Genomic DNA, 72089 nt, shown 5'->3' with positions numbered 1-72089 from the left:
TGCTCAAACAAGGTGCTCCTTTTAAAATAAACTGTTTAACGCCTGAAACATTCTCTAGAATGTTGGCACCTATAAAAACAAAAGCAGAGGTACCCGAGCAGAATTTAGCAGATGAAACTGCTCCTCAGGTATCGGCTGCTGAGCCCACTACTCCAAGTGATCAAAGCAGCACACCCATTGTTTTGAAACCCACACCTGCCACCACTAAAAAGACCAAAAAGAAAACATCCAGAAAGCCCCCCAAACCCAAAACAAAGGCACCTCTGGAAGATGAGATCCCAGAGTCAATGCCAGTGACAGCACAAAAGTCACCAATAACCACTGCTACTACTTCCTCACAGCAGATGGAAGAAAGATCCCAACCCTTGCCTCGAACTCCTCCTGCATCCGAACAAAAGGATCAGGTTGTAAACACAGGGACCCCACAATATGAAGCTCTGGACCCACTCGGATCCATCTTCCACAGTCCTGATCCCAAGGACATGTCTCTTTCAACTCCTTTACCCTCACCCCCCCACATTACCACCATCCATTATACCTTTGTTGCATACAGTTGATGTTACACAGACACAAACCAGTTCCTCTCAATCACCTATCACTGAGAGTATACTCCCACAAGTGACTGGGTCTGATGCTGATATCTCTGCTATCCCGGCAACAACTGAGGAGGTTACACTGCAGGAGTTACAAGTAATTCCTGTCAGTAGTTTAAGCGGAGCAGCAACTACAAATATTGGATCAACAGCTCTGTAATTGGCCAGTTGTTTCATTAGTAAGACTCCCTTGAAGGCAATTTCTTCAATAACACCTATGATAACCACCAGTGAGCATGTATTGCCCTCTGGTACCCTCAAAAGGTTATCTAGTGTTGTAGAAAGAAGTCCCCAGTACCAAGAACAAGGGGCATCAATGAATGACTTTTGGGACTCTGTTCCTAAGTCACACATTGGTACAACCACTGCTGGTGGGGATTCAGATGATCTTGTTAATTCGGGTGATGATTCAAAATATCAGGAATTGACGGGCAGGGTTGAAAACCTGGAAACCTCAGTTGCTGAAATAAAGGATATGGTGCAGCAGCTGTTAAAAGCTCAGAAAGCCCAATCCACTGCTGCTCCAGCTTAAGCACCTGCACAACAGGCACCTGCTGCAAATGAGTTATGGAACATGTTCCAACCACTGCTGGAAAGACAAAAGCAGATGGCTGATCAGCAGCATGCTATGCATGTATAAAAGCTGACTAACATGGTGGAGTCAAGATTTAAAGATACTCAGGCAGATATTAAAGCTATCAAGGCTCATATACAAAGTGCTTCTGGAAAAGTTCCTCCCACTGTTCTCTTCATGAATGAACCCTTCCCAGATAATGCCAAAAGGGGAAGAAGATCAAGTGGAAAAAGAAAGGAATTGATGATGGCATCTTTATTGAGCCAGAAAATAGCCAAACCAAAGCTGCAGTATCAATACACACCACATCACCACACACCACCACAACCACTGCTCCACCATCATCTATGATCACATCACCAACAACAACTTCACCATCAAAAACAGCCACCCCATCATCACCTCCTGCCAAAAAGCAAAAGACAGCAGATGCTACAACATCTGCTGTAATGGCAACAGTAGTTGTAACACCAGTTGTTCCAACTACTGTTAGTCAGTCACTCATCACCACTAAAACCACTACCATCACAACCCCTGCTCAAAAGCAGAAGACATCTGCTGATACATCAGTAGTTGTAATGACAACAGTGGTTGGAACACCAGTTGTTTCAACCACTATTAGTCAACCATCCACCACTGCTCTCACCATTCCTACATCACAACCAAAGATCTTCACCAGAAAAAGAAAACCAATCTCTGCCGATGAGGACATACATGATCCTAATGCTGCAAAATATCCATTGGAACTAGAAGCTATAAAAAATGAGATGAGACAATTCTACACAGAGGAAGATCCTTCAAAAAGAAGATTCCCCTCACTCATAGGCTTTATGGCACTAGAGGATATGGAGGATTATCTCAAGCTCAAGGCAAGGCAAGCTAAAATAAGAGCTAAAGTTGAAAGTGAAGGTTTAAGTGACGAGGCCATTGCTGAAAAACTGGAATTCTTACTCTCAAAAGTGAAGCAGATGGAAGAGTTTGCACAAGAACTGAACAAAGAAAAGGCTGATCAACGAAATAAGTTAAGAAAAGAATATCTAGCCTACATCATGAAAGAGAAATTCTATCCTGCTGAAGAAAAACAGTTTGAAGAATGGCCAATAGTTGCTCTAAAGCAAGAGGCAGATAGGATTGATAGAATCAAAAACAATCCTAGAAAGAAGAAGACTGCTCCAAACTGGAGCAAGTACAAAAAGCTCATTGCTGACCTAACATCTGAGTACCAGAGAAAGAAACAAGAGCTAATGGATGCAAATGTGGATACTGCCGAAGCCATATCAAAATGGTCAAAGCAACATACTGATGAAGCCTATGAAAGGCTGAAGAAAAGAAAGATAACTGTTTCAAGCACCTCAAAGAAGCGTGAGCAAATGTTAAAGCTTGAACAACAGATTGAAAACCTCAGAACACTGTTCAAATTAGCAGATAATCCTATTCTTGTGTCAAACCAAGAAGAAGGAAAACAGCTGTCTGAAGAAGAGGTAAAGAAAAAGGAAGCTGAGTACTTCAAAGAAACCATCATGAAAATGGGTCTAAAAGAAGAGGGCTCAACAAAGCTTCAGAACCTTTTTAAGAAGGTATAAACCAAGCCTGCATCACCAAACACTTCAACAGACATGACAAACATTGAGAGGCAAGAGCTAATTGAAAAAGAGACTGAAGAAGACATAGCTGCAGCAAACAATGTCATTGAATTGGCCTTCAAAAGAATGTCTGAAAGTCTGCAAGTGTTCTCAAGGCCAACATCTCCAAACTCATCAAAGAATAAATCTCTCCTAAGAAACCCATTAGGATTAAAAGTACTAAAGTGGATGTCTGATCAAAAGACCCACGTATTGACCTTGGTCAGATCCAATGGCGAAATGAAGTATATATCAAGGAAAGAAGCACTAGGCCTTAGTGTTGAAGATATGCAGGATCTCCTTGAACTTACATTGTGTAGGGATTAAGATGACTTGAGTTCCAAGGAATTTGAAGCAGAATTTAAAAGACAAGCTAGGGAACTTCTGATGAGGAATAAAGGTCCAGAATAATGAAGGGTTTTGGCATTATCTGTTCCAGGGGGAGATTGTTGGGATTGAACCCTACCAGAGGAACAGATAATGAAAGCCAAAACCGGATCACAACTGTGGACTCAAAATAAGCAGCTGTTTACACTTGGCTTTCCCCTTGACAGTCGTAATCTAACAGCTGATAGACCTTAAGTACTGCTCACTATAACAACTGATGAACCAAACACTGATAAAACTCTAAAGACTGCTGAAGAGAAACACGGCTGTTCTATCTACTGTTGTTTCCTAAGTACTGTTGAAGACACAAGCACTGCCCATTCAAGGACTGGTCGCCTTTGGAGAAAGCACTGATGCTCAACATCAGTGCTTAGGCTACAACAGCGGAACGTTGAAGCAGTAGTTATCTCTTGTTTTGTATTGTACTTATAATCAGTTGTTAAACATCAGTAGTTTGTATAGAACCGTGTTTATAGGTTGTTAGGTTGTTAGATGTCACTATCATGGTGACGTCAGCTGGGATGCCTCAGTGGTTTGGTTTACCTATAAATGGAGCAGTACCCTGTACTGTTACATTTGATTGACTGAGTGGTTTCTTCTCCTCCAGTCTAATCCTTTCATCTTGTGCAACCAACCTTGGAGTATCAGGCTGAGGGGGAGCTTAGTTCTGTAAGCATGCTTGTAATCATTTGCTTTGTAATTGAATCATTCAACTTAATGAGAAAGCATTTGTTTACTAAACTATTTTCTCTCTTGATTGTGTTTACAAGTTTGTTTTTCATTTCCGCTGCACTTAATCTTATTTTATATTCATTGATTTGTCAAATTCTTACAAACAAGCACAATCATGACAGCCTTCGATCCTAACAATGCGACAGAAGTACCCTCACTTATTCCAGTAAATCTCGGGGTCGAGATTTCTTTTAAGGGGGTGAGGATGTAACACCACGTAAAAACGTGTCCAATTATATAAGGACACGTGTCCTAAACTCTAAATATGTAAAAGATTGAGTTTGAAGGACTAAAGTTGACAAACGGTGAAAATATGTATGCGAAGGGACTAAAAGTGTCAACATGCCAAACTTGTGCCTCTGATTGACCATACGTAGAGAATATATTCTTAAACGAGTAATTGATTTGATACAAGAAGTCGTTCATGAAAATAATCGGAAGATTTTAAACGACAAGGGTTAAATGTGTCAACATGTTAATTCTTACCTCTGAGTAACCTTTTAACGAACCCGAGGCTTTGAAATATTCAAATATACTCTCAAGAATAAGTGATATAAATTTCACGAGGTTTCGAGATCGTTATGCGTTGTTTACGCAAATTCCCAAGAATTAGGGTTTAAAGCGTCAATGAGGCGAAACTTATTTCAGAAACCATTTAACGAAACCGCACCTAACGGTGTTTGGTTATATCTCTTGGATCATGAAAATGAAAGTTAAATAGGTTAAATGAGCTTAAAATGAAAGATATAGCGTTTTAAATGGTTCAGGGGGTGAAAATGCCAACTTTGAAACTTGCGGATCAGGTTGCCCTTATGGTGGCGCCACGCCACCAGCAATACCCTCTGCCGTCGCGCGACGCGTCGGCATGATCTGGGCAGAATATTGTTGGCAGCTGCAAGTTATTGTCATTTCTTGAGTTCCAAACAAAAATTGTCGAATCCATGGACTTGTAGATGGTTTTTAGAAACCACTAAGACACTTGTACAACCTTGATAACATTTCAAAACACCTGGGAACATCTGAATCAATTGAACTTCCCTATATAAGCACCCTTTTGTCCATTCTTTCAAGTGCTCATGCACTCATACTTCACACTCCATGCTTCAAACTTGTGTTCTGGACATCTCTGGAGTTAGCAAGCATTAGGAGAAGAATTTCAAGTGTAGAAAAGATAGCAAGGACCATTAGTAAGAGTTTCAATCCCTGCTTAGTCCTTTTAATTATATTAAAAACCGAAAAGTCAAACATATCGTAATTAAGCTTTGACTTTCGGTTTAATCATAAATGGTCCAGCCACTGACCAAAACGAAAGTGGTTATGGAACCATATTAAGGTAGGTGATTAACCCTTAAAAGGACACCTCCTAATTAATTCGTTTGACTAGTTAATTGTCGGGTCAAATTAGTTTGACAAGAAAGTTTAAAAATGATTTAAATTAATAAAGCAGAGGTTCTAAATTATATTTTAATATTCTAATGACTTGGTAATTAATATTAGAACATGTTTAATCAGGCCTAACCCGACAATTATCAGTCTAAGGTCAGTTTATAACCGAAAGTCGCAAAAGCTTAACTTTTGCTTTGACTTTCAGTTCTGACCCGTTTAAGCTTAATTCTCCCACATTTTAAGCTTCCATTAGGACCACATTACTCAGTAGTATAGCCCTCTGTAGTTGTATTGCTTGGTCCTTAGTAGTTTGAATTATATGCACTTGTTTGTTAATATGCTTATAAATGCCGTAAATGCCCTTTTGACATATAAATGAGATTTTTAGAAATGTGAGAGGACAAAAACCTTTGCTACTGATATTTAAACTTGTCCCGAAAATTTGACATCAGTTCTTGGTCCCAAATAGAAGTTATGCTCGATATCGTAATTCGAAGCTTTTTATTAATTAATTTGCGATATCTTGCATAATACATGTTTAAACTTGGATTTTGAACCAAAAATCATTACCTACTGTTAAGATATTATTTTTAAGGAATTTTAAGATTTTTGGTCAGATTATAATCTGTTTAAAACATAGAGTTCTTGTGTAATTTGGTTAATGACGATAATACCCTTTTTAGGCATAAAATGAGATTAACAAATGATTTTAATGCCAAACATTTTCCTTCTGATTTCATACATTAAATAAATTATTTTGAGCATTTAAACCTGATCAAAATCTCAGATTTACATAAACATCTTGATTATCGTCAATTAGCGAGTTTTACACTAATTAGGTGCATAGTATGGTTTAAAACCATATTTAACACCTAAGATTTGTTACCTACTGAATTTTTAAACAAATTTAAATATTATTACAGTAGGTATAAGTTATGAACTCAGGTTTCCAAAAATGTCCTTAAAAGCCTATGTGAAATGACCAAAATGCCTTTTTGGGGCATAGTTTGGCCATAAAGGGTAAACCTCACATATATGTAATATCTTACTGATGTAATGAGATAAATTAAATATTTTACTGGTTACAAAAGACCAGAACTTCAGTTTGTTATAAAATCTCTTTTATAAGCATTAAATTACCAAAATGCCCTTACGGGACTTAAATTGGTTTAATTTACTTTTTGGGCATATATGTTAACTTCCTACTGATGTATTAACATAGTTTAAGCATAATAACATTCAAGACCTGTATATAATTCATTTGGTTACCCGCTACGCGTTTATGCGTTCGGATCGGTTTCTGTGACTAGTTAACGTGAGATAGCCGAAACGGGTTTAACCTTATCACTAAATTCTCAAATTCCAGAATGTGTTTAGTTCACCCATATTATACAAGCATCCAAGCTTGTCGGGTCTAAACCACATTCTATTCCGGTCTCCGCTTAATCTAGCGTTTAGAACCGTAAAGTCTCTTTCTAGCTAGCCGGTCTAAGTCTTTGACTTAACTAAAGACCCGTTAGCATCCTAATAGGTTATTAAACCTTCTATACAGATTAAGTTGCATCCAGTAGAAGGTATCATCATAAAGCTTTAAGATTATACGGCTGAGTTACCTATCACATTAGCTCAGGTAAATACTTTTAACTTATTTTCCCTTATACAGGCTTGGGATATGGTATTATAATAATACCACTTGGTCGGATATGAAATCATTTAATCGGATTGTGATTAATAAATTTACATAACCCGTTTTAATCTGTCTTATTTGATAACATAAACATTGGGGGTTAATTCGACCGTGTCCTGGATATCCTCGGCTCATTTCATTTGAAAATGGCCACGACCTATGCACGGGGTGTAGGCATACACCTGACAGATACAAATGCTAAATAATATATAAACACACATGTTGGGGATAACTCCTTTGTGGGTTCTATAAGTGGTGAGTCGGTTAATCATGACCGGCTTCCAACCGGCCCCAACATTATGACAAACATGTAAATCTATATACAAGATTATCTTTAAATAATTGTCCCAAGTTATAAATGATTTATGCCTCGTGCACTTAAATCAATTTTCATAAATGTTTTCAAAAGAGTCAGTTAATTGTATTTACAAGTGTAAACTGACGTATTTTCTACAGACTGATTGACAGGTACCTCTCGTAATAGGCTTGAGCTATTAGGTGTCGTATAAGAGGATCTTTCAAATCCCTAAGATACCTGAAGCCTGTTATTTTGTTTCTTTGTATTTGTTTATGATTCGCCTGTGGATCTTATTACAATCCAGTCTGTATATTCTTTCATTTGCACACTCAGACATTATGGTTTGTAATAGTTTATTTACCAAGCCTTTCGCTGTGCTATTATATTGTGCATATTGACAATGATGATATCAACTACGTCACGATACTCCCCGCCGGGCCCACCGGTAATATGTGGAAATATCGGGGTGTGACACATCTGTGTTATCGTTGACCGTTTGACTAAATCTGCTCATTTCCTGCAGATACGAGAAGACTTTAAGGTAGAAAAATTAGCCTGAATCTACACCGATGAAGTTATCTGTCGACACGGTACACCTCGTGACATCATCTCTGACCACGATGGTCGGTTTACCTCGCGTATTTGGGAAACGTTTCAATCCGCTCTCGGTACTACGCTTAATCTAAGTACCGCTTTCCATCCCCAAACCGACGGTCAGACTGAAAGAACGATTCGTACTATCGAAGACATGCTTCGCTCGTGTGTCATAGATTTCGGTGGTAATTGGGACACTCACTTACCTGTAGTTGAATTCCTGTACAATAACAGTTATCACTCTAGCATACAAATGGCACCTTTGAGCAATATACGGAAGAAAATGTCGATCGCCGATTGTGTGGCATGAGATCGGAGATGCGCAGTTAACCGGTCCTGAGCTACTGCAAGAAACGACTCACAAGATATTCCAAGTTCGAGACAATATGCTGAAAGCTCAGAGTCGTCAGAAAAGTTACGCCGATAGACGACGCAAGACCCTTGATTTTGACGTTGGCGATCACGTACTCCTAAAGGTATCACCTTGGAAGGGTGTGATCAGATTCGGCAAGAAAGGAAAGCTCGCGCCTCGATATGTTGGACCCATTAAGATTCTGGAAAGGATCGGGAAAGTGGCTTAGAGACTCGAACTACCGGAGGAACTTAGCAACGTTCACCCGACTTTCCATGTATCGTACCTCAGAAAGTGCCTAGCCGAGCAGGATTTACAAGTTCCACTAAAGGATCTCCAAGTGGACGAAACATTACACTTCGTGGAGAAGCCTGTCGAGATCATGGATCGAGAAACCAAAAAGCTCAGGCGCTCACGTATTCCCATTGTGAAGGTTCGCTGGGATGGCAAACGAGACCCGGAGTTCACCTAAGAGCTCGAAAGTGACATGAAGGCGAAGTACCCGCAATTGTTTGTTATGGCTTCGGTCTAATTTCGGGACGAAATTCCCTTAAGAAGGGGAGGCTGTAACACCCCGTGTTACGAAAGTCAAAGTCAAAGTCAAGATTTAAGTCAAAGGAAGAAAAGATTGTTAATTGCGATCTGTCATTCCTTGCTTAACTACGGTTTTGACTTCTTTGACTTGTAATTGAATCTTTTATTTTAATCTCTTTAGTTGTATTATGTGGAGTATCTATTAATAATCGAGGTTTAATCGCTATTTATCGCATGTTTTATCACTTTAACGCTAATCGCATCGCAACCGCATTCGCGCCTTGATTGGAAGATTCTGAATATTGTTTTACGTGTGTGTGTTACATATGTGTTACTTGTGCATGTTTACTTTATGTTGTGGTGATTAATCGAAACGCAATCACAACTGTATCGCAATGCAATTCAATCGCAAAAGCTAAACGCAAGTTATTTATAGTGATTGTATGTTAGATATAGTAGTTAGGTTATTTGTGTAACTAATGGGAAATTCTATCGCATCGCTCGCTTGAAACGCATCACAAGGCTCAACACACGAATCGATATGACAAAACTCAACACGCCGGACACTTGGGCCGAATGGCCAAACGATCGAGTGGTCATCCGATCGGATTGCCATCCGATCGGTGGCCAATCCGACCCTTGTGCACTTTCCTCTTTTGGGAACCCTATAAATACCCTCCTGTCACATCATTTGTGATGTGACAACTCCTCCACTCGACCAGTCGCACTCAAGCCTTCTTTCTCTCGATTTCTCGCGATTATTGTAAGTTTTCAACCTAAATCTTGTACTTCTATGATCTACACACACTCCTTCATCATTTTCTCTTTTAAATCTCAACTTTTAACCTTGAAATCAACGGATTTGAGGTGTTCTAGGGTGATGTCATCATGGAGTTCTTATGAACTTCAATTCTTGACCTCATTCCACCAAGAAAAACCAAGATCTGAAGGATTTCCACAAGATTAAACAATGTTTTCGCATAGATCTACAGATGTTCATGGTTAAAAGGATTGAAAGATGGTTTTCTAACTTTCTTTCAACTCTTTTACACTCAACGCACCCAAGATCGATAGAATTGGAGCTCGTTCTGATCTTCTACTCCTTCTTAATGATGTGTTGGTTCAAGATCTGGTTTCTATCAAAGAGACTACCGATTTCTGGTTAAACATGAACAACCGTCTTGAACAGTTAACTGATCGGACAAGGGTGATTCCTGTTTAATCGGAGCACTTGGGTCATGATGGGGTTTCTGTTGTTTAGCACGTTATCACACCGTCTCGATCAAAACTACAAAACTATTCAAAATAATCAAGTACCAAGACGATTAGGTCGTTGGGACGGATTGCCGTCCGATCGGATTGCCATCCGATCGAATAACTATCCGATCAGCATGTACTTGAGGATCAACACGTTAACTTTTCTTCAAACTTTCAAAGTTCTGAACGTCGAACGGATTGCCGCCTAATCGGATATCTATCCGATCGAACGACCATCCGACCATGTGACATTTGGAACTTCGACACTTAATCATTTTCACAATTTTCAAAGATCATCAGTAACTAACGGATTGTCGTTCGATCAGATTGCTATCCGATCGAGTGACAATCCTGCTGTGAACTTGTTCTCACTAAGTGTCCTGCTAATCGGATCACTATTCGGTCGAACGACCTTTCGATCGATCGACCTGAAAGGTAGAGATACTTCTCTGTTTTCAAATTGCTACAATGAAAATTTCAAAGCCATCATACACAAACCCATCCTAACCAAACAAATGCCAATCCAATCGAATGGCCATCCGATCGGATGACCATCCGAACGGATTAACATCCGATCGAATGGTCAACCGATCGGATAGCCATCCGATCGGGTTGCCACTCGACACTTTACCACTTTGCACCACTTTACGCGTCGCTCATCGTTTATGCTATCGTTAACTGTTCAGGCTAATCTTAGCGCTCCCTTCAATCCAAGACAGTGTTTACTTGTTAAACGCTATCTGTGAGTATACTCGAACCCTTTTTGCTTTACGCACTTTTGGGTGTTACATACGTTACTTATTTTAAATCACAATCAACACACAATGCAAACACTATTTATACGCTGACCGTTATTGCATGCTACGTATTATTCGATGAATGCTTGTATGTTATGTTAACACAGATTGTTGCCTGACACCTTAGCAACGATAGTACTATAGTTTGGACTCAGCACCTGTCGTGGACAGGGGTTGTTAAGGGCTTTACTTCATGTGTCCCAGTGGGGATATGTGTTGCGTATTCTACAACTCGCAGTCACGTCTATGCATATTTCTCTGTCGATAACCTACTTGCCTTCACTTTGAATATGTTACATGCTGGATATGCTAAACGATTTTGAACTCTATTATGCTATTATCAAACTTGTGTGCTCACCTTTACACTATGTGTATTGACTTTATTTTAACGTATGTGACAGGTGCATAGGATCCTATGCTTTGCTTGCTTTACGTGGAATCAAGTAGGATTGAGAATCTAGAAACAAAGACAATTTATTTTTATTTGAATCTGAGTTGTCAGAATATGTTATTCGTCTTTGAGATATCGTTGTTTGTAATAATTTACTTGCTTAATAGGTTATGGTATGGGACATAATATTAACTATTCGGTAAAGTAGTTGTTATGGAATTTCTCTTGGACAATCTGTTTCGCTCAGTGCCATGCCCTGATGTTTCTGTCGTCGGTTGGGGTGTGATATCTTGCACCTTCTGAGATGCAGGAATTATCCAGTCAGCTACAGGAACTGCTCGACAAGGGTTTTATTCGTCCGAGTACCTCTCCGTGGGGTGCTCCCGTGCTATTCGTCAAGAAGAAAGATGGTTCGTTCCGTATGTGTATCGACTACCATGAACTTAATAAGCTTACCATTAAGAATCGTGACCCTCTCCCTCGTATTGATGATTTTTTCGACCAACTACAAGGTGCGTCTTGTTTCCCGAAAATCGATTTTCGTGCTGGTTATCATCAGCTTCGTGTACTCGAGGATGATGTACCCAAAAACGCATTTCGTACTCGTTATGGAGACTACGAGTTCGTGGCCATGCCTTTTGGATTGACCAACGCACCCCTTGTGTTCATGGACCTTATGAATCGTGTGTGTAAACCCTATTTGGATCCTTTTGTGATAGTCTTTATTGATGATATTCTCATTTATTCTATATCTAAAGCTGATCATGCTCGTCATTTATGCTTAATGCTTGAACTCTTACGTGGTGAACGTTTGTATGCAAAATTTTCTAAGTGTGAGTTTTGGATTGATGAAGTGCAATTTCTTGGTCATGTCGTTAGTCAGCAAGGTATTCATGTTGATCCATATAAAATCGAAGCAGTGAAGAATTGGAATACGCCTAAGTCTGCATCTGAGATTCGTTCATTCCTAGGATTGGCTGATTATTACCGCCGATTCATCTCGTACTTTTCCAAGATTGTTGTTCCTCTCACCTCATTAACCTAAAAAGAGAGACTTTTTGCTTGGGGTCTCGAGCAAGAGGAATCTTTTCAGACTCTTAAGGCCCTTTTGTGTAACGCTCCTATTCTTACTCTACCCGATGGGAATGACGATTTCTTGGTATATTGTGATGCCTTGAACCGTGGATTGGGTTGTGTGCTCATGCAACAGGACAAGGTCATTTCTTATGCCTCTCGTCAACTCAAGGTACATGAGAAAAACTACACTACTCACGATCTGGAGCTTGGTGCAGTTATGTTTGCGTTAAAGATCTGGCGACACTACCTGTATGGTACAAAGTGTGTGGTTTTCACCGACCATAAGAGCCTTCAACATATCTTTGACCAAAAGGAACTGAACATGCGACAGAGACGTTGGGTGGAATTACTTAATGACTACGACTGCGCAATTCGCTATCATCCTGGCAAGGCGAATGTAGTGGCCGACGCTCTTAGTCGTAAAACTCACTTTAAGGCCATTCGTATCTTTAGTGTTCTGCATGCTTATATTCGTGAAGCTCAGTATTCGTCAGCTAATGAAGGAATTCTATCTGTTGAAGTTCTTGGAGCTAACGTGAATCAGCTCGAAACTAAATCTGATAGTCTTCAGTGCTATCTCAATCGCATCTGGGTGCCAGATCGCGATAACCTCCGTGAGCTCATTATGAATGAGGCTCACAAGTCCCGATACTCTATTCATCCAGGCGACGATAAGATGTACCATGACTTGCGTATGACTTATTAGTGGCCGGTATGAAGAGGGACATTGCTGTATATGTTTCTAAATGCCTTACTTGTTCGAAGGTAAAGCCGAGCATTAGCGTCCTTCAGGACTCTTAGAACAACCCGAAATCCCAGTTTGGAAATGGGATAGCATTGCTATAGAATTTATTACTAAACTACCCCGTACACCTAATGGTCACGATAGTATCTGGGTGATTGTTGATCGTTTGACCAAATCAGCCCACTTTCTTCCTATTCACGAAGATTATAAAGTGGAGAAACTTGCTCGAATCTATAGTGATGAGATCATATGTCGTCATGGCATACCTCTTGACATATGTAGGATCGTTTTACCGACCAAATGAGTCAATCAGAGGCAATACACAACTGTTTGAGAGGCAGAATCAAACAAACAGATTAGAATCAGTGAAGAAATGAGTAGAAACAGATTGTTATACTTCAAAACAAGCTTCTCATTCAAATTAGACTTGATTACACGGTAGAAATTCAGCAGCACTTCGTTACACACTGACTAATTCCGTACCAAATGAGAAACTGAACACACCTATTTATAGGTGAGTAATTCCGCATGGAATTATAACATGTAGTTCAAACGAAATTACCTAATGTAATTTCGTGCGGAATTACATTAGAACTTTTCCTGCGAAATTACCAAAAACAACCCTAAACTTTACATATTTGTCATATCTGACCCCTATACATTATGACCACATGACCTAGACTTAAGACATAGGCTATAGACATCGTGAACCAACGAACTCCCCCTTGGATATTGCCGGAGTCTTTAGTCTGGTCTTCAGCACTTGTTCACAGCGACTTGAACTTTTCTTCCCTCGGCTTAGGCTTTCGCAGCAACATCTTCCTAAGCTTCTCGTTCTCATCAAACTTTTTCTTCTCTTCAGCAGCCATTCTTTGATACACTGTATGCCTTAGCATGTTATCTCTGTCTTACGTGCTTTTCTTCTCTTTTCAGCTTTTCGAGCCTCTTCTTTCTCAATCTCTTACCACTTTGACGTCCATTTGTTGTCAGCATTGATACCCTTTTGAAAGCAGATAGAAACAACTTTCTGAAATTTCATGGCTTGTTCTTTATCTTCAACTTTGAAACCAATCTTGTTCACAAACAGGCATTCAATGTCTTTCGCCGAGCAATTTACCAACCATAAAGGATCATAGACATGAATATATCTGACTTCATTCTCAACCCTGTAGATGATAACAGCTTCAGTAGTCAAGCAGCTGTACACCCAATACATAAATCCTGTATGAAAATCCTGCTCCATCTTTGGTACAGGAATGTTCTTCAACACTTTTGACTTCTTTATCTGCAGGATTGTTTCTACATTTCCAGTCTCTGGATTTACTCTTCTCACCTTCTTAGGGTAATGAGGTTTCCAGTGTTTGAAACCTCTGAAAGCTTCAAATTTCATTAAACCCCAGACAGGTACATCATACTTTCTCATCGGATAATCCAAAGTTCTCACTTTCGATAACTCTTCCACATCCCACCATGGAAGTGACATGATGTCTTGAATGTACTCAAAGTATTGAACACCAAACTCTCGCCTGATAGCATACACATTCACTTGAGGCAAGAATCCCCAACTGATGATATCCTCAAGTGACACATCCCGGTCTCTCTTATAATACTTTAATGGCCGCTTGAATTTTCTTTCATTGCTCTTTCTAAACCACTTCTTTCTTTCTTCCTTTTGTGCATCTTTTGTTGTACCATCAAAGTTCTTGTCTTTCAAACATTCAGCAACTTTCCTTCTCAACTCATCTGCATTCTCTTGACTAAAAAATTCAACAAGAGTTGGAAAGTTTGAAGTGTCTACACTCACACTTTCTTCATCAGTACAATCCTCAACCTCAACCCTATCATAGACGTCTGCCTATTCAACATACTTGTACTCATAGTGAGGTTGTTGGTTGATATCGAATGCATTCAATTCTTCTTCGAAGTCAAAATTAAAATCAGGATCATCAATTTTCGTCAACTCGATAATCTCAGCCATTGTATATGTATGCCTGATCTCACCTTCCTCTACTTCAGGCTCTAGACGCAAAATTAACTTCTCAGCTTTATCAACACTTTGATCATCCACTTGCTCCCCCTCACCTGAAGCATCCTCAGCTTCTTCATATGCATCATCGTAAAGAAAATCATCGACATTTTGTTCATTCGATGCTTCAGTAACTTTAACACCAGTACCTCCCTGACCATCATCATCATCATCATCATCACTATGACTACTTGCAGAGAATACATCATCTACCTTATCCTCCTCAGTATCCTCTTCATCATCATCTTCGTCATCATTTATAACATCATCTATCAACACGTCTTCCTAAAAAATGGCAGACACAGCAGATATTGGACGAGGATTCTGAATAGGTGATTCAGAAACACCAGATGGAACTATTGATCTTTCAACAACTTCACTAGCACCTTCAACACCCTTGCCTTTATCTTTCATCTGAGCATCAATTTCAGCTTGGCGTTTAGCTCTAACCTCTTCCACTTCAATTTCTTCGAATCTTTGCTCTACAAACTTTCCAAGCAAATTTTCTAGCACTTTATTCATCATATAAATCTCATGTTCTTTCATAGCTTTGGAAGCTTCCAATTCTTTGTTTTTCAACTCAAAGTATTTATTCTGCTCATCTCGGCGTGCTTTCTCTTCTTCTAATTCTGCAACTTTGACTTTCAGAATGTCTATTTCAGTCTGATCAGCTTCAATTTTCTTTATGAATGAAGTATTTTCAGCTTCCACAGACTTTACACGCTTCTCTAACTTCTTTTCTCTATCCAACAACTTCTTGTTCTCAACCAAGACTTCTTCAACTTTTCTCTCCAACCTTTTCACTTGTTCATCATTGGCAAACCCAAAATCTCCAATTTCTTCAAGAGAGATACCCTCTGGAATAGTTGGAAAAGTTTTGTAACCAGAAGAACCAGGTGTAAGTTGGACATGTGGTTGTGTGGGTGGTGGTGTTTAAAAAATTTGTTGCGAAGTAAGAACAGGTTGCTCTTGAATTGGTGTTTGATGTGGTGGTGAAAGATGTGGTGGTGATAGATGTGGTGGTGATTGGATTGGTGATGGTTGTCTTGGTGGTGTTTGATCAAGTGGTGAATGAATTGGTGATGGTTGATGTTGTGGTTCTGGTGGTGATGTAGGTGGTTTACTTGGTTTTTGAACTGGTTTCTTGTTTAACAAAATTTTCAAACCCTTTGCTCTTGGAGTAGCAACTTTCTTTCTTGCAGATTGTTTCTTCCTGCCACCAGATGATGGAGGTGTTTGAGATTCTATCACATGCTCAGGAGACGGAACATACACATCATCATCTTTCTCCTCTCTCCTCTTTCTTTTAAGCTGTTTTTCTTTCTCAATTTCAGCTTGAATTCTTTTCGCACGTTCATTTTCGTCAATTTCTTCTTCAGATGAGGAGCTTGATGAACTATCGTCACCTTCATCACCAGCTGTCTTTTCTTTTGTCAAATCTTTAGTAAGATCTCTTAATAACTTTGCAGAAGTAGGAGACATACGAACATCTCCTTCAACATTAACTTCTGCTTCAGTTTCAGCTTCAGCTTCATCTTCTTCCGGTTCATCAACAAGCATGGTTTCAACCTTTTTCTTTTGACGCTTTCGTTTAGGTTGAGAAGATGAGCCTTCTTCCTCTTGAACTGTCGGAGTTGCTTTTCTGCTTTTCTTCTTTTTCTCTTCTTTTAAGAACCACTCGTTGCGAGATTCTCTGAAATCTTCAAGAACTTTCAGCTCATCAGCATAACTTTTTTCTTTCATTTCTTCTTCATTCTTCCAGTTCTGATGATTGACTGGATCTGGATCTTTGTAGTTCTTATCTTTGATGAAGCCAAATAATTCAACGTTTGATGATGGCTCTTGATGATTTGGATGATATCTACCCAACTGCTTCAAAGACTCATTATCCATATGAAATAAAACCAACAGATCATTGTTTTCATTTCGCTCCAAATCAAGATACGCGTGATCAATCATCATCTGAATAAAACGAGGATACACCCAAGTCTTGCTCTTTGAAGTGATATTCTCCACCATATAATGAAACACAATCTTCGAAAAGTTATATTTCTTGTTAAGCACGAGAGCTGTCACCATATTCATTTGATTATCTCTCATCACATCGTAACCTCTTTTCCTGTGACTAAGAGCAAGTAGTACAGAATGAATAAGAAACTTGTACAGCCTTGGAAAACACGCTTTCAAGTAGTTTGCTTTGTTCAGAGGACCATTGTATCCCAACCTCAACATGCATCCTTTTACCATCCTTTCCGGAAACTTCATAGGAGAATCCTCATCATCAGGAAAATTTATCACCTCTCTAACAAGTTGTTCTGTGATAATTATTGGTTTGTCTTGGCCATTTACGTTCACAACCGAATTTATTGTCTTGTTTGCATCATCATATGTTGCATTCTCCCAAAAACGTTTAATGTGACATCTGAATACCAAGTGTTGATTTGTTAAGGCTTTCTGAATCGGCAATCTTTCCATAAACTCAAGAATTCCTGTGAATCCGGCCATCTTTGGTATCTCCTTATCGTACACACAACAAGTGTTGTGCAGTGGATCAAACAACACATTCGAAGTCTGACAAACAACAAGATACAGTCAATTCCAGCACTTTATGCAAAATTACAAGCGAAACCACACTTCATGCGAAATTACAGTTACAAACGAAATCACATTGCAAGCTGAAAGACAGATTCAAACGAAATCACAAATGACAGTTTGAAGCGGAATTACAACTTGAAACGAAATCATACTTCATGCTGAATGACCAGTTCAAACGAAATTATATCTTCAAACGGAATACCATTTTCAAACTGACTGTCATTTAGATGCGAAATTATGTCTTGAAACGAAATTACAGTTTGATTTCGTTTGAAATTTACTTTAATTTCGTTTGAAACTGACCAAATCTACAACAACGATTTTCACAAACTGATAATCAAATTGATGAACTGGGTTAGTTAATCAGTTAATTCCGAGCACAAAGATATGTTAATCATTCAATTTTGACCACCAAAATGTCCTAGATCTAAGTTCAAACATTCTGATTCATCGACTTCAAACGAAATCAGATGTTCACATCAAATTGAAACCCTAACTTAGATCTTTATCAAATTCCGAGTTCAAGGATATGTTAATCAGTCAATAATCATCACAAATAAACCCTAGATCTACGTTTTATCATCTGTTCATTGCCGACATATGAAAACAGGTCAAATCTGTGCCACATTAACAAACTCTCTCACCTTTCCCATGATACTAGTTGAGCAAACCAACTAAAATCAAGATTTCTAGCAACAATCGGGCAGTATAACGGCTTAGAATCGATGATTTGGAATTTCGTTCGAAATCGCTTTGAACGAGCCTTTGAAACGAAAGCAGAAGAATGAGCCGTTCAAACGAAATCACACTCCTATTTATAGATGCCCTAATTTCGTTTGAAATAGGCACAGACATGTTTCAAACGAAATCACATATCAAACGAAATTCCGGTTCAAGCGAAATTAGGTGTTCAAATGGAATTACCTTTCAAGCTGAATCACATGTCAAACGGAATTATGATTTCAAACGAAATTATTTTCAACTTTTCAATTTTTTAACATTTTGAGAATTTACCGACACACCCAGTTAACCAAGTCCAAGTGAATGACCTTGGTCAACTGTTTAGCCTGCCAATCCAAGTTAATGACCTTGGCTGACCAGTTTATGAAGATGCTGATTTTCTGAAACAATTTTAAGTTCAAGTTAATGAACTTTTGAACTTTCAAGCAATTACCAATCACTTTTTCAAACTTCTGCTTACCCAACCCTCATGATCCAAACATGTTCAGCACATAAGACTTTGATCATCTAATCCCCAACGTCCGTTGTCGAAAATAAGATGAATTGCAAATCTTTTTGGATTTTGATTATGATAAACAGAAAACTGTACACACAATATTTTTGTGAGCGTGTTAGGGGATCATATCAGCTTCTGACAAGTACAAGTACCGTTAAGCTTAGATTTCATACGCAACATTAAACAATTTGCTTTGATTGTCGATATACTGATCCTCTTAAATTTTCACACAAAGTTCAATCTATTCTGGATACGGATTTAGTGTTTTAAGGTCTTGACTTTTACACGTGTACCACCTCAGAATATACTCCCATATCCATATCACTATATTCAGTCTTACAGGTGAATATACACTAATGATATCTGTAATTGGGTGAATGCGAGACCGTGAGAGCTCAAGCTAGAACTTCCGTTCGTACAGAGAGATGACAGCTCGACTTTCGGTGGGTTCCCTTTAGGGAATCTTTTTTACAACAGCACATGATTAGCATTTTGCAATGTTTCATCATTTTTTATGCTGAGGGGAGGCTTTACGAATAAAGTTGTGCAAAGTATGATACGAGGACTAGGCTATTGCTTTCGCAAAATCAGAAGTCCTGGTATAATACCCCAGATATCATCATGTACAAAGACCAAGTATGTCAGAAATAGGACCATTCAAACGAGATTTCAGGGGTTACCTATATATCCTGGAGATGTTCCCCACATAAAAGCAAGTTATTATTTTTGTTTATATCCCAAACAAATCTACTAAATGTGCAAAAACCTATCGACACGTCATTTGGAAGACTGTTTAACACATTTTTACAATACAATTCTTTAGCATACTGTATATGTCTAGCTGATGTACTATCATTTCCCCTTTTTACACAAACTCTTTTTCAGTTTTTCAATGTTTTTGTGTTTTTCAGATTTTCTAATGTTTTTGAATTTTGAAATTTTATCATGTTTTTGTATTTTTCTGCAAACTTTCACCCCCTAAAAATAAAGACATATTTTTGTGTTTTTGTTTTTATCGAAAGCAGAAAATAAACTTGTACAAAAACTTGACAACATGACGTGGATCACATCAGATCGCCGCCCTCCTCGGCTTCACATTCAACAACCCTCCCAGAAAGCAAATTTTTCATCCCGTTTAATTTCAAAAGATAGTTAAATCTCTTTTTGTCAAACGGTTTGGTGTAAAAATCAGCCCTCTGTTCATCGGTCTGTATATGTTCTATCCGAATCAATTTCTTCTCGTGACAATCACGGATGAAATGATGTCGGATTTCTATATGCTTTGTTTTAGAATGGTGAACCGGGTTTTTCATTATGTTAATCGCTGCTTCATTGTCCACAAAAATGGGCGTGTCCAAGAACTGCAAACCAAAGTCTCGCATCTGCTATTGGATCTGAGAGCAACAGCTGAGGCCGAAACGTATTCAGCCTCGTAAGTAGAGAGCGCTACTGAGGTTTGTTTCTTGCACTGCCAATTGACTAGTCGAGTTCCGAAGAACTGACAGCCTGCAGTAGTGGACTTAGCGTTTTGCTTGCAGCTACCAAAATCTGAATCAGCAAAACCTGTGAGAGAGAAATCACCCGATCTAGGATACCACAAGCCGGTGCTTGGGTAGCCTTTCAAATACCATAAAATGTGTTTCACGATTGTCAGGTGTGACTGCTTTGGGCATGACTGATAACGGGAGCATAAACACGTCGGATACAGGATGTCCGGGGGAGAAGCAGTAAGATACATCAAGGATCCAATTATCGACTGATACAACGTCTCTTCCACCTTTTCTCCACTCTCATCTGGGCAAATCCCATGATTCTGAGCTAGGGGTTGATGCTGGACTAGATTGAGCCATGTTGAACTTTTCTAGAACATCGTTCACGTATTTAGTTTGATGAATGAAGATTCCTTCGGGCATTTGCTACACCTGCAGCCCTAGGAAGAACTTCATCTCCCCCATGGAACTTATCTAAAACTTCCTTTTCATTACTTTCTCAAATTCTTTACACAAATCATCATTTATCGATCCAAAGATGATATCGTCGACATAAATCTGCAAGATCAATAGATGCCCTACAACCTCTTTGGTAAACAACGTACTATCAACTGTCCCTCTGATGAACCCGTTGTCCAGCAGGTATTGGGAAAACGTCTTGTACCAGGCTCTCGGGGCCTGGTGTAAACCGTAAAGCGCTTTATCCAGAAGATAGACTTTGTTTTTGTGTACTGGATCTGTGAACCCCGGCAGTTGTCCAACGTACACTTCTTCCTTGATCTTGCCATATAGGAATGCAGACTTGACATCTAGTTGGTATACTTTGAATCCTTTCCAGGACGCGAATGCCAGGAAGATTCTTATCGCCTCGAGTCTAGCAACCGGTGCATATACTTCCGTGAAGTCAATGCCTTCCTGCTGACTGAAACCCTGTACTACCAATCGTGCTTTATTCCTAACGATCACTCCCTTATCATCCCTCTTACATTTAAAAACCCACTTTATCTTTATCAGTTTCTGATTCTCAGGGAGATCTACCAATTTCCACACTCCCAGCTTCTCAAACTGCTACAACTCTTCCTGTATAGTGTTCACCCAGCTTTCTTCTGTTAAGGCTTCCTTATACGTTCTAGGTTCAATCTGCGAGATAAAACACTTAAGTGAGAATTCCTCCTGTAAAGGAGCAACAGATGTATAAAAACATGTAAGAGCTCTGTTGATCTGATCCCGCGTCTTTACTCCACTCTGAAGATCACCAATTATCTGCTTTGAAGGATGATAAGACAAAGTTCTTGGCATTGCAGTGTCAGGCACATTAACTTCCGATTGCAAGTTCGTGATGTCTTGATCACCGGTGTGATCCTCAGCTTCTGTCGTTGCAACATCTGGTTCCTCGTCAAAAGTCGGACTTGATTCCGATTCTGAGTCGTCAGAATTATCAAATGTTGGAGCTGGTTCTTCTGGGTCTTCGTGTGTCGTTCCACTTGGACCGGCCTCATGATCATTAGTACCCACGTCGGGTTGAGAAACTACCAACGGTCTTGGCACCTGATCTTGTGAACTAGATTGTTGTTGTTGGTATAATAGTACGAGTTCCTCGATACTTGGCTCAGTCGGAAGTTGGAAAGACTCTCAGAGTTTGTCATAATCGAACAGGAATCTTTGTCTGGGAAGTTGTGGTGGAGCTGTATGCTTCTGACAATCTACATGCTGAACTTGAATTACCTTTCTCAGGAATGGAACAAACACTCTCTTCAGCGGGCTCGCGTAACCTACAAAGAAACCCTCATTAGATTTAGCACCAAACTTGCCATCAGGATCTATAAAGGTACATGGAGATCCAAACGCTTCTAAAACTTCAAATTCGGCTTATAACGATGAAGAAGTTCAAAACACGTTTTCTTGTATTTCTTCACTATGAGGAGTCTATTCTGTGTATAACACGCTGATGCAACCGCTTCACTGCAGAAAAATATTGGCAATTTGGAATCGGCAAGCATTGTTCGAGCTGTTTCAATCAAGGTGCGATTCTTTCTTTCAGCTACACCGTTCTGCTGTGGAGTGTATGGTGCACTAAATTCATGAAGAATCCCTTTCTCGTTACAAAACTCGAGCATTCTATTATTCTTGAACTTCGTTCCATTGTCACTTCGTATTCTCCTGATCGGCAGCTTATACATCGTTTCCATCTTCTTGAATAGGACCATCAGTGATTCGAACATTTGATCATTCCTTTCCATGCACACCACCCACGAAAACCTTGTGAAGTCATCAGTGACAACTAGACAGTATAAGTTTCCACTGATACTTTTCACATTAACCGGCCCAAAGAGATCTATGTGGAGTCTCTCGTGCGGTACTCTGATTGAATTTTGCAACTTCTGCGGGTGTGACTTCGTTGTCTGCTTCCCCTTCTTGCATTCTACACAATCATCATTTAAATGAAAACTTTTAAGATTCACACCTTCAACTAAATCATTGTGTATAAGAAAGTTCATTTTTCTAACATGAATGTGGCCTCTTTCGATGCCACATTATCGACTCTTTTTCGGTTGCCTTTGTTTTTGTCACAAAACACTATTTTTTATGATCTGTTGTTGTTGCGACGCTCATATCGAGTACATACAAGTCATTTTCTCGGGGAGCTCGCATCAACACCATCTCCTCGGGAATTTTGAAACCAGGTTTTATGATTAGACATTCATTTTTATTAAAGTGTACTGTAAAAGATTTGTCACAAATCTGTGAGATACTCAGCAGATTGTTTTCAAGTTCGATTATTTAGTTCACTTTATCAAACGTAACGACTCCATTAGTTAGAGTCCCTTGACCAACTATCCTGCCACCCTGATTCCCAGCAAATCCCACATATCCTCCGTTGATAGATTTGACTTCATAGAGCAATGCTAGCATTCCGGTCATGTGCCTTGAAGCTCGGCTGTCCATTATCCATTTCGAGATTATTGACCTCGGCAGCCCCTGCACACATTCAAGAAATTCATTCAAACAATGAAGCCCATTTCTTTACAGTTGAAACACTACCACACACAATATCACATGTCACATCAACTTTCGGAATGTTAAAAATGACATTTGGAACATCAGTTTTGACTTTTGGTTTTAAATCTTCCTTCTTAATCGGTGGAAACTCTTCAAGAAGCTTATCAAGTTCAAATTCAAGTTTTTCAACATCATCTTTAAAAACTTTTGGTTCAGTTTTCAAAACATTCTCCATCTTTTTCTCTTCAACTGATGATTTTGGTTTTGCCACCCATGATTGATTTTCAAAAACTTTCATCTTTGGATAAATCGTTGAAGTCTTTCGGGCTTTCGAAGATTCACCAATCTCAAAAATTGATTTTGGTTTTTCTTTGGACTTCAGAGATTCACCTCTTTTCAAGATACGAACAGGTGAAATCATCGGTTTTTTACCCTTGTTATCAGTTGAAATTTTAGGTCTGGGTTTTTGCAAAACAGGTTTTTCAAGCTTTTTCATGCATTGTTTGGCCATGTAACCAATTTCACTGCAGCGATAACAAATTCTTTTGTCCTATTCGACAAAAGTTGATTTGTATGTCTCATCTCTCAATTTCTTCACTGCATTGAAATCATCAATGGCTTTTTTGTTACACCCCCAAAATCCACCTGCGGAGTATCGCCGCTTGGGAGCGTGACTGACCAGGATCAAGCCACCAATCATATTGAACATGTAATTAATATCAAGTAAAATATATGTAAACCAATCATTCAATACGATAGGTGTTCAAAACATAATCATAGTTTCAAAGTGTAGCGGAAGCATAAGTATGAAAACCCAATGTGTAACATAAGTTCAAATGTTTAAATGTTTTAACATGGCATCCACGATCCATGCTCCACAACGACCTGCTCCTCCCTGTGCAAGCTCCATGTATCTAACGACCTGCAAGGCATGTAACAGAGGATCAACAACTAGTTGAGCGAGTTCACAGTTTAAAGTTCGGTATATGTAATAGTATAGTAAGCCTTGTATTCGTTCATTAAGTCATGTATCGTAATAGTTCATATCGCAGCCCACCTAGGCATGTATGCGAAGATTAGGGAAAGTTCTCAAGTATTCTAGACTAGGTATGTTCGTATCGCGGCCACCCGGCACCTGTGCGAAGTTTTAGTGTATAGTTCGCAGCCTTCCTAGGCATGTGTGCGAAGATTAGTCATATTATCGCAGCCAACCCTGGCATGTGTGCGAAGATCAGTCATATTATCGCAGCCAACCCTGGCGTGTGTGCGAAGATGTAGGATCGAATTTCGACCTAAACGAGTCATTTAGAAGAGCTCAACTCCGTTTCAGAGGCGGAAACAAGGAAACGGACGTGTACACAGCTTGTATCACACTTTAATCCTCTTGTATATTGATTTTACAACGTTTACGTTTACAAGGAAAAACCGGCAATACCTCGGTATCAGATCTGAACTATGTTACAAATGAAATGACAATGAAGCCTATTTATACTAATTTGGGATCGCTCCAATGACAGTCCACATAAGCGATCCATACAAAAACAGAATAAGCGATCCATATGTTTGACCATAAAAGCGATTCATCTAATTCCAAATAAGCGATCTGACATGATCCGTAAAAGCGATCCTGAACAGATTCCATATAAGCGATCCATCATGTTATCTATATAAGCGAACTGCTTCAATGTTGACCGTTCAAGAAACTTTTGTCTTCTAGTGCACTCATTGGACCTTTGAATGTTGTCATCTTGTGAACCTTCATGACATTGGCCCTTTGAAGGGTGGATTCTCATTGGACCATTAATTGGTCCAATCAACACAAATGGCCATGATATCACAATATTAAACCTTTGATCTTTTGTCGTTTATAGCTTTAAATGTATAGACGTGTGATGATGTCACATATGATGTCATCAAGATGATGTCACATGTGATGTCATGCCCGACCGGATCCGCAACGAGACCGAGACTCGATATTAAGACGTAGTCGACAGATGACTGCACCAACAGACTCCCCCTCAGATGTTGACGAGTCTTAAGTGTCGAGTCTTCAACGACTTTAGTCTTTAGCAGTGAAAGCATCCTCAACTCTTTTTCTTCTCTTTACATCATCTCCAATAGACTCTCCACGAACAATCTCTACTCAGATGTTTTTTAGACTCCCCCTTTCGAAATGCTGGGATCGCAGTCTGGCTTGTTGTAATCACAAATTCTTCAGGTATCGGAACTTGGTCTTCAAAACCTGCACATCCTCTACCCAAAAATAAATCTTCCGATGATAATATGAAAATATCTAATGAATCATTCGCAGAAATTATACAATCACAGAATGATTTTACAATTTGAAGAACCACTTGGAGATATATATCATTTTTGTTTTAAAAAAAAACCAACACACTCTCCCAAACCATTTGTTCGTCATGTTTAGCACTCGGAATTTTGAACATCAACTTTTCAATACCAGTTGTCGAAAATATTTTTGACTTTTCAAAAATTTATGCTAAAACACACTGAAAATCTTTTTGGATTTTTTGACATAAGAGAAATAAAATGCAGTAAAGAAATATTTACAATCAATATTTTTGTGAGTTTGTGTAAGAGGATCATATCAGCTTATGAGACAAATCACCAACACCGTTAAGCTTCATTTCATTTTAAGTTCTAAACAATTTATCTAGATTGTCAGTATATTGGTCCTCTTAAATTTTCAAACAAAGTTCAATTGTTCCGAGATACGATATTAATGTTTTAAGCACTTAAACTTATCCGTGTGTCCCACTACTTGAATATACTCTCGTATCCAGATCCCAATATTCAGTCTTACAGGTGAGTATACCACAGCTGATATCTGTAAGGGGTTAGGTGCGAAACCGTGAGAGCTCAGGTCAGAACTTCCGTTCAGCAGAGAGATGACGGCTCGACTTTTGGTGGGTCCCCTTTAGAGGATCTTTTTTACAACAGCAATGACTATCAATTTTATTGTTTCATCGATTTGCTGAGGGCGGCGCTTTTTCAAGCATTTGCTGAAAGTATTATCCGGGGACTAGGTCAGTACTTCCATACAGCAAAAGTCCCGGGATAATACTTAAGATATCACTGAGCATAAAGACCTAGTATCTCAGAATAAGGGACCTTTCAAACAAGATTTCAGGGGTTACCTATATATCCAAGTTTGTGTTAACCCACAGAACAAGCAAGTTTGAAATTTAGGTTTATATCTCGTCACAGTTTATTAAATGTGTAAAAATCTACTGACACATCCACAGTAAGATTGTTTAACACTTTTAAACTTTCCAATTCTTTAGCATGTTGTGATAGTCCACTGATGTACTATCATTTCCTCTTTTTCACAACAAACTCATTTTTGAATTTTATCATGTTTTTGTCTTTTTCAAATTTTCTAATGTTTTTGGATTTTCTGAAATTTTCTACTCCCCCTAAAATGCAAACACATTAACGAAAATTTAAAACAAACTGTACAGAAACATGACAACCGATATCAAATCGCATCAATTCGCCATTCACTTGGCATAAAACAATCAGAACTCCCCCTATCAACAAACTATTTTCTCATTTAGATTTCAAAACACTTAAGTTTGTTTTAATCAAAATGATTTTTCCGGAAAATAAGTTTGATTGATTTTACCACTTGTAGGTATATCAATACTAAGTTCGGGGATGTGGTTCATCATTTTGTCTCTCAATTGCTTGTAGGAAAATGCAAGTACAAATTAATGTCCTTGATTTACCGTATGCACAAGTTATGCACAATCAAATCTTCTAACCACTGGTACACAAACATAAACAAACCTTTTTTACCGTTTTGCATGATTGACATTACCGTAGAAAATTCCTCAAGAAAAATGCCGATACCTGCTCCTCGCTTACCAACCTGGAAGCTCCGGCATAGTCCTTTATCCTGTAAAATTTTGACAATTTTAAACATTTTCAAATCATCCTAATTAAACATGAAAGATGCCGATTCCTGATCCACGATATAAACTTGGGATCTCCGGCAAGTCCGGTGTTTTACTCAAACATAATGTCCACCCAAGCCTCACCAGCCTTGGGTGACTTTGGAACACATCTGTCCCACCAACATTTTGATTTATAAAATTCTTTAGCACCTTTTACCTTCTTATCAACCATCTTCCCAAAAATATGTTTGACTTTCCCATTGAAAGCCTTCTCAACATCAAATTCTCCTTTATCAGCGAAGAATTGATTTGAAATCTCAGTCTTTCCAACTTTCTTCATCAAATTTTCCTTTGACAGTTTCGGAAAATTCTCATCGTTCACCACAGGAACGGAATTCACAATCTTTTTATCAACCAATGACTCCTCTGATTTTATGGAATCAGATTCATTGTCAGAATTACCATCAGATTTAACAACCCATTTTTGTTTACTTAAATCACCTCTTCTTTTGTAAAACCTTTTTGAACTTTCTCCTTCCTCAGAAGTAGAATTTTCAAACTTTTTAACAAATTTTACAGATTGTTCTTTCTTATCAACACAAGTCTTTCTCAAAACAGAGTTAGAAGAAACTCCCTGTTTTTGGTAGTTGGTCTTGGGGCAATTCCAAGCTATGTGTCCAACTTCTTGACATTTGAAACAGGTTCTTCTGTCAACTCTTTGAGCAGATTTTCTCACATTCTTCCTTACTTCAGCAAGAAACTCTTGATTCGACTGTTTCCAGAAAGGTTTCTTCTGTTCATCCTCTGAACTTCCTCCTAAAACAAATTTTGTTTTTGGTTTATAAGTTTTCTGATTTTTATAATTTTCTGAAGAATTGAAACCAAGACCTTTCTTTTTGAGATTACCATTATGGTTTGGATTCTTTTGATAACCTGAACCATAATCATAACCCTTTTTCTTGTTCAATCTCTGTTGAACTCTTGAAGTGTACTTTTTAGGTTTTTCAGCAAGATTTAAATCTTTTATTTCAGAAATATTAATTTCTGTTAATTTGAAAACCTGTTTAATCATTTCAGTTTCGACACTTCTTATTGGGAATTCCTCATCAGAATACAATTTGTCTGAATCATTCAATGTATATGCTACTTTGATTGATTCGTCATTCAAATTAGATTTTGATAACAGAAATTCTTTATTGTAAACCCTCTTAACCAGCGAACTCGGACTTTTCTTAGATGAACTCGAACTATCTGACTTAGACTCCGACTTTGACTCTTCATCCATATCCAACACCTGATCAACAACTCTCTTAACTAACTCGGACTCATGATCAGTGTCAGACGCTGTGAATGTAACATCAATATTGTCTGGTAATTCATCAGTGATTTCAGACTTTAATTTGATGTTTAGAGCCTTGTCTACTTGTTCCTCGTTTGGTTTCCTGGGGGAATAACTCTCAAAGATAGGAGGTGGACATCTGTTGTACTTGACCCTTGGTTTCTTACCATTATCCTCTTCTTTTTCTTTCTTCTTGAACGCTTCAAGACCTGCGACAGTAGGATAAACGCGATCAATCAGATAATCACAAGTAGTATAACTCAAAAGTAATCGGTTGATCCTTTCACTCTCGATCTTCTCAAGTTCCAACTCCTTCTTCAAGTTAGCACAATCTTCGATATAATCATTAATGACACTTTGCTTTGTCATCAAAGTTGCACTCATCTTGTCATTTGCTTTTTCAAATTCTGCATTTGCTCTTTTCAAACTGTCAACTGTCCTGTTCAGTACATCGTATGACTCTTTCACATACTTCACATCTGACAGTAAATCTTCTTTAAACTTCTCTAACTCAGCAATCTTTTTGTCGTTTTCTTCACAAACTTTGCAAGCTTCTGAACACTTCTCACAAGGCTTAGTAACTTCAACCACCTTTTCAACTATCTTTTCGACTTCGACAGTCTTTTCAACTTCAACAAGTTTCTCGACATCCACTAATTTTTCAACTTCTTTCTCAGTCACTGGTTCATCAGATTCTTTTTCAGCTTTCTGTCCTTCAGCTTCCTTTGTTGAACTTTCTTCAACTTTTGCTTTTTTCTGGATATCCAACTCATGCTCTTCAATTTTCTGAATAAACTGTGCCAGATTCATAACTTGAGACTTCCTCATGTGTTTTACAATCAACAGATAAGTTCCCCACTTCTGTTGGGGTAAAGCCTCAGCTAGCTTATCGATCCACTCATCATCCTCTTTCTTAATGTCAAATCTACCCATTTCCAATAGCAGATGACAATATCTATCAATTGTCTGCTTTGTTGTTTCATCTTCAAAAGCCACAAACATATCAAATGATTTCTTCAATAACGCAGCTGAAACTGTATCAACCGATGTAGCAAGAGCATTGTAAAAGTTCTCTTCCATGTTTCAAAAATCAGATGATACTTCGGGAAATACCTGAATGCACACAAACAAGAAACACAATCAGTTTAAAGATTAATCAATTAATAGAAACGAAACTGGTACTCGAACTCCTGATTATTTTTGCGAACTGATGGTTGACAGACTGAGCAGACTGAAGATTGACACACAGGGCGAACAAAAAATTGATGCGAACTGAGATTCAAATGATCAAACCGTACGAAAAGCTATGACCCGGCAAAACCACACGACCCTCTTCTTTTGAACTAATAAGCTTTGAGCTTGAACAAACACAATGCTTTGAACTTGGAATGTAACCCAGATCAAAAATTCAAATGTTAATAATAATCCAACACTTCTGAGTTTACCAAACCTTTATATCAAAACAATCATCAGAATCAAATGATAGGGCCGCATAACATATTGTAAATTCAATGATTGGGCCTATACGGGCGGTAACACACTTTGTGTATCAATTTCTTTCAAGTGGGCGGTAGAAACAAAATTAGGATTGGGCCACAAACCTAGTGGGCGGCAATTTTGATTGGAACAACCACAATCCACTAAACAACAATTTTTAAAAAAAAAACTGCATGTAGTCGATATTATGATTTTAAAAGATATGGCCGCAACATTTTTATTAGATCCTCTGTGATTGGGCCATGAGTTTAGTGGGGCGGTGCATGTGCTTGAATTTAATGATAGGCAATATATGGTAACAAATGGGCGGTTATATTAACTGTGATAAAATGGGCGGCAATCACACTTGGGCTAATTTTGTGGTGGGCTTGGATTGGATCACATGGGCGGTGACAAATTGGGCGGCAAAATCTGATTAGGCCACTAGAATTTTAATATGGCGGTCAACAATTTTTAAATGTAACCTGATAACATGCAAACCCCCTTCCTTTTTATTGGACCGATTTCTATCAACAATAAGGCTGTGTTTTTTTTAATGGGGCGGTGTAATTTTAAATGAGTGACAGGGCTTCACAATGATTGATTTCACGTGGGTGGGCTTGATATCTGAATGGCCGGCACAATATCCTTTAGTGATAGGGCCACCAAAACCACTATATCGATAAGCAATTTTAGCCGCAACTTATGATCTGACAAACATTGAATACTTCACACACATGATACACATTCTCGTGAAGACTAAAGTCATTAAAAGGCGAGCCACATAAATGCCTTAAAAGCGTTCCTATAATATCACAAAGAGCGATCCTCACTTGAGCGGTCCTATGAGCGGTCCTATGAGCGGACCTATGAGCTGTCCAGAATTTTTTATGAGCGATCCTAAAATGTTTTAAAGAGCGGTCCTAAAATTTTACCAAATGAGCGATTCACAAGTGATAATTTGGAGCGGTCCTGACCTTTTTTGAGCAAACCTAAGCTATTTTTCGAGCGAACCACGATGACGTCAGCGAAACACGAACAACTTTCGAACAAAATTTCAATTTTAATCAATTTTAAGCCGAATTTAGTTCTGAAAATCTCAAAGTTTTGTTAAATCATGATTCCGCACACACTGTGTAAATTTGAAGCGATTCTGACCGTAAAAAGTTACGTTTTTTTCGAAAAAGAAAGGTGTAGAAGCAGAAAAAGTGATGAAAACGAGCTGTATATGCGAGATCTCCTCCTCCTTGGCTCTGATATCAATTGTAGGATCGAATTTCGACCTAAACGAGTCGTTCGGAAGAGCTCAACTCCGTTTCAGAGGCGGAAACAAGGAAACGGACGTGTACACAGCTTGTATCACACTTTAATCCTCTTGTATATTGATTTTACAACGTTTACGTTTACAAGGAAAAACCGGCAATACCTCGGTATCAGATCTGAACTATGTTACAAATGAAATGACAATGAAGCCTATTTATACTAATTTGGGATCGCTCCAATGACAGTCCACATAAGCGATCCATACAAAAACAAAATAAGCGATCCATATGTTTGACCATAAAAGCGATTCATCTAATTCCAAATAAGCGATCTGACATGATCCGTAAAAGCGATCCTGAACAGATTCCATATAAGCGATCCATCATGTTATCTATATAAGCGAACTGCTTCAATGTTGACCGTTCAAGAAACTTTTGTCTTCTAGTGCACTCATTGGACCTTTGAATGTTGTCATCTTGTGAACCTTCATGACATTGGCCCTTTGAAGGGTGGATTCTCATTGGACCATTAATTGGTCCAATCAACACAAATGGCCATGATATCACAATATTAAACCTTTGATCTTTTGTCGTTTATAGCTTTAAATGTATAGACATGTGATGATGTCACATGTGATGTCATCAAGATGATGTCACATGTGATGTCATGCCCGACCGGATCCGCAACGAGACCGAGACTCGATATTAAAACGTAGTCGACAGATGACTGCACCAACAGAAGATCAGTTCTATAAGCATCACTAGTCTAGCAGTATCTTAACCAATCACCTTCCTCATCCGAGGATCATATCACTACGTTCCATTATCTAGAGAAGTACAAATAAATAAATCAATCCCATTCCCACCCTGGGAACCCCATGCCTTGGCTGTGTGAACTCACCTTGGTTTGCTCGGTATGCTAGGTTATGCACTCACAAGTAATCAGTCAAGTCCTATTGTATGCACGTATAATAATCAGTTTCGAATTCGCAATATTTCACATGTATTCTATGTCTCAAAGTGTGTTCAAGCAATCATCGCCATGCAACACATAACAATTATATTTCACGTTCATCCAAATATGCATCATATGGTAGAGTGCTTGGTCAATTCTAACGTAGTTAATCAATAACACGCTTTACGGATCATCAAGCTAACAATAGTTGCATGCTTTACATATCTGACGAATATAACACAGTTAACACTTAACAGATTCAATCACGTAATAAATACATTCAGCTTCACTTTAACATCACACAAAGTCGGGCATGCCTTGCCCTATCTAAAACTCAGACAGACAAGTGTGGGGGGGGGGGCTTCCCCCGTTTGAAAGTCGGATAAAAGGGTGGTGGGGGCTTTAAAGGTCGGACAAGGCTTCTAGTCACAAAGCTCGGACCCCTTTTAATGCTTAAATGTCGGACAAGGGGGAAAGGCCATAACTCGGACCACATGATCAATTAAAAGGCCGTACCTCACCTCCTCATATAAAACTCGGACCACTCAAGTGATTAAAGATCGGACCACCTTCATTCACAAAGAACTCGGACTAGATGCTTTACAAAAGTCGGACTAGTATGAATGTTTTAAAGGTCGGACACCCCCTCACATACAAGGAAACTCGAACTTCATGTCCTTTTAAAAGCTCGGACAGGATATTATTATCACAAGATCGGATAAGTGCCACCACATTGAAAACTCGGACCATGACAAATTACAAAGGTCGGACTATGTGTTGTAGTATAAAAAGTCGGACAAACATGTGAAATCATCAAATAATTCGGACAAGCATCAGAGACTAAAACTCAGACATATAACAATCCAAAACTCTGACCTAAACCACGGACTAACAACATACGTGATTTTTCCAAGACAAATCACAGCATCATGGCAGTTACACTTCATCATTCATACGATCAAAAACCCTAATTGCATTATATCAGTCTAGCATCAATCCAATTATCAAAACAATCATGTATTCTAAATTCACCAGGCAATCGATTAAATGACTATTCAATATCATTATCATCATAATCAGAATCCAATCAATGATCACAGAGAGTATCATATGAAGAACTAGGGTTTTCAAGTATTACAAGATTCAAGAATTGATAATAATCAAGCAATCAATTAGGGTTTACAAGGATTACAATAATCAAATAACAATTACCTTGAATGATTCTAGAGAAAGAGAGGAATCAAGAATGATGAATATCTTGTGCCAAGGATGATGGTGATGATGATTGCCAAGGGATTAGAGAATAATAGTACGTGCTTTGGTTTTTGGTGTGAGGTTTAGTGAAGGATTAGGGTTAATATGATTAGAGTTTCACTAATTTCTCTATACATCCCTAAGTATCATATTTTACACAAGTACATCATCCCACAACAATTTCACATTTTCACCACCAAGTATATATATTTGACAAGTCTTTCATAATTAACAAACAACCATGCACAATCACACAATACGATTCATTGCATCAAAACGAATACAATTCCATAGCAACTAATTGTGCAAATAATTAACTACACAAACAGTTAACGTGCAATAAATGCGAAATAAGAGTCTTGGAAATTCGAGTTGTCACATTATCCCCAACTTGAAAGAAATTTCGTCCCGAAATTTAGCATGCGGTTACTGAGGAAGCTAGGTGAGTTGTATCATTTACTGGTTTTCCTGGGGTGTCACATCATCCCCCCGTTGATTTGGAATTTCGTCCCGAAATTCCGCAGTAGTAGCTTCAGTCTCAGTAGTGGTTGCATTGGTTCCGAATAACTGGGGTACTTTTCTGTCATCTGATCTTCGCGTTCCCAGGTGTACTCTGGGCCACTTTTGGAGTTCCAACGAACTCAAACAAGAGGGATTCTCTTGTTTTTGAGGACCTTAACATCCCGGTCCGTGATTTCAACTGGCTCCTCGACGAACTGCAACCGCTCGTCGATAGTGAGTTCCTTAAAAGGGACTATGAGGGTCTCATCTGACAGGCACTTCTTCAGATTCGACACGTGAAATACATTGTGAACTGCACCGAGTTCAGCTGGTAGGTTTAGCTTGTAGGCCACTTTGCCTATTTTCTCAATGATATCGAACGGTCCGACATACCGCGGATTTAGTTTGCCCCGTTTGCCAAAACGAACCACACCCTTCCAGGGTGAGACTTTAAGTAAAACCCGGTCCCCGACCTGAAATTCCAAAGGCTTCCTACGTTTGTCCGCGTAGGCTTTCTGACGGTCGCGTGCTGCCGCCATGCGTTGTCGTATCTGTGCAATCTTTTCCGTGGCGTCCACTACAATCTCTGGACCCGTGATCTGACTATCCCCCACCTCTGCCCAACAGAGAGGTGATCGGCATTTACGTCCGTACAATGCCTCGAATGGAGTGGCTTGTATGCTGGTGTGATAACTGTTATTATACGAAAACTCCACCAAAGGGAGATGCTTTTCCCAGCCATTGCCGAAATCAATAACACATGCCCGAAGCATGTCTTCAAGAGTCTGGATCGTTCGCTCAGACTGCCCATCCGTCCGAGGATGATATGCTGTGCTCATGTCTAATCGTGAGCCAAAAGATTTGTGCATCGCTTGCCATAGCTCTGACGTGAATCGTGCATCCCGATCCGAAATGATGGAGGTGGGCACCCCGTGCCTCGAAACAACTTCTTTAAGATAAACGTCTGCGAGAGTGGAGAACTTATCCGTTTCCTTAATAGCCAGGAAGTGTGCAGCCTTGGTGAGTCGATCCACGATCACCCATATAGTATTATTCCCACGCTGGGATCTGGGTAGGCCTGTAACAAAATCCATGGAAATTTCTTCCCATTTCCATTGCGGTATCTTGGGCTGCTGAAGTAGGCCCGCTGGTTTCTGATACTCCACTTTGACTTTTGCACAAGTCAAACACTTGCCGACGTAAGTATCAATGTGGGCCTTCATGCTAGGCCACCAATATGTAGTTCTGATGTCGTGATACATTTTATCCGAACCTGGATGTACCGAATAGCGAGACTTATGAGCTTCATCCATCACAAGTTCTCGTAAACCACCATATAGTGGAACCCAAATACGTCCTGTTACATAGTAGGCACCGTCTTCCTTTTGTTCTAATCGTTGCCTCGAGCCACGTAAAGCTTCAGCTTTAACGTTTTCAGGCTTTAATGCTTCCATCTGAGCAGTTCGTATTTGTGCAGGAAGACTGGACTGAATAGTGAGCTGCAAGGCTCGTACGCGTCTAGGTAGAGTGTCCTTTCGACTGAGAGCGTCAGCCACAACATTGGCTTTGCCTGGATGATACTTAATAGCGCATTCGTAATCGTTGAGTAACTCGACCCATCGTCGTTGACGCATGTTCAAATCCTTCTACTTAAGAATATGCTCGAGACTCCTGTGATCGGTGTAAATTGTGCACTTGGTACCGTACAGGTAGTGTCGCCATATCTTAAGTGCAAAAACAACAGCTCCCAGCTCTAAATCGTGCGTCGTGTAGTTCCGTTCATGAACTTTGAGTTGACGAGAAGCGTAAGCAATAACCTTATCCCGCTGCATCAAAACACAACCAAGTCCCTGTATCGACGCGTCACAATAGACCACAAAATCATCCGTGCCCTCTGGCAATGAGAGAATAGGTGCGCTGCAAAGCCTATCCTTTAGGTACTGGAAAGCGGTTTCCTGTGTATTACCCCAACGATAGGTAACACCTTTCTGTGTCAGCATTGTAAGCGGCTGTGCGATCTTAGAAAAGTCTTTAATGAATCGTCTGTAGTATCCTGCCAAACCCAAGAATTGGCGTATTTCCCTTGGATGGATCGACATGAATCCCATCCCTGTTCACCACATGGCCTAAGAAGTGGACTTCACGAAGCCAGAAGTCACATTTCGAAAACTTTGCGTACAGTTGCTCCTTTCGAAGAAGTTCCAAGATAAGTCGTAAGTGCTGCTCGTGTTCCTCCTGACTCTTGGAGTAGATCAGAATGTCGTCGATGAAAACGATGACGAACTTGTCTAGATAGGGTTTGCACACCCTGTTCATAAGATCCATAAAAACTGCAGGCGCGTTCGTAAGCCCAAATGGCATGACCAGGAACTCGTAATGACCGTAACGAGTTCTGAATGCTGTCTTGGAGACGTCCTCATCCCGGACTCTCAGCTGATGATACCCTGACCTTAAATCAATCTTGGAATAGTAACTCGACCCTTGCAACTGGTCGTATAAATCGTCAATGTGTGGAAGAGGATAACGGTTCTTCACTGTGACCTTGTTCAGTTCGCGGTAATCGATGCACATCCTGAAAGTGCCATCCTTCTTTTTCACGAATAATACTAGAGCTCCCCAAGGCGAAAAGATAGGTTGGATGAATCCCTTATCCAAGAGTTCTTGTAGCTGCGTCGATAGTTCTTCCAATTCGGATGGAGCTATGCGATACGGTGCGCGAGGTGTAGGTGCTGTCCAGAACTATAGGAATGAAGTCGATAGGGAACGTCTGACCAGCGAGGATAAGATTACAACCCTGAACTATGCACGGCCTCTAGACCTTTACCACTAGTTAACACTACGACACGTTGGGTGTTCAAGGGAGTTGGTGTACGTTTTAACATTCGACTAACTTTCAAAGACATATAATTGGTATTCACACCCGAATCAAACAAAACAGTAACGTAAAAGTCGTCAAGAAGAAACTTACCCATGACTACGTTGGGATCATTTCTCGCTTCTCCCTACCCCAGCACAAATACTCGTCCCCTAGCTTCGTTGCCGTTGTTGTTCCCACCGTTGATGTTGTTGCCATTGCCCTGAATGTTGTTGTTGTTGCGATTCTGGTTCTGGTTTAACTGGGGGCAATCACGCTTGAAATGACCTTCAGCCCCACACTGAAAACATCCCCTGTTGCCCCGTTGTTGTTGCTGCTGATGTTGGTTCTGTGGAGCTGGTGGTGGGTGTTGCTGATTTTGATTTGCAGGTCGCGAACTCCTGCAGTCTTTAGCTTCATGCCCTATCTTGAGACATCTCTGACAACGCTCCTTACGACACCATCCACTGTGGTGTCTGTTGCACCTATTACACAATGGGTGAATTCCCCGATATCCACCCTGCCCCTGATTGCCTGAAGAGTGCTGACTGGGACTCTGATAACTGTCAGTCTTTCGCTGCTGAACCTGTGACTGAACTGAAGCTGAACCTTTACTGGAATCCCCATCCCATTTTCTTTTGTTGTCACTGGGAGTAGCAGAAGTAGTAACAGCAGTAGTGGTAGCACTTATGCGTTTTGGCAGCTTGTTCTGTTCCACTGCCTGATCCGTAATACGATGAGCAAGGCGCTGAATAGCTTGGATATTATCAAGATTAGCCGATGTCACATGGCTCTGAATTTCTGGCGCTAACCCCTTGAGATACAACTCAATGCGCTTGACTGGAGGGTCAACCATAGTTGGACATAGCACGGCCAACTCGTTCGACCGTTTAGTATAAGCTTCGATTTCTGACCCAGTCATTTTCAGATGGTAGAACTCATCTTCCAACTTGTGAATATCTTCCCGTGTGCAGTATTCACGTTTAATCAGTTCCTTGAAGTCATTCCAAGGGGTGGCGTTAGCAGCTGCCAACCCTAAGATCTGCACTTGCACGTTCCACCAAGTTAACGCGATTCCTTCCAACGTGCCAGTGGCGTACTTCACCCTGCGATCCTCAGGGCATTCACACATTTCGAATACCGACTCTAACTTCTCAAACCAATGGAGGAGTCCCACTGCCCCCTCGGTGCCACTGAATGTGTCTGGACGACAGTCCATGAAGTTCTTGAAAGTGCAGACGGGCTGCTGAGCGTGTTGACCTATTGTGTACGAATAGGACAAGGTTAAACACAAGAGTTAATGTAGGATCTAAAGATTCCTAGTGTATGTTTAATCCGCAGGGGATACTACCTGCTGGAGCAGCTGCAAGTGCCGCAGCAACTTGTTCGTTAACGAAAGCCGTCAACTGGGCTTGTGTCATGTTAATACGTCCGGCCATGATCTTCATAGCAAATGTAGCATAAGTTAGAGAGGTTCGCGAATAGTGCGATGACAGAAGAGTGTAAGCACATAGGCGTTCTCAAGCAATAACAAGTAGTGAGCAATGTAATCTAAGCATACTACGAGCAAAGTTCTATGCAATTCTAGCATGTAGGCAATAAACATAAACCTTATTACCTAGGATGTTGAGTCTTGCACGTGGAGCGAAGCGTCGTTGTGGATCGTTGAGAGCACTGTTCTGGTTATAGTCTGGTTTTAATAAAAACGTTTTCCCATATTAAAACCAAGTTCTCTATAACCAATGGCTCTGATACCAATCTGTCACACCCCCAAAATCCACCTGCAGAGTATCGCCGCTTGGGAGCGTGACTGACCAGGATCAAGCCACCAATCATATTGAACATGTAATTAATATCAAGTAAAATATATGTAAACCAATCATTCAATACGATAGGTGTTCAAAACATAATCATAGTTTCAAAGTGTATCGGAAGCATAAGTATGAAAACCCAATGTGTAACATAAGTTCAAATGTTTAAATGTTTTAACATGGCATCCACGATCCATGCTCCACAACGACCTGTGTGACAACTCGAACTTTAGACTCGTTTTGTGTAACGTTACGTGTCTATACGATATTTTGAATTAATAAATGTTGCATGAACTTTGTGAAAATGTGCAATGTGTTGCGTTATATTGAATGTATGTATGTATAAATTGAACCGCACAAGCCCACAACACCCGCACAAGGCCGGTTGGGCCTCACTCTTGTACGCGGATCAATAGGGCAACCCATTGAAGGGTTCGGCCCACCTTACCTTCACACGAACAAACACCCGTAAGGAGTTTTGTTCCCTCATTTTGTTACAACACATTATCACACACAACCCTAGTTGCTACCCCTCTCCCTCTCTCGGCTTGTTTGGGACCCGACGGCACACACACACATACTTTGAAGCTTGTGAAACGAATCAATCCTCTACCTTCATCCGGTTAGTGCTTTGATGTTGTTTGGTCATTTATTTGTATGATTCATGTATGATTCGGTTGAGTATTGCTAATGTTTAAAATAAAATCGAATTGATATTGCTATGCCTCACATGTGTATTGATGATGTGATCGTTTTTGATGTTCTTGTTACGTTGATTTCTTAACAGTCATGAATCGATTTAGTTGTGTGGAATGATGTTGGTAATTGGCCGTGATAATCGGCTGGGATGTATCGAACTAGGATAAATATCGAATTGTTATGATTGCTAATTGTGCTCGATGATTAGACTTGATATGAGTTTAGGGTTCATAGGAAATTGATACTAAAAACCCTTGTTTGATCTAATATTGTAAAAGGTAGTGGATGTTAATTGATAGAATGATAAGTTTGGAAACAATATTGATTGTAACCGATTGTGCATAATTCTCGGAAATTATTAAACTGATTGCACAATTGGACCACACGCACAAGCAGGCCCGATCGCACAACTGGGCTGGTCGCACATGCTGGTCCAATCACACAAGTACAGCCCAGTCGCACAAGTTGTATGGGCCGGATAAGTGTTGGGCTGGGTAATTTACCGGGTCGCACAAGAAACCCGATCGCACAAGGGTCCCTAATCGTACAAGGACATATTGGATCACGAGTATGTCTATTGGGCCGGGAATGTCCGATCGCACAATCTGAATCGGACCGCACAAGTCCACTACGTACCATATGTTTGGGCTGCTTATGCTAGCTGAATCACACAACACAATGGGCCGTTTATAGTTGGGCCTAGGCAAATCGCACAAGACATTGCATGTTGATTAATTGGGCCGAAACCTCCATGTCTAAATTGTTATCTTTGGGCCGCTTACTGAATGGGTTTATTGTTTGGGCCGGGTATTGTTTGGGAAACATATAATGAATCGCACAAGTGTATACTTTGATTGTTTACGTGCATACGTGCTTGCTTTGATTGTTTACGTGCACTACCTGAACACTGAACCTGACTTGCATAACAACCATGATAGGACGTGGTTGACCATTACTTGCTTACTCGTACTCTTTGTGTATCTGCCGAGCAACCCAAGGTGAGTTCACACTCTTACCAAGGCATGGGATTCCCGGGGTGTTGGGAATGGGATTGAAAGGTTGATTAGATACTCTATTGACACTATGACTAGACTACCACTTTACTATCCTCGGTTGTGAAGGATACCTATAGTTACGAGTAGTCTAGTGGTTATACAACGTGGAACACCACCACCAGTAACGTGGAACACCACCACCAGTAACGTGGAACACCACCACCAGTAACGTGGAACACCACCACCAGTAACGTGGAACACCACCACCAGTAACGTGGAACACCACCACCAGTAACGTGGAACACCACCACCAATAGAACATACAAACGGCCCAGTAGAGCCACCTGTTACAAACGAACTTACTATTGCACATTTACTTTCTGTGAACTCGCTCAACTAGTTTGTTGATCATTCTGTTACATGCCTTGCAGATCGTTAGGTACTTGGAGCTTGCACTGGAGAAGCGGGTCGTTGTGGACAAGGATCGTGGTTTCTACGTTGAACTATTATGATATTTAAACTATTAACTATTGTTGGATCATTTACTATGCTTCCGCAACTTAAATTATGTTTTGTTGAAACATCAATCGTATTGAATGGTTTGTTTACATTTATTATACTCGACATTAATTACATGTTCAATATGATTGGTGGCTTGATCCTGGTCAGTCACGCTCCCAAGCGGTGGTATTCCGCGGGTGGATTTTGGGGGTGTGACAGATTGGTATCAGAGCCATTGGTTATAGAGAACTTGGTTTTAATATGGGAAAACGTTTTTATTAAAACCGGACTATAACCAGAACAGTGCTCTCAATGATCCACAACGACGCTTCGCTCCACGTGCAAGACTCGACATCCTAGGTAATAAGGTTTATGTTTATTGCCTGTTTGCTAGTACTGCTTAGAACTTTGCTCGTGTTACGCTTAGATACACATGCTTGTTATATGAGAACGCCTATATGCCTATACTTTTCTGTCATTGTACTATTCGCGAACTTTTCTCACTTATATTGCCTTTGATGTGAAGATCAATGGCCGCACGAATTAACATGACTCAAGCCCAGCTAGAGGCTCTCGTTGCTGCGGCAGTTGCAGCCGCCCAAGCAGGTCAACCTGCTCAGCAACAACCTGCGTGTACCTTCAAGACTTTCATGGACTGTCGTCCTAGCTCGTTCAGTGGCACGGAGGGGGCAGTTGGACTCCTCCACTGGTTTGAAAAGCTCGAGTCGGTTTTCGAAATGTGTGAATGCCCTGAGGCTCGCAGGGTGAAGTTCGCCACTGGCACACTTGAAGGGATTGCGCTCACTTGGTGGAACGCACAAGTGCAAATCTTAGGGTTGGCAGCTGCTAACGCCACACCCTGGAATGAATTCAAGGAACTGATCAAGAGGGAATACTGCACTAGAGAAGACATTCACAAGTTGGAGGACGAGTTGTATAACTTGAAAATGGTTGGTTCGGAAATCGAAGCTTACACCAAGAGATCGAATGAGTTGGCTGTGTTATGTCCAACTATGGTGGACCCTCCATACAAGCGTATTGAATTGTATCTCAAGGGGCTTGCGCCAGAGATCCAGAGCCACGTGACGTCGGCTAATCTCGAAAACATCCAGGAAATCCAGCGCCTTGCTCACCGTATCACTGATCAGGCAGTGGATCAGAACAAACTGCCCAAGCGTGTTAATGCTACTGCTAACGTCACCACCTCAGTTACTCCTGCTACATCTGGTGACAGTAAAAGAAAATGGGATGGGGATTCCAGCAAAGGTTCAGCTTCAGTACAGTCACAAGCTCAGCAACGAAAGACAAACAGTTACCAGAGTCCCAGTCAGCACTCCTCTAGCAGCCACAGACAGGGAGGGTATCGGGGAAACCTTCCGAAGTGTAACACCTGCAACAAACATCACAGTGGCCAGTGTAATAAGGTCCGTTGTCAAAGATGCCTCAAGATGGGTCACGAGGCTAAAGATTGTAGAAGCGCTCGTCCTGCAAACCAGAATCAGCAGCAACCCCAGGCACAGCAGAATCAGCAGCAGCAGCCACAGCGTGGAAACCGGGGATGTTTCCAGTGTGGGGCTGAAGGTCACTTCAAACGCGATTGCCCTCAGTTGAACCAGAATCGCAACAACAATAACAATCAGGGCAACGGCAACAATAACGGCGGGAACAACAACAACAACGGCAATGAAGCTCGTGGTCGCGCTTTTGTGCTAGGTCGAGGTGACGCGGTGAACGATCCCAACGTTGTTATGGGTAAGTTTCTCCTCGACAATATTTACGTTACTGTTTTATTTGATTCGGGTGCGGATACAAGCTATATGTCTGTGAAAATGTGTCAACTGCTAAAACGTGCACCAACACTTTTACCCACCAAACACGTAGTCGAGTTAGCTAACGGTAAAAGTCTAGAAGCCACGCACGTAGTTCAGGGTTGTAATCTTATCCTAGCTGGCCAAGCTTTCACTATCGACCTCATTCCCATAGTTTTGGGTAGTTTCGACGTCGTGATTGGGATGGATTGGCTTTCCCAACACCAGGCAGAAATCCTATGCAGCGAAAAGGTTATTCGCATTCCTCGTTTGGGTCAGGAACCTCTAGAAGTTCAAGGCGACAAGAGTGGTGCTGTGGTTGGCATCATCTCTTTCTTGAAGGCTCAGAAATGCTTACGTAAGGGTCACACAGCCATTCTGGCTCTCGTTACAGACGCATCAACAAAAGAAAAGAAATTGGAAGATATTCCAATTGTACGTGATTACCCTCAGGTGTTTCCTGAAGACTTACCTGGTTTACCGCCTCATCGTCAGGTCGAATTTCAGATCGAGCTCGCTCCGGGAGCAGCACCCATAGCTCGCGCACCATATCGTCTAGCTCCATCAGAATTGGAGGAATTGTCAAAGCAACTGCAGGAACTCTTGGAAAAGGGTTTCATACGACCAAGCTCTTCGCCTTGGGGAGCTCCAGTACTTTTCGTGAAGAAGAAAGACGGTACGTTCAGGATGTGTATAGACTACAGAGAACTCAACAAGGTGACGGTGAAGAACCGTTATCCTCTTCCACGCATTGACGACTTATTCGACCAGTTGCAAGGGTCGTGCTATTATTCGAAGATAGACTTAAGGTCGGGGTACCATCAGTTGAGAGTCCGGGATGAGGACGTCTCCAAGACAGCCTTCAGAACTCGTTACGGTCACTACGAGTTTCTCGTCATGCCATTTGGGTTAACGAACGCGCCTGCGGTGTTTATGGATCTTATGAACAGGGTGTGCAAACCCTATCTTGACAAGTTCGTCATAGTATTCATCGACGACATTCTGATTTACTCCAAGAGTCAGGAGGAACACGAGCAGCATCTTCGTCTCATATTGGAACTCCTTCGGAAGGAACAGTTGTACGCCAAGCTTTCTAAATGCGACTTCTGGCTTCGTGAAGTCCACTTCTTAGGCCACGTAGTGAACAAGGATGGGATCCATGTTGATCCATCCAAGGTAGATTCGATCAGAAACTGGCCTGCACCGCGTACCCCGACAGAAATACGACAATTCTTGGGTCTGGCAGGTTATTACAGACGGTTTATTAAGGATTTCTCGAAGATTGCGCAGCCACTCACACTACTGACGCAGAAGGGTGTCACCTACCGTTGGGGCAACACGCAGGAAACTGCTTTTCAGTATCTAAAGGATAGGCTTTGCAGTGCACCTATTCTTTCATTGCCAGAGGGCACAGATGACTTCGTAGTATATTGTGACGCGTCAATACAGGGTCTGGGATGCGTATTGATGCAGCGGGATAAAGTGATTGCTTACGCCTCTCGTCAACTCAAGGTTCATGAACGGAACTACACGACGCACGACTTAGAGCTGGGAGCTGTTGTTTTTGCGCTTAAGATATGGCGACACTACCTGTACGGTACCAGGTGCACGATTTACACCGATCACAGGAGTCTCGAGCATATCCTTAAGCAGAAGGATTTGAATATGCGTCAACGACGATGGGTCGAGTTACTTAACGACTACGAATGTGCTATTAAGTATCATCCAGGCAAAGCCAATGTTGTGGCTGATGCCCTTAGTCGAAAGGACACTCTACCAAAGCGCGTGCGAGCGCTACAGCTTACGATTCAGTCTAGCCTTCCTGCTCAGATACGAGCTGCTCAGATAGAAGCACTGAAGCCCGAAAACGTCAAGGCTGAAGCCTTACGCGGCTCACGACAACAAATGGAACAGAAGGCAGACGGCGCCTACTATGTAACGGGCCGGATTTGGGTCCCTCTTTATGGCGGTCTACGCGAACTTGTGATGGATGAAGCTCACAAGTCTCGCTATTCGGTACATCCAGGGTCGGATAAAATGTACCACGACATCAGCACTACTTATTGGTGGCCTAGTATGAAGGCCCACATTGCTACGTACGTTGGAAAATGCTTGACCTGTGCGAGAGTCAAGGTCGAGTATCAGAAACCAGCTGGCCTACTTCAGCAGCCTAAGATACCTCAGTGGAAATGGGAAGAAATTTCCATGGATTTCGTTACAGGCCTACCTAGATCCCAGCGTGGGAACGATACAATATGGGTCATAGTTGATCGACTCACCAAGTCTGCACACTTCCTGCCGATTAAGGAAACGGACAAGTTCTCCACTCTTGCAGACGTATACCTTAAAGAAGTTGTCTCGAGGCACGGGGTGCCCACATCCATCATTTCGGATCGCGATGCACGATTCACGTCAGAGCTTTGGCAAGCAATGCATAAATCTTTTGGCTCACGACTAGACATGAGCACGGCTTATCACCCTCAGACGGATGGGCAGTCTGAGCGTACAATTCAAACTCTCGAAGACATGCTTCGGGCATGCGTTATCGATTTCGGAAACGGCTGGGAAAAGCACCTCCCTTTGGTGGAGTTCTCGTATAATAACAGTTATCACACCAGCATTCAAGCCGCTCCATTCGAGGCATTGTACGGGCGTAAATGCCGGTCACCACTCTGCTGGGCAGAGGTGGGAGATAGTCAGATCACGGGTCCAGAAATTGTTGTGGACGCCACAGAAAAGATTGCACAGATACGACAACGCATGGCGGCAGCACGCGACCGTCAGAAAGCCTACGCGGACAAGCGTAGAAAGCCTTTGGAATTTGAGGTCGGGGACCGGGTTTTATTGAAAGTCTCACCATGGAAGGGTGTGGTACGTTTTGGCAAACGGGGCAAATTGAATCCGCGATACGTCGGACCCTTCGAAATCATAGAAAAGGTTGGCAAAGTTGCCTACAAGTTGAACCTACCAGCTGAACTCGGGGCAGTTCACAATGTCTTTCACGTATCGAACTTAAAGAAGTGCCTATCAGATGAAAACCTCATCATTCCTTTTAAGGAACTCACTATCGACGAGCGGTTGCAGTTCGTCGAGGAACCAGTAGAAATCACGGACCGGGATGTGAAGGTCCTCAAACACAAGAGAATCCCTCTTGTCCGAGTTCGTTGGAACTCCAAACGTGGCCCAGAGTACACCTGGGAACGCGAAGACAGGATGACAGAAAAGTACCCCCATTTATTCGGGAACCAGGCAACCACTACTGAGGCTGAAGCTACTACTTCGGAATTTCGGGACGAAATTCCAGATCAACGGGGGGAGGATGTGACACCCCAGGAAAACCAGTGAACAGTACAGTTTACCTAGCTTCCTCAGTGAGTGCATACCAAATTTCGGGACGAAATTTCCAATTAGTTGGGGATAATGTGACAACTCGAACTTTAGACTCGTTTTGTGTAACGTTACGTGTCTATACGATATTTTGAATTAATAAATGTTGCATGAACTTTGTGAAAATGTGCAATGTGTTGCGTTATATTGAATGTATGTATGTATAAATTGAACCGCACAAGCCCACAACACCCGCACAAGGCCGGTTGGGCCTCACTCTTGTACGCGGATCAATAGGGCAACCCATTGAAGGGTTCGGCCCACCTTACCTTCACACGAACAAACACCCGTAAGGAGTTTTGTTCCCTCATTTTGTTACAACACATTATCACACACAACCCTAGTTGCTACCCCTCTCCCTCTCTCGGCTTGTTTGGGACCCGACGGCACACACACACATACTTTGAAGCTTGTGAAACGAATCAATCCTCTACCTTCATCCGGTTAGTGCTTTGATGTTGTTTGGTCATTTATTTGTATGATTCATGTATGATTCGGTTGAGTATTGCTAATGTTTAAAATAAAATCGAATTGATATTGCTATGCCTCACATGTGTATTGATGATGTGATCGTTTTTGATGTTCTTGTTACGTTGATTTCTTAACAGTCATGAATCGATTTAGTTGTGTGGAATGATGTTGGTAATTGGCCGTGATAATCGGCTGGGATGTATCGAACTAGGATAAATATCGAATTGTTATGATTGCTAATTGTGCTCGATGATTAGACTTGATATGAGTTTAGGGTTCATAGGAAATTGATACTAAAAACCCTTGTTTGATCTAATATTGTAAAAGGTAGTGGATGTTAATTGATAGAATGATAAGTTTGGAAACAATATTGATTGTAACCGATTGTGCATAATTCTCGGAAATTATTAAACTGATTGCACAATTGGACCACACGCACAAGCAGGCCCGATCGCACAACTGGGCTGGTCGCACATGCTGGTCCAATCACACAAGTACAGCCCAGTCGCACAAGTTGTATGGGCCGGATAAGTGTTGGGCTGGGTAATTTACCGGGTCGCACAAGAAACCCGATCGCACAAGGGTCCCTAATCGTACAAGGACATATTGGATCACGAGTATGTCTATTGGGCCGGGAATGTCCGATCGCACAATCTGAATCGGACCGCACAAGTCCACTACGTACCATATGTTTGGGCTGCTTATGCTAGCTGAATCACACAACACAATGGGCCGTTTATAGTTGGGCCTAGGCAAATCGCACAAGACATTGCATGTTGATTAATTGGGCCGAAACCTCCATGTCTAAATTGTTATCTTTGGGCCGCTTACTGAATGGGTTTATTGTTTGGGCCGGGTATTGTTTGGGAAACATATAATGAATCGCACAAGTGTATACTTTGATTGTTTACGTGCATACGTGCTTGCTTTGATTGTTTACGTGCACTACCTGAACACTGAACCTGACTTGCATAACAACCATGATAGGACGTGGTTGACCATTACTTGCTTACTCGTACTCTTTGTGTATCTGCCGAGCAACCCAAGGTGAGTTCACACTCTTACCAAGGCATGGGATTCCCGGGGTGTTGGGAATGGGATTGAAAGGTTGATTAGATACTCTATTGACACTATGACTAGACTACCACTTTACTATCCTCGGTTGTGAAGGATACCTATAGTTACGAGTAGTCTAGTGGTTATACAACGTGGAACACCACCACCAGTAACGTGGAACACCACCACCAGTAACGTGGAACACCACCACCAGTAACGTGGAACACCACCACCAGTAACGTGGAACACCACCACCAGTAACGTGGAACACCACCACCAGTAACGTGGAACACCACCACCAATAGAACATACAAACGGCCCAGTAGAGCCACCTGTTACAAACGAACTTACTATTGCACATTTACTTTCTGTGAACTCGCTCAACTAGTTTGTTGATCATTCTGTTACATGCCTTGCAGATCGTTAGGTACTTGGAGCTTCCACTGGAGAAGCGGGTCGTTGTGGACAAGGATCGTGGTTTCTACGTTGAACTATTATGATATTTAAACTATTAACTATTGTTGGATCATTTACTATGCTTCCGCAACTTAAATTATGTTTTGTTGAAACATCAATCGTATTGAATGGTTTGTTTACATTTATTATACTCGACATTAATTACATGTTCAATATGATTGGTGGCTTGATCCTGGTCAGTCACGCTCCCAAGCGGTGGTATTCCGCGGGTGGATTTTGGGGGTGTGACAACCTGCTCCTCCCTGTGCAAGCTCCATGTATCTAACGACCTGCAAGGCATGTAACAGAGGATCAACAACTAGTTGAGCGAGTTCACAGTTTAAAGTTCGGTATATGTAATAGTATAGTAAGCCTTGTATTCGTTCATTAAGTCATGTATCGTAATAGTTCGTATCGCAGCCCACCTAGGCATGTATGCGAAGATTAGGGAAAGTTCTCAAGTATTCTAGACTAGGTATCTTCGTATCGCGGCCACCCGGCACCTGTGCGAAGTATTAGTGTATAGTTCGCAGCCTTCCTAGGCATGTGTGCGAAGATTAGTCATATTATCGCAGCCAACCCTGGCATGTGTGCGAAGATCAGTCATATTATCGCAGCCAACCCTGGCGTGTGTGCGAAGATCAGTTCTATAAGCATCACTAGTCTAGCAGTATCTTAACCAATCACCTTCCTCATCCGAGGATCATATCACTACGTTCCATTATCTAGAGAAGTACAAATAAATAAATCAATCCCATTCCCACCCTGGGAACCCCATGCCTTGGCTGTGTGAACTCACCTTGGTTTGCTCGGTATGCTAGGTTATGCACTCACAAGTAATCAGTCAAGTCCTATTGTATGCACGTATAATAATCAGTTTCGAATTCGCAATATTTCACATGTATTCTATGTCTCAAAGTGTGTTCAAGCAATCATCGCCATGCAACACATAACAATTATATTTCACGTTCATCCAAATATGCATCATATGGTAGAGTGCTTGGTCAATTCTAACGTAGTTAATCAATAACACGCTTTACGGATCATCAAGCTAACAATAGTTGCATGCTTTACATATCTGACGAATATAACACAGTTAACACTTAACAGATTCAATCACGTAATAAATACATTCAGCTTCACTTTAACATCACACAAAGTCGGGCAGGCCTTGCCCTATCTAAAACTCGGACAGACAAGTGTGGGGGGGGGGCTTCCCCTGTTTGAAAGTCGGATAAAAGGGTGGTGGGGGCTTTAAAGGTCGGACAAGGCTTCTAGTCACAAAGCTCGGACCCCTTTCAATGCTTAAATGTCGGACAAGGGGGAATGGCCATAACTCGGACCACATGATCATTTAAAAGGTCGGACCTCACCTCCTCATATAAAACTCGCACCACTCAAGTGATTAAAGATCGGACCACCTTCATTCACAAAGAACTCGGACTAGATGCTTTACAAAAGTCGGACTAGTATGAATGTTTTAAAGGTTGGACACCCCCTCACATACAAGGAAACTCGGACTTCATGTCCTTTTAAAAGCTCGGACAGGATATTATTATCACAAGATCGGACAAGTGCCACCACATTGAAAACTCGGACCATGACAAATTACAAAGGTCGGACTATGTGTTGTAGTATAAAAAGTCGGACAAACATGTGAAATCATCAAATAATTCGGACAAGCATCAGAGATTAAAACTCAGACATATAACAATCCAAAACTCTGACCTAAACCATGGACTAACAACATACGTGATTTTTCCAAGACAAATCACAGCATCATGGCAGTTACACTTCATCATTCATACGATCAAAAACCCTAATTGCATTATATCAGTCTAGCTTCAATCCAATTATCAAAACAATCATGTATTCTAAATTCACCAGGCAATCGATTAAATGACTATTCAATATCATTATCATCATAATCAGAATCCAATCAATAATCACAGAAAGTATCATATGAAGAACTAGGGTTTTCAAGTATTACAAGATTCAAGAATTGATAATAATCAAGCAATCAATTAGGGTTTACAAGGATTACAATAATCAAATAACAATTACCTTGAATGATTCTAGAGAAAGAGAGGAATCAAGAGTGATGAATATCTTGTGCCAAGGATGATGGTGATGATGATTGCCAAGGGATTAGAGAATAATAGTACGTGCTTTGGTTTTTGGTGTGAGGTTTAGTGAAGGATTAGGGTTAATATGATTAGAGTTTCACTAATTTCTCTATACATCCCTAAGTATCATATTTTACACAAGTACATCATCCCACAACAATTTCACAGTTTCACCACCAAGTATATATATTTGACAAGTCTTTCATAATTAACAAACAACCATGCACAATCACACAATACGATTCATTGCATCAAAACAAATACAATTCCATAGCAACTAATTGTGCAAATAATTAACTACACAAACAGTTAACGTGCAATAAATGCGAAATAGAGTCTTGGAAATTCGAGTTATCACATTTTTTATTGAAAATATATTCTTTTTCCTCAACAGTACTCTTACCAGCGACAAACACCTCTCCTCACCTTTCCTTTGGTTTAACCTCATTTTTTGCCATCTTCTTTTCAAAACCAACACCTTTCTTTTTCAAGTTGTTACCCTGTCTTTTGTTCTGATCATGATTACCCACCGACCCTTTCTTTCCAGAGTTGTTAGGTTGTTGAGTTACAAAAGACATTTTAGGTTTTGAAAGAAATATGTTATTGTTCACTTCTGAAATGTCAATCTCAACCAATTTAAACACCTTTTCAACATTCTCAATTCTTGCATTTTGGAGCGGATACTCAAAATCATAATAAAGTTTGTCAGTTCCAATCATTGTGTAAACCACAATGATTGAATCATCATTCGCGACTTTGTCTGATTTTGGTATAAACCTGTCTAAGAAGTTACCATCTTCTTCAGAATCAGAAATGGAGTTTTTAAAATGAGTTTTCGCAGTCTCAGATTCTGAGTTATCACTTTCTTCATCTAACACTTGGTCAACAACGGTTTTGATCACCTATGACTCATTATCAGTGTTGGGCGGAGAGAATGTAACATCAATACTCTCAGGCAACTCATTCTCAATGGTTCTCAGTTTGAGGTTCAAAGCAGCTTCCACCCCATCTGGATACTTTTGTGTGTAATGATTCCACATTGGGGGTGGAACACTGTTAAAGGCAGGTGTTGCATCTGGTTGTTGCGGGACAATCTGATCAATCACATATGAAGATACAACATAACTCATCAACTTCTTATCAATTCTTTCATTCTGAATTTTTGTTAACTCTAATTCCTTTTTCAATGAAGCAATCGTGTCCAAACGAAATTTGATTTCCATTTGTTTATAAAAAAACTGTTGATTTTAGCAATCTTGTGGCTTTATCGTTTTCAAGACTCTCGTTTTGAATCATTTTGATAGATCTAGCCAACGTGTCATAAGCTTCTTTTACTTCATTTAGATCAAATTTAATCTCATCAGTGTATTGTTTCAATTCCTGAAACTTTTTGTCTTTTTCAAGACATTCCATGCATGGTTTTGAACAGTTTTTGCATGAAGTTTCAGAAATTGAATCAATCTTTTCAACAATCTTTTCCTCTTGATCAATATTAACATCATGTTTACTGACACCATCAGACTCTGACTCAGAAACTCCTTATGATTTGATCTCCTCACTATCGGATTTCCCGTCAGACTCCTTTTGACCTAACTCTGTTTTGACTGAAACGTTTTCAACTGACTCAGTATCAACAGACTCTGGTTTTACAGATTCTGTGTCTACCCCTTTCAGTTTTCCCATTAAGGCTTTGTCAGCAATCTCTTTCAGTTTCTCTTCAGTCATTTCTTTGGTGACATCAATTATCTCTTCAACCGGAGCTTTCTCAACATCATACTGTGGGCAGAATCCTGTTGTTGGCTCACAGAAAAAACCTGCAAAAGAATCAAACACATTAGGAGGCATAATTGATTTTAAAGAACTAGCTAAAACCTCCTGTTCGGATTGATAATAGTAGACTTCTGCAGCAACTTCTTCGAGATCAACCAAACTTTCTTCAGACACATCTTCACTAACAACCTCTGTTTCAACAAAACTCTCCAGTTCCTCCACAATCTCAGCCATCATTGCTCTACCCTCACTGCCAGGGATATACTTATCTCAACTGAAACCTTCAGCTGCCTTCTCATCATCTTGATTGACTATGAGAGCTTTTTCCAGCTTGTTTTTGATCTGAGGTCTTTGAACGACTGGTTGTTGATTTGTCTTGTGATAGATCGCCTGTCTGTAGTAGTCGTTTGTGAAAGGATTCTGATGGTTATTGACCTCTCTATTCGGACACTCATGCTTAAAATGTCCCTTCTCTTTACATTTGAAACACGTCACATTGGACTTATCAAAACCAAGCTTTTTATCTGGTCCTGACATGTTCCGACCCGTAATTTCCATAAACCTTTGGGCTCTTCTAATCCAGCTAGCCATTCCCCATTTAATGTCAATCAGCTCTAGCTCCTCTGGATCGATTTGATCGTAATCCTCCTTTGTCATGTCTGGATTACCGATCCTCCCAGCTAACAAACTCTCATATGACTCAAGAATGGAAGCTAACAGTGCGATGTGTTGCTTTGCAGCTGCTTCTGTAAACTCTTGTCCATTTTTGATGTTTAAAGCAATGTTACACTGTATCCCAGAAACATAACCCTGATTGTTCGAGCTTGATGAGCTTTGTGGAGACATTTGTTCTGAAGCCTTGGGATTTGGCTCATAACTTGCAAACCGTGAAGGCTTGTTGTTGCTTGATGTACTAGACGAATCACCGGATGTTGAATCTGCACTGAACGCTGTCTGAATCTTCGGGCTCAGATTCGTTGTCGCCAAAGAACTTCCTTTGTAATATAGTGAAACATCTTGTTGATCATTTGCAGAATTCATCTTTCTGATCTTCATCAGTTCAGGTTCATGTGCTTCGATCTTTTGAATGAATGAACTGAGGTTAAATCCAACATACTCTAAGTTGTTTTTCAACACCAAAAGATAAGTTCCCCATTCATTATATGGCAAGGCATCTGCCAGTTTATCAACCCACTCTTCATCAGTTTTCTCAATACCCAAACACTTCATTTCAACAACTAGGTGACAATATCTCTCGATCAACTGTTTTGTTGTTTCACCTTTATTCCCCTGAAGATGTCAAATTCTTTCTTTATCAAAGCAGTCTTGCTTTTTATCATCGATACACTTCCCAAAAACTTCACTTTCAAAGCATGCCACACTGATTGTGAATTATCTTGATGTTGCAGTAACACTAAGATATCTTCTTTAATTGCTTGTTGTAGAATACTCATCATCTTTTTTTCTGCCTTGAAATCTTCTTGTTCAGTTTGTGTTAGACTGCTAATCGACTTCTCAAGAGCCAAACCATCCTTAGGAGGAACATATTTCGATTTGATCTTCATCCAACACTCGAAATGGTTGGCTTGTACCCATGTTTTAAACCTTCCAGACCAACCCGCATAGTCGTCAATATTCATCAACTTAGGAGGTTTCTGCATCGTACCGAGTTTATTCTCCATATTCACGTTTTGCACTATACAAGCTGGGTTTTGTGCTGCTGTCATTCCCCAGAGGCAAAGAAATTATAAAATTCTTGATTGTCCATTTTACGGAAAAAAAATTTCAAGTTTTGAAAACAGTTCTTTTCAAGCGAAATTAGCTTTTACACGAAATTAGACTTTCAAACGAAATTACGAACACAATGGACATTCACACGAAATTAGGTGTTCACGCGAAATCAGACTTTTCACACGAAATTAACCCTTTTCAAACGAAATTACACCTTCAAGCGAAATCAGGTGTTATTTCAAATGAAATTATTAATTCCGTGCGAAATTAGCCAAACGGAATTACTTTCAAACGAAATCAGAAACAATTTCAAACGAAATTAGTAATTTCGCGTGAAATTACTTCAAGCTTTTCAAACGAAATTAGATGTTCGTTCAAACGGAATTAACTGTTTGGCCCATTTTTGTCACTTTTAGTTTGAATTTTGATCTGATTCTCTCAAAGGTTTGTTAAAACTGTATTTTACACACAATATCAGAAAATCAGTCCATTTCGTCCGTTAATTTGTCCAGAAGTCCAAGAATGTGTAGAAAAAGGCACTGATTCAAGTGTATTGACTCATCACGGGCTCTGATACCAATTGTAGGATCGTTTTACCGACCAAATGAGTCAATCAGAGGCAATACACAACTGTTTGAGAGGCGGAATCAAACAAACAGCTTAGAATCAGTGAAGAAATGAGTAGAAACAGATTGTTATACTTCAAAACAAGCTTCTCATTCAAATTAGACTTGATTACACGGCAGAAATTCAGCAGCACTTCGTTACACACTGACTAATTCCGTACCAAATGAGAAACTGAACACACCTATTTATAGGTGAGTAATTCCGCATGGAATTAAAACATGCAGTTCAAACGAAATTACCTAGTGTAATTTCGTGCGGAATTACATTAGAACTTTTCATGCGAATTTAGCAAAAACAACCCTAAACTTTACATATTTGTCATATTTGACCCCTATATATTATGACCACATGACCTAGACTTAAGACATAGGCTATAGACATCGTGCACCAACAACATAATCTCAGACCGTGATGGTCGTTTTACTTCACGTCTTTGGCAAACTTTTCAATCCGCTATGGGATCTCATTTGAATCTTAGCACGACCTTTCACCCTCAAACGGATGGACAGACCGAGCGTACTATTCAGACCCTAGAGGATATGCTCCGTTCTTGTGCCATCGACTTTGGTGGTAACTGGGATGTACATTTACCATTTATTGAGTTCTCGTACAACAACAGCTATCATTCCAGTATTCAGATGGCTCCTTTCGAAGCTTTGTATGGCCGCAAGTTCCGATCTCCTCTCAGTTGGCATGAGATTGGTGACAAGCAGTTTACTGGCCCTGAAATCATCCAAGAGACAATGGATAAGATTCTTCAGATCCGTGATAACTTGATCAAGTCTAGGAGCAGACAAAAGAGCTATGCTGATAATAGGCGCAAGCCTCTGGAATTTGATGTTGGTGATCGAGTTCTTCTTAAGGTATCTCCCTGGGAGGGAGTGGTTCGTTTTGGTAAGAAGGGAAAGCTCGCTCCTCGCTATGTAGGTCCTTTCAAGATACTTGAAAGAATTGGCAAGGTGGCGTACAGACTCGACCTACCACAGGGACTAAGCAATGTGCATCCAGTGTTCCATGTATCCAATCTACATAAATGCCTAGCTGACGAGGAACTGCAGGTTCCCCTTGAAGACTTGCAAATAAACGAAGTTGTACACTTTGTGGAGAAACCGATCAAAATCATGGATCAGGGTGTCAAGCAATTGAGGCGCAGCAAAATCCCCATCGTCAAGGTTCGTTGGGAAGGAAAGCGTGGCGCTGAATTCACTTGGGAACTGAAAAGTGAGATGAAGACCAAGTATCCACAGCTCTTCAAGCAGTCTTCTTCCTAGATTTCAGAGACGAAATCTCCTAAAGGAGGGGAGATTGTAACACCTGCGTCCTTATACTTTTGGATGTTTGTCAATTTTAGTCCCTGAACTATGTGGTCATTGATACTTTTGACACTTGGTGAATCTTATGCTATATACTAGATTCTTGTAATGTCTAATTCTAGATACTTGATGCTTGATACTTGATACTCGATACTTGTGACTTGATACTTGGAAGACTAGATTCTTGACTCTTGATGTGACAACTGTCAAAAATCCAGGTATCCGTACAATTAATTAATCTTGATTAGTGCTTAATGACTGTGCTGAATTACAGTTAATTATTTTCTGATTACTGCATCATACTTACATGTGCATCATATGTTGCATAATGTCACATCATTTTTACATACAAACTTTAGTGACATAAACGATGCACAAAGCACAGTTAGCACAGTTAGCGGATAACTCAGAAAAATGTTGACGGTATTTAGTACATAGATAAATAGTGTTTTGAGACCCCGTATGGGCCAGAGACAAGGTACTACACTAGTATAGTGTGTAGGGAAGTAAGGATCACAAAACTGCTTCACTAGGTGATAGTTTAAGTGCCGGAAAGTGCCTAAAACCCACTTAAAGTGCTGAATTCAGCATATTTCAGCAAAATTCAGCATATTTCAGCAAAATTCAGCATATTTCAGCAAAATTCAGCATATTTCAGCAAAATTCAGCAATTTAATGAACTAGTAACATGCAAAAATATGACTAAATGGTCTTGAATGCTTTCCTAAGTGTCGGGAATTAAAAGTGTCACAAAAGGGTACTTAAAGGTCACTAAACGGAATAGTTTGACACTTTAACGAACCGGTATCTAACCGAACAACCGGACACAATCCGAAACACCAAAATTACACTAGAAGCATTGTTGTAGGATCATGTTTTGACCCGAACGAGTCGTTCAGAGGTGTTCTCCTATGTTTCAGGTGCGGAATAACAAGAAACGTAGGTAGAAATAGCTTGTTCTTCACTTTAATCTACTGATTTATTGATTTGACAATGATTACACTTCGATCTTCACACCGGCAGCACCTCGGTATGGAATTGGCAAAGTTACAAATGAGATCCGCTCATGGGTATTTATAGTGCAGGTAGGTCCCCACATACGGACATGTCCGTATAAGCGGACCTACCATAAAAGCAGATCTACTACGTCCGTATAAGCGGACCTGACACATAAGCGGACCTACTATGTCCGTATAAGCGGACCTACTCTCTAAATCACATATTCTCTCCAGTTTTCTCGTAAAACGCGCCCTAATCTATACAATACAATGAAAGACTCGATCTAAGACGAAATCAACAGATGTAGTGCACCAACAGACTCCCCCTCAGATGTTGATGGAGTCGACTATCGAGTCACAACAATACTGTGTCTTCACATCTTCAGTCTTGATCAGTCTCTGGGCTTTTCTCTCTCTCTCTGTCTTCAGACTCCCCCTCTCGATTTACTGGCATTCCTTTGTTCTTCAGTAACATCTTCCGGATCGTTGTCTGGCCTTCACAGGATCAATGATTTCCAGAATGGAAACTTGGCTTTCTTCAATCAGAGGTCTTCAGGAATCAAGACCTGGCACTCTATCTTCAGATCCAAGATCGACACCTGGCTATTCCTGCACATTCTTAACCCAGAAATAAATTTTCTAAAAATATCAATTTGTGCACCAACTACAACTCTCTCTCAAATTACTTTCTCTATGATGAACCACTTGTTGATTAAAAAATTTGACATTTAAAGTATACTCCCCCTCACAACAATATCATCATGTTTAGCACTCGGAATTTTGAAAATCAGCTTTCCTACATCAGTTGTCAAAAATCTTTTTGACTTTTTCAAAAGTTTATGCTAAAACACACACAAAATCTTTTTGGATTTTCCGAAAGAAAGTAACTGACATCATTTGTAAAAGCACGAGAATGTAGAAATGAAATATTTACAAACATATTTTTGTGAGTTCGTGTAAGAGGATCATATCAGTTTATGAGACATGTCACTAACACCGTTAAGCTTGATTACATTTTTAGTTCAAAACAATTCACCTAGATTGTCAGTATATCGGTCCACTGAAATTCTCACACAAAGTTCAATTGATCTGAGATACGACATTAATGTCTTAGATACTGACTTATTCGTGTGTCTCACTACTTGAATATACTCCCGTATCCAGATCCCAATATTCAGTCTTACAGGTGAGTATACCACAACTGATATCTGTATAGGGGTTAGATGCGAGGGCCGTGAGAGCTCAGGTCGATACTTCTGTATACGCAGAGAGATGACGGCTTCGACTTTTGATGTGTCCCCTTTAGAGGATCTTTTTATTTCAACAGCAGCGACTATCAATTTTATTGTTTCATCAGCATGCTGAGGGCGAAGCTATGTTTCAAGTTTTTGCGGAAAGCATTATCCGGGGACTAGGTTAGTACTTCCATACAGCAGAAGTCCCGGGATAATACCCCAGATATCACTGAGCATAAAGACCTAGTATCTCAGAATAAGGGACCTTTCAAACAAGATTTCAGGGGTTACCTATATATCCAAGTTTGTGTTAACCCACAGAACAAGAAAGTTTGAAATTTAGTTTATATCTCGTCACAATCTACTAAATGTGCAAAAACCTACTGGCATATCCGCAGTGAGAATATTTATCACATTTTATCTTTACATTTCTTTAGCATGTTGTGACAGCCTACTGATGTACTATCATTTCCTCTTTTCACAACAAAACTCATTTTTGAATTTTATCATGTTTTTGGCTTTTTCAAATTTTCTAATGTTTTTGGATTTTCTGAAATTTTCCTACTCCCCCTAAAATGCAAACACATTTCAAAGGAAATTTGAAAACTATTAGACTCTTGACCCACTTGAAACATGAAAAGTAAAACAAACTGTACATAAACTTGACAACTGACATCGAATTGCATCAAATCTCAATTCACTAGGCATAAACAATCTGAACTCCCCCTATCAACAAACCATTTTCTCATTTAGATCTCAAAACACTTAAGTTTGTTTTAATCAAAATGATTTTTCTGGAAAATGAGTTTGTGTTTACCATTTTTAAATTTACCACTTATGAAGCATGGGGATATGGTTCATCATCTTGTTTATCAATCTCATATGTATAGTAAATCAAGTACAACTTAATGTCCCTGATTTACCATTTTCAGTTCAGAAACCTCTGTCTCACTTGTAAACATAATCTATTCAAAGTATAACCAACAAATACCACTAGTAAGTAAATCAAATAATACCACTTGTAGGTTTTACTGTAGGAATGAAACATCTACAGAAACCTCTTTACCACTTGTCAAATTAGTCAAAAAGATGCCGATTCCTGCTTCTCAATTACCAACCTGGAAGCTCCGACGTAGTCCTTTAACCTGTAAAATTCAAACACTATTCAAAATCTTTCAAACAAACTTTTCAAATACTAGAATGATGCCGATTCCTGATCCACGATATAAACTTGGGATCTCCGGCATAGTCCTAAGACTTCTATGGGAAACAAACTCCCATCCAAGTCTTTTCAAACTTGATGGCTTTCAACTCTTGCGCAGTGGGGTTGTATGTTGCCTTTTTAGTCACATAAAAATCTTTAACCCCCTTAGCTTTCCCATTCAACATTTTCCCAAAAATTTTCTTTACACTTCCATTAAATGTTTTTTCGACATCAAATTCTATTTTCTCAGTGTAAAACTGTTTTGAAATATCTACTTTTCCAATTTTCTTTATAACTTCTTCAAATTTCAGTGATGGAAAGTCATCATCATTCACTGAAATTTTCTCTTCAACCTGTGGCTCTTCTGGCTTTCTGGAACCAGATTCATCGCCGACATTCACATCAACCTTTTTAGCAACCCACACTTGGTTGTCATTCTCTTTCTTTTTATAAAAATTCTTTTTAGAACACTCACCAACCTCATAAGTTGAATTTTCAAAAATTTTAAGTCTATTGGTTGGTGATTCAACATCAACAATTTTTTCTTTCAATTTCTGAGAAACTCCCTATTTTGTTTTGGCGTTATTTTGACAATTCCATGCAATATGACCAACTTCATTGCATCTGTAACAGGTACGAGTCTCTCTTTGATAAAACACTTCAGTTCCATTTCTCTTCTTTTCAGCAAGAAACTCCTGGTTTGACTGTCTCCAGAATGGTTTCTTCTGTTCCTCATCTGAGCTTCCACCTGATACAAATTCTGTTTTTGTTTTAGAATTTTTATCATTTTTATGGTTTTCTGGTGGAACAAATCCTAATCCTTTCTTTTTGTAGCTACGATTTTGGTGAGGTTTCTTTTGAAAACCAGAACCAGAATTGTAACCCTTTTTCTTGTTTAGACGTTGTTGAACTCTTGAAGTGTACTTTTTAATTTTTCAGTAAGATTTAAATCTTTTATTTCAGAAATATTGATTTCTGTCATTTTGAAAACCTTTTTGATCATGTCAAAGCGAACACTTCTTATTGGAAACTTTTTGTTGTAATATATTTTGTCAGAATCATTTAAAGTGTATACAACTTCAAATGTTTCATCATCCAAATTTGCTTTCGATAACAAAAATTCTTTACTGTAAGACCGTTTAACCGACGAATTTTGACTGTTGACTGACGAATTTGACCCTCCAGACTCAGATTATGACTCGGACTCCTCATCAGTATCCAACACCTGATCGACCACCTTTTTAATTAACTCAGACTCATGATCAGTATCGGACGAGGTAAACACTGGTAAAATGTCAGTTGTGTCGGTTTTTAGCTTTATATTGACTGCTTTCTCAAGTTGCTCCTCGTTTGGTTTTCTAGGAGAATACCCTTCCCAAATTGGAGGCGGACACTTGTTATAGCTAACAGTCGGTTTCTTACCACAATCTTTCTTCTTCTTTTGCTTCTCGTCTTGAAAAGCTTCCATACCTGCAACAGTTGGGTAAATACGATCAATGAGATAATCAGAACTAGAATAACTTTGTAGCAAACGTCTAATTCTCTCATTCTCGATCTTTTCTGTCTCCAACTCTTGCTTCCATTTAGCACTTTCTTCGATGTAAAAATTGATGGCTTTCTATGTAACACCTCGAAATTTTGTGTCCAATAATGTGTTAACACGTGTCATAAGTTTACACGTGGTATTAAATACTAAATAAAGGACTAAAGTTGACAAACCTTGAAAGTATGTAAATTCGAGGGTTAAAAATGTCAACGAGGGGTAAATATACTGTATAGTAACCCTAAATGATGCTCGTACCTTCAAACGAATGAATCATGGATCGTACGGAGCGAAATACGGAAGAAAGTGAGAGATTACAAACTACAGGGGTCAAATGTGTCAACATGTTTAATCTATACCTCTGAGTGACCCTTTGATGAACCCGAGACTTTGTAACAGTAAAATACGCTCACTAGAATATACGATATAAATTTCGCGAAGTTTCGTTTTAAAACGAGAAAGTTATGAACAAATTCGTATGCGAGGGGTTAAAAGCGTCAACAATAAAGGTTAAGGCCTTCCAGATAGTAATTAAACTAACCGGGGACTTAATAATGCGGGTAATAGTCACGAGGCCCTTATTTGTAAATAATCGAGGCCCAAATCGCAAAGTTACCCCTTCGAAACCGAAAGGTCAGGTTAATGATTACAAAAGATTTGAAAATCTTGAAATTCAGGCCTCAGGCGGCCCGCATTAGCGAAACAAAGAAGTTCAGGCGGGCCGCGAGCCATCTGTAGATACGGTTACTGACAATAGGATTCAGGCGGCCCGCGTAAGCCAAGCCTGAATCTTAATGCGGGCCGCGTGAAGTCCCCAGATGCAAAAAACTTGGACAGATTCACTGTTTGAACTTGTAAACGATCTTGGATGCATAAATTGAAGCATGGGCGCCCCCTACATGTCTCCTAGCACTCAGGGACACCTGCTGATCATCCATGAGCAATTATAGGATGAGTTGTAATGATCTTGTGCATGAAATTTCACTATAAAAAGCAATGCATTGCACACAATTGAAACACACCTCAAACCTGCTCTCTTGATCATCTCTAGAGCTCTAAAGCATTCTTCTAACATCTCTAGTCATGCACCAAGCTTCTGTAAGTATGCCCAACCCTTTGTGGCTTAGTTTTTGCATATTTTAGCTTAAAAGTCAATCCGCCGTAATTAACGATTGACTTTGCGATAAATCACAAATGGTCCAGTGGTTTGTCGAATCAAAGGTAGTTATATGTTGGTAATCATGTGGGCTTTAAACCCCTAAAAGGGCACCCTCTGATTCCCACTCTAACTAGTTCGAATGTCGAGTCAAACGTGCTTAGAAAAAGTCAACAGAAATGCTATTTTGCGATCTTATGCATAATCAGTAATGTAGATGGTGTGTAACCTGTTTTAACGCTCATAAAACATGATAATAAGTATATTAACTAGTCTAAGCTAGTTTGATCCGACCATTTACTGTTTTGACCCGGTTCGGAACCGAAAGTCGCAAAACTTTGACTTTTGCTTTGACTTCAGTTCTGACCCGTTATGGTGTGATATAGATATGCCTTAGGACTCTCTTAGTACCAGGTTACATGTTGGTATGACCCTCTGTGACTGGTTCGTTGTTTGTCCGAGTCTTTTACACCTTTCCGTTAAATGCTTAAAAGTTGACCGTAACGCCCTTTTCAATTTAAAACAAGAATTTCGGACATGTGAAAGGACCATAACCTTAGTTACTAAATTCTAAACATGTTCCTAAAATTTCACGTCAATCCGAGGTCCAGAATAGGAGTTATGCTAAATAGCGCAAATTACGGAAACTTTAGTAATTAAATAGCGCAATTAGCATAAAGCCTATCTAAACCCAGATTTCGACACCAAACCTTTTACACACTGATGTAAAATAATATTTTGGGATTTTTAAAGATTTTTAATTATTTTTAGCCTGCTCATAACCTGCGGTTATGGCAACGGTTCGGTAAATACCGAATATACCCTTTTCGGACATAACTTGAGTTCTACAAGGTCTTTTGACCCGATTCCAGTTGCTACTGATTTTAAATAATAAATAAAGTATTTTGGACTATATAAACTGTTTGGGAAACTCAGATTTCCTGTAGAACTCAGAAACCTCTTTTATAATCTTTAAAAAGACCGAAATACCCCTACGGGGCATAATATGAACTTAAACTCGTTACGGGCATTATGGAAGGTATCCTACTGATACCACAACCTCTTTAATGCATATTGACTTAGGAAACCTGTGTAGGACTCTTACGGTTACCCGTTATGCCTTTTGCGCGCACGGTTCGTTTTATGTAACTAGTTTACATAAACTAGCCGAAACGGGTCAAACCCTATTGTTTTGACCTCAAAATCCAGAGTGTGGTTATTATACCCATATAAAACAAGTCTTCAAACTTGTTGGGTCCAAATCACATTCCGTTCCCGGTTTTCGCCTTTCATGCGATTAAACCGTAATTATCCTTTGAAACTGACCGGTCTAAGCTAAGACTAAATTAAAGACCCGTTAGGATTCTAATAGGTTATTTTAAACCTTCATTCCAGAATAGGAGCCAGTAAAAGATATTTGCAATTTATTCGATTAAGGATTTATACTTGCAAAGGTAAATACTTTTAACTTATTTTCCGTTATACGGGCTTGGGTTACGGTATATAAAATACCGCTTGATCGGGCATCAAATCTTCCATCGTTTGGTGATTAATTGAATAATTTGATCGGCTCATTTAAACAGTTTTGTTTACTTAAAATCCTTTGGGAGGTTAATGACCATGTCCCGGATATCCCTGGCAGCATTTTACGAAATGGCCACGACCTAAGCGCGGAGTGTAGGCGTACACTCGTCAGTGCATAAATAGTTGATGTGGTGTGTCTATTGATCTTTAACCCGGTACGTCTGGGCTACTGAACGCATAAGGAACATGTAATTCGTTCACAAGATTATAAATTTAAATAATTCTCCCAAGTTATAAAAGAGTTTGTGCCTTGTGCATTCAAATCAATTTTAATAAACATTTTTCAAAAAGTGTCGATTGAATATATTTACCAGTGTAAACTGACGTATTTTCCCAAAAAGATTAAATGCAGGTACTAATCGTAATTGGCTGGATAATTCTCCTTAGCATCAATAAAGAGTCTCGCAAGCTTAAGATGCCTACGTCTGTTGAACAATACTTATATTTTATTTGATCCCCTGTGGATACTTTTCAACTATTCGTAATACATTGATATTACGAGCAATGGTTGAAATATAATTATCTTTATGCTTCCGCTGTGCATTCATATATTGTGTGGTTTGACTATATTGTTGCCAACTACGTCACAGTAATCCCCCACCGGGCCCACCGGTGAGACACGTGGAAATCGGGGTGTGACAGGTTGGTATCATAGCCAACGTTGAGTGAATTAAACACTATCCTTAAGTGTTTAATCTCAATGACACAATTGCACATACTTGAGTCTAGACAAGAACATAGGACAAATTCGAAATTTTATTCCAGTTTGTCTTTTATTGTTATTTGTGATTTAAAGTTTTGAAAGCAGGAAACATGCCACCAGCAATTAGAAGAGGAAGAGGAGGAAGAGGCAAAGGGCCGATCACTACTCACAATGATCATGAGGCCGGACCTTCGAACATGCGAGCTCCTTCGACTACAAGTAGTGAAGAACCTCAGAGACGTAGAAGAAACCTCTTTGAACCTGCAAGACATTCTACCTCGCACAGTTCGACACCTTCATACCGTCATTCTTTTGGACCAAACTCAGAAAATGAACCCAATAACCCCCAACCATCATTTATACCTCTCCAGCGTTCAGCTTCACATCGTTCTTTTGGCGATCCTACTCCTTTCTTCCGAGGACAGTTCAACTCGGCGGATTATGTCCAAGAACCAATAGGGTACAACCCTTTAGGACCAGAGGATCACTTTTCTGAAGATAATGCGGTAGATATGGACGAGGATACAGATCACGTCGAGCCTGCAAGGGGTACTCCCAACCATCCAATCGAGATCTCTGATGGGTCATCCTTTCATGGAACACCCTATCAAGGTCCCGACAGTTATCAGGCGAGGTTTGACCAATGTGATTGGTACTTCACACATTCTCATCATTTCTCGCCTCATGACCAACAGCAGCAACATGATCCTTCTGAGGATTCGCGGTTCGTGGCAGTTACGCCACCCCCTCCACGGCCGCCAGTTCAACCAGTACTTCCAGATCCGCCAAGGCGTAGGAGATCAGGTGCACGGATGTCCACCCGAGGAGGGGAATTTCATTTTAGCACCCCTCGCCACTCAAGTGCAAGTCACTTTCCGCCGGTGCCTGAAGAACCACAATTAGGTGAACCTTCGGGTCACCCTGCAGAGGTGAATTCTGCACCAGTTGCACCACCTCCGCCACCTTTCGGCTATGATAACCCGATACCAGCATACGGCGGTTCCACCGCATACAATCCGTTTGAGCAGCCGACTCACACGCACTATAACTATAACTATGATGCCGATCCATACGTGGTAGCGGCAAATTACAATGCCCTCCATGGAACCTCTTGGAGACCAGATTACTCAGCTCATAGGTATCCAGCACCTCCTAGACCTCCGGTTCAGCAACCGTCGCAGCAGCCACGTTTTTCTCCACCGGAGCAAGAAGAAATCCTCCACCGTCTAAACCGAGTGGAAAGAGACTTTGAGCAAGAACATAAAACTAATCATGGATTCCTCAAAGGCCTAGCAAACCTACTAAAAGGGAGGAAGAAACGAGATCATTAGTCTCTTTATGTATTACAGTGTTTACTATTACAAGCAAAATCCCTGCGAGGACATTTGTTTAGAGTATTTTAGTCCCTGCGCGGACAATTACTTTCAGTTCCTGCGTGGACTTATCTTTTAGTCCCTATGCGGACATCTATCTATGTATTTGGTCCCTGCGTGGACTTGTTTTCTATAAACCTCTGCGTAGGTATTTATTTAGTTAAAAAGTCCCGTTTAGGGCAGCGTGTAATCATTATTATAATTAATGGAATGTTATGTTATAAATTTCATTTTTGTTATTATATATGAAATAAATCAAAAATCATTCCTTTTTAAATTAATCTGCCTAAATAAAGAATCTTAATGGTGAAACCTAGCCAGGTGTCATTATAAGACCCGGCCAAGATGGTAAGACCTAATTACAAGATTCAGATTTCCAGTTAACCGCTGTAAACATGTTAACATTCTTGGCAGATGTGATTCGTTAAACCCGCACGCGTCATTCTTATATGAGAATCCTTCTAAGGATTCTAAAGCCCAAATTAATGATTTATAAATCATGGGTTAAGTCGTCAATAAAGATGATCATTACTAAACATCCATTAGCGATGTAGTGCCTACGGGCCAAACCTATTAAACATCCATTAGTGATGTAATGCCTACGGGCCATACTTATTGTCATATAAGACAAAAGACAGTTGTAGTCTATGACTCCCTGTCCAAAAAGGTAAAAGGACTATGGTTCAAACCTTCATGCCTTGATTCTCTGTAATCCTGGCTTATATTATAAAAACGTCCTTGCGACTAGGCTTTTGTGCCACTAACAATATTGTTTGTAATTAGGATAAGTTATATTCAAATCCTAAATTAAAGTGAGTAACAAATTAACCAGATATGGTCCATGTTTACCATGGTTAATGAATTGCCATAAAAGACAATTCCATAATAAACTTCTAAATAAAACTTTGTCATTATCTTCTGTAGCAGATTCAAGTTACAATGGCTGATCCAAATGAAGTGAATAGTCATTCGAAAGAAGATGAAAATGATAACGCCCAGATTCATTTAACGAGCGCTGAATTGAAAGCTCTAGTCGACGGCGCTGTTAAGGCAGCCTTGGATCGACAGTATGAAGAATACACCGAATCCCGGAGCAGAACCTTATCTACACCACACTCTAAGCCAAAAACCACTCAAAATCTCACAGCAAACCACCCTCGACTTCGTCTAAGCCTAAGAAGGACGATGATAAACACTCATCTAATGAAAATAGTGTCCGTCCTAAGGAAAAAGTGTTTACTGATGCATCTCGTGCCAGGGGTTGCACCTATAAGTATTTTGTATCTTGCAAACCCCGAGATTTCACTGGGGAGAAGGGCGCGGTAGATTGTATGACTTGGTTAGACGAGATGGACACCGTTGTGGACATCAGTGGTTGTGCAGAGAGAGATGTGGTGAAGTTTGTTTCGCAGTCATTCAAGGGCGAAGCCCTGGCATGGTGGAGATCTTTGGTTCAGGCCTTAGGGAAGGCTGTGTTGTATGGCATGACGTGGGAGGAATTTATTGCTCTCATCAAGGAAAATTACTGCCCTCAACACGAGGTTGAAAAGATCGAGTCCGACTTCCTATCGTTGGTTATGACAAACCTTGACTGTCAAGCTTACCTAATGAGCTTCAACACAATGTCCCGGTTGGTTCCGTATCTGGTAACCCCGGAACCAAAGAGAATAGCTCGTTTTATCGGTGGTTTAGCCCCCGAGATAAAGGCAAGCGTAAAGGCCTCTCGGCCAGCTACCTTTAGATCTGTAGCTGAGATATCTTTGTCCCTCACTCTGGATGCGGTCAGACAAAGATCGCTGAGGAACAAAGAAGCTGAGAAGAGAAAACGTAAAGATGATAATTCACGAAGATCGAGCAAGAAGCACCGTGGAAACGGTGACAACAAAAGGGGGTCCGAGTCAAGGAAAGATGGGCAAGAGTCTGGTGAGAAGCCCAAGTGCAAGATTTGCAAGAAACAACACTTTAGAAAGTGCAGACTCAAATCGAACTCGCAGACTCAGTCGAAGTCATTTGCTTGCGGGATATGCAAGTCCAAGGACCACAAGACCTTGGATTGCAAAAAGCTGAAGGATGCAACTTGTTACAGTTGCAATGAGAAAGGGCACATTAAAACCAACTGCCCTAAATACGCCAAGAAGCCTGAAGAGGCCAAGAAGACCAATGCAAGAGTCTTCAGGATGGATGCGAAAGAAGTTGTGCTAGACGATAACGTGATCACATGTACTTTCCTTGTAAATGATATCTTTGCAAGAATACTCTTTGATTCAGGCGCTGATAAGTCTTTCGTAGATCATAAATTTTGCAAATTGCTGAATATGCCTGTCAAAACCTTGAGTATAAACTATGAGGTAGAGTTAGCAGATGACACCATAGAAACCGTCTCTATTGTATTAGATGGATGTGTGATATCCATTAAGAACCACTCTTTTCCTCTATCTCTACTTCCCTTTAAATTGGCCGGTTTTGACATAGTATTGGGTATGGACTGGTTATCTCACAACCAAGCCCAAATCGTCTGCAACAGAAAGCAAGTGGTGATAAAGACTCCGTCTGGTGAATCGCTTACCATTCGGGGAGATACCCAATATGGACTGCCTGAGCAAGTGACTATGCTCAAGGCTTCAAAATGTTTAAGGAAAGGTTGTGTCATCTACATGGCACAAGTGATTATTGATGAGCCTAAACCGAAGATAGAAGACATCCCTGTCATTTCTGAATACCCAGAAGTTTTCCTTGAAGATCTACCTGGTTTGCCACCAGATAGGAAAGTGGAATTCAGAATTGACATCATCCCTGGAGCAGCACCTGCTGCTAGAGCACCGTACAGGTTAGCACCAACCGAAATGAAGGGGTTAAGGGCACAACTGGATGAACTGCTAGCTAAAGGTTTCATTAAACCTAGTTCGTCTCCCTGGGGAGCACCAGTCCTGTTTGTCAAGAAGAAGGACGGATCGATGCGTCTGTGCATCGATTATCGCGAGCTTAACAATGTCGATAAAGAATAGGTATCCTTTGCCGAGGATCGACGATTTGTTCGATCAGTTACAAGGAGCAAGTTATTTCTCGAAGATTGACTTATGGTCAGGCTACCATCAACTGAAGGTCAGAGATGAAGACGTACATAAAACCGCATTTAGGACTCGTTATGGTCACTATGAGTTCCTAGTGATGCCTTTTGGGCTCACTAATGCACCAGCCGCATTCATGGTGTTAGTGCACTTACGTCTGCTGACTACGTCGTTCATCAAGTCTTGAAGATTGAACAAGATCAATTATGACACGGAATCCTAGAATAGCTTGATTTGTATAGGATCGCTTATTTGTACATGTCTAGGATCGCTCATGTGTCATTGTGTTGTTATGGATCGCTTATAGGGTAAGATCTAGGATCGCTTATTTGGTCTTGTGTATGGATCGCTTATTTGGCAGTCCACATAAGCGGCCCAGCACATCTATATATATGTGGAGCGATCCAACACACATGGTAACGGTGTATTCTTCCGGCGAGCCACGAAGTGCTGCCGAGGTGCTGTAAGAACTTGTAAGTGTGCTTGAAATCAATACAACAGCGATATTAAAGTGAATACGGCTTCAATTGCACCAGATTATTAGTTTCCGCCTCTTAATCTGGACGAGAGCTTCTCTGAAAGACTCGTGAGGTCAGCAAACGATCTCGGATGTTGACGGAGTCTTCATCAATGTCTTCATTCCAGTCTGCAATCTACAATCTTCATCAGTCGATACTCTGCCTCTGGAAAAATTTGTCGTTCCAAGAATTCTGGTTCTCTATCTCCATCATCAACAAACTCTTCTCTCTTGAATGTTGACTCGGTGTCTTCAGACTCCCCCTCTCACACAGCTGGGATCGTAGTCTGAAAGTCAAACTTTCACTGGTTCTGAGATCTTTAACAGGCTCTCATCAGGATTTAGATCGAAACCTGGCACTTTAACACCTGCACAATCTCTACCTAACCATAAGTTTCTATAAAAATAAACTTTTCAACAATTTTAGAAACTATATAGAACCAATCATCAATAATGATTTTGTATTCAAGAACATTACTGGTTTTTATCAAAACAACTTCATCATTTAACTCTCAAACACTCCCCAAACCAGTTCTTCAAGTTTAGCACTTTGAATTTCGAAAATCAGCATCTCAACATCAATTGTCGAAAATCTTTTTGATTTTTTCAAAATTTATGCTAAAACACACTGAAAATCTTTTTGGATTTTTTAAATGAAAGATAAATGCAGAAATGAAATATTTACAGACAATATTTTTGTGAGTTTGTGCAAGAGGATCATATCAGTTATGAAACATATCACTAACACCGTTAAGCTTGATTACATGATAAGTTCTAAACAATTTACCTAGATTGTCAGTATGTTTGTCCACTTAAATTTTCAACACACATTTCAATCGATTCGAGATACGATATTAATGTTTTAAAAACTTAAACTTAATTGTGTATCACTCCACTTGAATATACTCCCGTATCCAGATCCCAAATATTCAGTCTTACAGGTGAGTATACCACAGATGATATCTGTAAAGGGGTAATGTGCGAGGGCCGTGAGAGCTCAGGTCGATACTTCCGTATACGCAGAGAGATGACGGCTTCGACTTTTGGTGGGTCCCCTTTATAGGATCTTTTGTTACAACAGCAAAGATTACCAATTTTATTGTTTAATCAGTTTGCTGAGGGCGGCGCTTATATTTCAAAGCTTTTTGCAGAAAGTATTATTCGGGGACTAGGTCAGTATTTCCATACAGCAGAAGTCCCAGAATAATACCCCAGATATCACTGAGCATAAAGACCTAGTATCTCAGAATACGGGACCTTTCAAACAAGATTTCGGGGGTTACCCATATATCCAAGAATAGTTACCCACGAATTAAGCAAGTTTGATTTAGGTTTATATCTCGTTTCAATTTACTAAATGTGCGAAAATCTACTGACACATCCGCAGTAAGATTGTTTATCACATTTGAACTTTACATTTCTTTAGCATGTCGTGATAGTTCACTGATGTACTATCATTTCCTCTTTATCGCAACAAAAACTCATTTTTCAATTTTATCATGTTTTTGGCTTTTTCAAATTTTCTGATGTTTTTGGATTTTCTAAAAATTCTTACTCCCCCTAAAATTCAAATACATCTAAAGAAAATTGAAAACAAACTATACAGAACATGACAACTGATATCAAAACACTTCAATTCTCCATCCGTTTGGCTTAAACAATCAGAACTCCCCCTCACAACAAACTATTTTCCCATAATGATTTCAAAACACTTAAGTTTGTTTTAATCAGAATGGTTTTTCCGGAAAATAAGTTTAGTTGTCTTTAACTTTTGTAAAATGGGGTTCAAATCATCACTTTGTTTACCAAATTCTTGAATGATAATTAAATCAAGTCCAATTCAATGACCTTGATTTAACCACTTGTAAGATCTACACCAATCACTACAATACAACCACTTGTAAGTTTAGCAATTCAAGCTCTTCAAACCTGTTTTTCAACCAATTACCATCTTTAGGTTGAATTCTCAAGGTGCCGATTCCTACTCCTCGCTTACAAACCTGGGAGTTCCGGCAAGTCCTGCAACTTCACAAACAGATTTAGAAAGATGCCGATTCATGATCCGCAATACCATCTTGGGATCTCCGGCAAGTCAGGTTTTCATTCTTGAAAAAATATATCCACCCAAGCCTGACCTTCCTTGGGTGTAACCTCATCGTTTTCATTGTTTCTTTCAACTGACCTGTAAACCCATCTTTTGGAAGCATAAAAATCCTGAATGCTTTGGGCCTTACCACTAACCATTTTTCCAAAGATGCGTTTTACATTTCCGTTGAAAGTTTTTTCAACATCAATTTTCTTCTTGTCAGAATAAAACTGATTTGAAATGTCAACTTTTCCGATTTTAGATTTGTAATTTTTAGCACTTAGTGGCGGAAAATTCACATCGTCCACTTTTGAAACTTTCTTCTCAATCTTTTTCTCAACACGTGGCTCCTCTGATTTTATGGAATCAGATTCATCACCAGACTTGTTACCTGAACCTTTTACAACCCATTTCTGATTTGTAAAATTGTCTATTCTTTTGGAAGCACTCTTTGAACATTCTCCTTTCTCATAAGTCGAATTCTCAAAGCCTGTGAACTTCCGGGTTGACAGTTCAGTCTTCTCATCAACTTTTTCTTTCATTTTTCTTGAGACTTCTTGTTTTGGTCGAAATGTCTTTGGACAATCTTTCGCAACATGACCCACAACTTTACACTGATAACAAGATCTCTTTTCAACCTTTTTCGGGTCTTCTTTCTTCATGCCCTCTTGCTTCTTAGCAAGGAATTCTTGATTTGTCTGATTTCTGAAAGATTTCTCCTTTTCAGCTTCTGTTGTTTTTCCTGCAACAAACATTGTTTTTGGTTTATAAATTTTTTCATTTTTATAGTTTTTCTGTGGAGCAAAACCAAGACCTTTCTTTTTGTAATTACGATCATGGTTTGGTTTCTTTTGGAAACTATAACCACAATTGTAACCCATTTTCTTGTTGATTCTTTGTTGATCTCTTGAAGTGTATTGTTTAGGTTTTCCATTAAGA

This window comes from Helianthus annuus, chromosome 12 (genome assembly GCF_002127325.2).
Source record: "Helianthus annuus cultivar XRQ/B chromosome 12, HanXRQr2.0-SUNRISE, whole genome shotgun sequence".
Lineage (NCBI taxonomy): Eukaryota > Viridiplantae > Streptophyta > Magnoliopsida > Asterales > Asteraceae > Helianthus > Helianthus annuus.
Note: the sequence above shows the minus strand (reverse complement) of the source record.